This window comes from Benincasa hispida, chromosome 1, assembly GCF_027475165.1.
Source record: "Benincasa hispida cultivar pf3 chromosome 1, pf3_genome.v1.1, whole genome shotgun sequence".
Taxonomy (NCBI): Eukaryota; Viridiplantae; Streptophyta; class Magnoliopsida; order Cucurbitales; family Cucurbitaceae; genus Benincasa; species Benincasa hispida.
Window position 1 is genome coordinate 10,402,690 of NC_143478.1, and position 72,089 is coordinate 10,474,778.

The 72,089-nt window shown below is 35.9% G+C and overlaps 4 protein-coding genes and 1 pseudogene across 7 annotated transcripts; 2 read left to right on the plus strand and 3 right to left on the minus strand.

Annotated features, from left to right (window-relative positions):
• The first annotated feature begins 32,908 nt into the window (after window positions 1–32,908).
• Window positions 32,909–37,150, plus strand: LOC120082124 (putative serine/threonine-protein kinase WNK7). 2 transcript variants are annotated; one of them, XM_039037397.2, is made up of 7 exons: window positions 32,951–33,669; window positions 34,326–34,363; window positions 34,509–34,736; window positions 34,828–35,048; window positions 35,140–35,297; window positions 35,388–35,790; window positions 36,020–37,150. In XM_039037397.2, exons 1-7 carry the CDS (start codon window positions 33,616–33,618, stop codon window positions 36,904–36,906), a joined length of 1,989 nt encoding a protein of 662 aa, XP_038893325.2. In that variant the 5' UTR covers window positions 32,951–33,615; the 3' UTR covers window positions 36,907–37,150. The 2 variants fall into 2 exon arrangements, with proteins under 2 accessions (XP_038893403.1, XP_038893325.2); XM_039037475.2 differs by lacking the exon at window positions 34,326–34,363 and having other exon boundaries at window positions 32,909–33,669.
• On the plus strand, window positions 37,077–38,794 carry LOC150038226 (protein yippee-like At4g27745 pseudogene; annotated as a pseudogene). The gene is made up of 3 exons (XR_016528832.1): window positions 37,077–37,100; window positions 38,175–38,288; window positions 38,423–38,794. The product of XR_016528832.1 is annotated as a protein yippee-like At4g27745 pseudogene (transcript).
• Window positions 38,795–39,400: 606 nt separating this feature from the next.
• On the minus strand, window positions 39,401–42,809 carry RS31 (RNA-binding (RRM/RBD/RNP motifs) family protein). Of its 2 annotated transcripts, XM_090311876.1 has the most exons (7): window positions 42,670–42,762; window positions 42,238–42,363; window positions 40,726–41,244; window positions 40,489–40,601; window positions 40,129–40,358; window positions 39,738–40,019; window positions 39,401–39,635 (listed from the first exon to the last, which is right to left on the minus strand). In XM_090311876.1, exons 3-7 carry the CDS (start codon window positions 40,772–40,774, stop codon window positions 39,605–39,607), a joined length of 705 nt encoding a protein of 234 aa, XP_090168002.1. In that variant the 5' UTR covers window positions 40,775–41,244; window positions 42,238–42,363; window positions 42,670–42,762; the 3' UTR covers window positions 39,401–39,604. The 2 variants fall into 2 exon arrangements, with proteins under 2 accessions (XP_090168002.1, XP_038893478.1); XM_039037550.2 differs by lacking the exon at window positions 40,726–41,244 and having other exon boundaries at window positions 42,670–42,809.
• Window positions 42,810–43,643: 834 nt separating this feature from the next.
• LOC120067617 (ATP synthase delta chain, chloroplastic-like) lies at window positions 43,644–44,860 on the minus strand. Its single transcript, XM_039019176.2, has one exon. It carries the CDS (start codon window positions 44,498–44,500, stop codon window positions 43,826–43,828), a length of 675 nt encoding a protein of 224 aa, XP_038875104.1. The 5' UTR covers window positions 44,501–44,860; the 3' UTR covers window positions 43,644–43,825.
• Window positions 44,861–63,093: 18,233 nt separating this feature from the next.
• LOC120089871 (P-loop containing nucleoside triphosphate hydrolases superfamily protein) lies at window positions 63,094–68,223 on the minus strand. The gene has a single exon (XM_039047297.2). It carries the CDS (start codon window positions 64,823–64,825, stop codon window positions 63,380–63,382), a length of 1,446 nt encoding a protein of 481 aa, XP_038903225.1. The 5' UTR covers window positions 64,826–68,223; the 3' UTR covers window positions 63,094–63,379.
• Between the last annotated feature and the right edge of the window lie 3,866 nt (window positions 68,224–72,089).

Genomic DNA, 72,089 nt, shown 5'->3' on the forward strand with positions numbered 1-72,089 from the left:
CATTTGAAAAAAAAAAGTGAAGCGAGTTTTTGAGAATAATAACTCCACTATCAACGCAATGGGGAAACCCATGTTGATAAGAGTTAAGTTTTAAAAGGTACTTACCCATAGTTGGATGTCCGCATGACACACGTGGGGCAAGCCAAAACGAAGGTAAGTCTCCAGGATCAACGCATAAGCGCAACTCCTCTATCGGGCGCAAGCCAAATCAAGCAAGACAAGAGTTAAGTTGAATATGGAACACAACCGAAGTTGGATGCCCGCATGACACACGGGGGGGGGGGGGGGGGGGGGGGCGGGTAAGCCAAAACAAAGGGCGTAACCAGGTTCAACGCCGCATTCGAATAAGTCATTGCAAATTTTTTAGGTAATTTGGACGAGTGCATTCTCAAAAGCTAAACACAAAGTTGCGGTGAATGAAGAAAAAAATTTTGAGCAAAGGCTTGCTGGATATAAACTTAGAAAAGATCTTTTTGAAGAAGCATCTAAAGAGGAGGAGAACATTGCGGCAATGGTTAGAGGTATGAAGAAATTATATTATGAGAAGCTGGTCATCGCAAAGGAAAGCATGAAGGTGAGTTCAAATTTCTTGAGTATAACGCATTCTTGAGGACAAACATGATTTTAACTTTGGGGGTGTGATGACATGCAGAAATGCATGTCATCTTAGGCCTTTTACTTAGAATTATGAGGGCTGTTAAGCAGAATATGTGGAAATTGTGTTAGGAATTCATGAGAAATGATGAATCTCGGCTAACCCCTTATTATGTGTTATTATGCGCTCAATTGTCTATTTTTTAGCTAACGTAGGAAGTGGACGCAAACGCGGAAATTGGACTGCCGCATAGACCACCGCATGTGGAGAAACTCTCCATCGCAAAGGCGAATGCATTCGATCAACACATCGGTGTTGCGGTAATCAACCGCATGTGTCCATCGCATGGGAGTTGCGCTCAACAAGCGATTGCAGTCATCGTGTAGAAGTTGTGGTATTAAACGAATGAGGTCACTAGATGATTGCGGCTACACAATAACGCATGATAAAGGGAACAACGCAAGGTTGGGGGAATGAACGCATCAACGCATCTACCTTGGGAAAATCAAAAGATGATGTTGACATTTCACCTACATTACCGTTAGCAGTAGAGATTCAAAAAAGGACTAACGCGCCATGAATGTAGGAATCAAAGCGGTCCATTAATGCTGTCTGCGATCCAAGCTCTATATAAAGAAGCCGATGAGCAGAATTTCAAGTTATCCAAGGTTTTTGCCTGAGGTTTGCCTTGGGGCGGAGCCTAGTGATCCAGACAAATGCGTGAGAAGAAGCTTGAGAGTTCTTCACCTTCTTCATCCATTCTGAGTGACGACCGGAGCCTTTGATCGGAGCTAGATCTCGGTAAAGTCAGCTTCACTGCCCATCCATGGCACCATCGATAGCCTTGACGCACATCCGCTGGAAGCAAGTGTTGCTTCCAGCCGGTCATTTCATTTTCCCTTCTTTTCCTATATTGTATTGTATGACATTTTGTGATTAAGGAATTAATACATTATGTTTTCAATGCATTTCTATATTCCTTCGATTCCATCTCCATCTTCTATACTTAGTGAGATTGCTTGATTATCGCATACTTAATCATGTGGATTAAGGATATGAAGCATGTAGCAGACCACTGAGAGGTGTGCATTGTGCGAGTATGTGAGAAAACCTTACTTCCTTAGTGTAAAGTTGTGGCAATGTCTGTCTATATGCTAACGTATTACTTGTCTATGAGTAAATCAGCAACAACCAATTGTCCGAGAGGGTAGGTGGTTGGTCGCATTAAGCAATGTAAGTCATTATTCACTAGAGATAGAAACAATCTTATGTCAGCAAAGTTCATGCGGTTACCTTGTCCCATAAGCGCATCATTCATCATTTAGGCATACTTGAGATAGTAGTCTCGAACCCAAATCTAATACTCGAGAGAGCGGATTGGAACGCATAGGTAAGAATGGGGAACTTAGAGATAATCTCTGTTTGCTTTCACACAGCGTATGCACCCTACGGATAAAATATTGCATGCGTCCAAGAAGTAGGATATGGTGGCTGTATGCGGTCATCTCGACACTTATGCATACCCACCGCATCCGTCCTAGATTTATGCTTTAGTGTGTGTAGCATGATCGCATGGCTTGCTTTGACTAAGGTTGCCCTTGCGGTCACTCTTAAGGGTTGCAATGAAATCATCTCCACATTTTATCTATTTTCCCATTCATTAATTTCATGTCATGAGTTGTCGTGTTTCTACCTCTCACTCATATTCTTATTGCGTTGTCTGTTAGCTAGAAGTAGGAGTAGTATTAGCTTAGCAATCCTCCGATCCATTCTTTTATTCAACTGCCACATACACATTACCGCATTCGTATAGCTACAAGTCCCTGTGATCGACCTCGGATCACCCGAGAAACTTGCGTTCGCGTTATACTTGGCTTGAGCACAAGAAAACTTGTGACAGGACGCATGGTCATCGCACACATTTGTTAACGCATAGTTATTCCAACGCATGACCACGATGCATGATAAACAACACATACCTTAAGAGCATGCATCGAATATTGCGTCCAAGGGATTTTAGTTGTCTAGTATTTGACATCTAATTTCTCATCATCAACCACATGCATCCATCGCATAGGGGTTGCCATCGTCAAACGATTGCGGTCATCGTGTAGAGTTGCGGTAATCAAGCGAATGCGATCACTGCACGATTGTGGCTACACGATAACCATAATAGTGGGATGAACGCAAAGTTGGTGGAATGGAAGCATCAGCGCATATCTCGGGAAAACCAAAAGATGATGTTGACATTTCACCTACCACGCCGTTAGTAACCGAGATTCAGAAAAGGACTAACGCGCCGCGAATGTCAGAATCAGAGCAGGTTCATAAATGTTGTCAGCAATTAAGCTCTATAAATAGAAGTCTATGAGCAGAAGTTCAAATCATCCAGGGATTTACGCCTAAGGCTCGCCTTAGAGCAGATCCCTGCGATCTAGACTAATGCGTGAAAAGAAAGCTTGAGAGTTCTTCATCTCCTTCCTCCATTCCGACTGACGATCAGAGCCTTCACTGGAGTTAGATCTCGAGAGAGTCAGCTCCACCGCCCATCCATGGCACCATTGACAGCCTTGACATACATCTGTTGGAAGTAAGACATTGCTTCCAACTGGTCCTTTCATTTTCTCTTCTTTTCTTATATTGTATTGTATTACATTTTGGATTAAGAAATTAATACATTGTGTGTTCAATGCATTTCTCTTTTTCCTTCGCTTCCATCTCCATCTTTCTCTACTTAGCATCCTTAACTTTCATTGCATCACTTTGTGAGATTGTTAGAGTATCGCATACTTAGTCATGTGGATTAGAGATATGAAGCATGTAGCAAACCACCGGGAGGTGTGTGTTGCGTGAGTGTGTGAGAAAACCTTATTTGCTTAGTGTGAAGCTGTAGCAACGCCTGTCTATAGGCAGACGCAATGCTTGTCTATGAGTAAAGTCAGCAACAACTAACTACCCGGAAGGGTAAGTGGTTGGTCGCATTAAGCAATGTAAGCAAGTATTCACTAGAGATAGGAATAATCTTACGTCAGCTAAGTTTATGCAGTTACCTTTTCTTATGAGCGCATCATTCATCATTTGGACAGACTTGAGAGAGTAGTCTAAAACCCAAATCTAAGACTTTAGAGAGCGGATTGGAACGCATAAGCAAGAATAGGAACTTAGGAATAAGCTCCGTTTTCTATTACACAATGTACGCACCCTATGGAGAGGATATTGCATACGTCCAAGAAGTAGGATACGGTGGCGGTATGCGGTCATCTCGACCCTTTTGCATACACATCGCATACGTCTTAGAAATAGGCTCAAGTGTGTGTAGCATGATCGCATAGCTTGCGTTGTCTGAGGTTGTCCTTGCGGTCACTCTTAAGGGTTACGATGAAGACATCCTCACATTTTATCTATTTTCCATCCATTTACTTCACGTCAACAGTGGTCATGTCTCTACCTCTCATTCATACTTCTCATTGTGTTGTCTGTTAGTTAGGAGTAGGGGTAGTTGTAGCATAAAACCCCTCCATCATTCTTTTTTCAATCACCGCAAACACATTACCGTATACGTCTAGCTATAAGTCCCTGAATTCGACCTCGGATCATCCGAGAAACTTGCGTTCGCGTTATACTTGGTGTGAGCGTAAGAAAACTTGGGACAGGAATGCATGGTCACCACATACATTCGTTAACACATAGTTTCATTCCAATGCATGACCACCGATGCATGTGAATCAACGCATAACCTAAGACATGCATCGCATATTGCGTCCCACTAATTTTAGTCATCAAGTCATTAACGGCTAATTTTTCGTCACCGAGTTTTTGGCATCGTTGTCGGGGACTTGGCAGCTGATGGTTTGTTGAGTTTTGTGTCTCTGCAGGCAACCTTTTTATCTTGGGAGTATTGTAGTTTTTGCGACCAAGTTGCAATGTGCCGAAAGCCAGTATTGACCCTAAGATAGAAGGTACTCAGTCACATGAGCTGAAGGTCGTTCTACGTGCATGACGACCACATGCATCCAACAATTGCTGGAAGTTATAATGGTCAGGGCAAGTCTTTTGACCTCAGCAGTTGAGAGCAATCTTCTACATGGGAGACTCCTTGCGAGGACAACACTCCAATTTTTCCAGGGATGTCTTCTACTCTATCTTTACCTTGCTTTCTTAGTTTAGTTTATTTTTATTATTGTTATTTTAGATATGCAGTTGCTTCCTTGGTTGTGGTGCGTTTGCTCCTTGTAGGTGCGACAATAAGTCTCCTTGGTGCGCAGTTCAATGGAAGAATTCCCTCCATCCTTCAATGCATGGCTTCGATCGCATGAATTCCAAAGCATGATCGCATGTGTTATTCCGCCTAAGGTCCTTTCTTGTTACCCTTTATGCATTATCCTTTTGAAATTCTCTTTGTCTGGTTGCGGTCCTTTGCGATGCATCTATGATGGTACATATAATTCACCGCATCCACTAACTAAGCATTGCAAGGCTCACCTTACTTTTATTAGCTTCTTCAAATTTTGAAATTCTTAAGTTTTATTTTGCATAAACCTTTGCTCAAACGTTTATTGTCGCATTCCTATTGAGTTTGCTTTTAGCTTTGCGGTGAGAACGCTGCCAACCTCTAAGTTTGGGGACGGCAGCGGTCTCAGAGAATTGCGTTCATTACATTACAATCATTTCTATTAAAAAAAAGAGAGAGAGAAGTATTTTGAGCTTAACAACTCCATGTCAATGCAATGGGGAAACCTATGTTGATAAGAGTTAGTTGTGAAAGGCACTTACTCGTAGTTGGATGTCCGCATGACATACGTGGGGGCAAGCCAAAACGAAATTAAGTCGCCAGAATCAACGCATAAGCGCAACTTCTCTGTCCGGCGCAAGCCAAATCAAGCAAGACAAGAGTTGAGTTGAATATGGAATGCAACCAAAGTTGGATGCCCACATGACACACGTGGGGGTAAGCCAAAACGAAGAGCATAACTAGGTTCAACGCTGCATTCGAATAAGTCATCTCAAATTTTTGAAGTGTTTTGAACGAACGCATTCTCAAAAGCTAAATGCAAAGTTACGGTGAATGAATAAATAGTTTTTGAGCAAAGGCTTGCCAGATCTAAACTTAGAAAAGATCTTTTTGAATAAGCAGCCAAAGTGGAGGAGAGCATTGCGGTGATGGTTTGAGGTATGAGTAAATTATATTCTGAGAGGTTGGTCATCGCAAAGGAAAGTCGGAAGGTGAGTTAGAATTTCTAGAGTATAATGCATGCTTGAGGACAAGCATGATTCAGAGTTTGAGGGTGTGATGACATGTAGAAATGCACATCATCTTAGGCCTTTTATTTAGAATTATGAGGGTTGTTAAGCAGAATATGCGGCAATTATGTTAGGAATTCATAAGAAAATGAGTTTGCGTCGTTCAGCATGAAAAATCTCGGCTAACCCACTATTATGCGTTATTATGCATTCAATTGTCTATTTTTAGCTAACGCAGGAAGTGGACGTAAACGCGGAAGCCAGGTTATCACATAGACGACCGCATGCAAAGAAACTCTCCATCGCAAAGCCGAACGCATACGATCAATGCATGGGTGTTGTGGTGATCGACTACATGTGTCCATCGCATAGGGGTTGATATCGTCAAGCGATTGCGGTCATCATGTAGAGTTGTGGTAATCAAGCGAATGCGGTCACTGCACGATTGCGGCTACATGATAACCATAATAGTGGGATGAACGCAATGTTGGTAGAATGGAAGCATCAACGCATATCTCGAGAAAACCAAAAGATGATGTTGTCATTTCACCTACCACGCCGTTAGCAGCAGAGATTCAGAAAAGAACTAACGTGTCGTGAATGTCAGAATCAGAACAAGTCCATAAATGATGTCGGCAATCAAGCTCTATAAATAGAAGTCGATGAGCAGAAGTTGAAATCATCCAGGGTTTTTCGCCTGAGGCTCGCTTTAGGGCGGATCCCTGCGATCCAGACTAACGCGTGAAAAGAAAGCTTGAAAGTTCTTCATCTCCTTCCTCCATTCTGAGTGACGACCGAAGCCTTCGCCGGAGTTAGATCTTGAGAGAGTCAACTCCATCGCCCATCCATGGCACCACCGGCAGCCTTGACACACATCCGCCGGAAGCAAGACATTGCTTCCAGCTGGTCCTTTCATTTTCTCTTCTTTTCTTATATTTTATTATATTACATTTTGGATTAAGAAATTAATACATTGTATGTTCAATGCATTTCTATGTTTCCTTGCTTCTATCTCCATCTTTCTCTGCTTAGCATCCTTAACTTTCATTGTATCACTTAGTGAGATTGCTAAAGTATCGCATACTTAGTCATGTGGATTAGAGATATGAAGCATGTAACAATCCATCGGGAGGTGTGCATTGCGTGAGTGTGTGAGAAAACCTTATTTTCTTAGTGTGAAGCTGTAGCAGCGCCTGTCTATAGGCAGACGTAACGCTTGTCTATGAGTAAAGTGATGCGTTATTTTATGAGGTGGAATTATGGATGAAATGCGGTGATTGAATTGCGTTGATCACTCAAGTTTTCTCAGTGGAATCCAAGTGTAAACCCCACTAAGTTTCCTGGTAAGTCCAGGATCGAAGAAACTTGGGAAAACAATATGCGGTGGTAATTTCTCAGAAGACTTTGCGGTAACCGGTAACTCAAATAGTTTTTTGGTTTTGTTATTTGCGGTAATGAAAAATAAACAAATATGGCGGAGCTTCGAAAAGAGTTGATAAAATGGAAGATGCGATGAGTATGCGGTGAACGGGTTGAGAAGGGTTTCGGCTAACACTTCCTAGGATGCATTTATGCTATGCGATCATGCAACATGCATACAATAGTAAACCACCTCTAGGTGCGAATGCTACGGCTTCAAAGGCTAGAACGCATGAGATACATGCGATAAGTCTATAGGACCTACACATAAGCCTCTACTTTTATTTATGCGATGAAAAAATGACACTCACACAAATAAGGCAACCACATAATATCATACCTATCTCTAGGATGCATGTGAGCAAGTTGGCAAACAGAGCTTATCTCTAAGTCCCTATCTCTTGTTTATGCAGCTCTAATCTTGCTCTCTCGAGTCTAGATTCTAACCTAGCTTTCTCAAGTCTTAGGTTCTTTCTTTAGACTCTCTCTCGAGTAGCTCTAAAGGGATGTTTGGCACAGCATAAAACAAAATAACTGCAAGCAATGAAAATCTTAGGTCGTGTTAGCTTAGTTCTTCTCAACCCATTCGACAAGTTTAGATACTCATGTGTGCTAAGAGAGTGAACAGATGTAGAATAAGATCTTCCATTGTATAAATATAAAGATGAAGTACAAAACAACAATACAAGAAGATAATAAAGAGCCTGGTAGCAATCTCTTGCTTTCCAGGCTTTTACACTGTCTTTTCTACTCGTGTTCAAAAGATAATCTCGCTCTCGCGAGGGTCGTCCCGCTCTCTGCTTCTACACCTCCGGGTTCTCTCTCGAGTTGCCCTGAGCGATCTTTCGGCATCTCGGCTCTTCTCTTGCTCCGCCTTAAAATAAAAGGAAAACTATGGACACGGACATGCTGAGCTAACTAAACCGAACCCGTCAACAGGTGAACCCTTTTTCTAAAGGATGCCTTCGGTATATATAGAGCCTCGAGGTGAAAGGCGGCTTCTCTCTTATGATTACACAGATGGGATGGCTTTAATTCTCTGACTGATGCATCGAATATTTGTCATCGAAAAGCTGAGTGTACTTGTTATCGTTAGTGGCTTGTCAACTTAATTCAGATTCGATCGTTATCAGCTTTCTGTCCCATCGTGATTAATTATGCCTTTCACCCAGATGCGCCCACCAAGTTGCACCGACTCTATGCGGTAATCCTTCTTGAGCAGATGTTTAAGAACACAAATCACCGGAAAACTGTGTGGTAATGTTGAACTTGACCATTGAATTCTTGAGATCGTGCTTTTCACCTTGCGTCAACGCATATTCTACATAAAACACAAAAGTTAACTATTTCTATATGATGAACGCAAGCGACCACCATGTTATAAACTTAATGCTTTTGGATGCAATCTAACATATTTTATCAACACAAGCCAACATTGTTTAAGAACTTAGCATTGTAATAACGTGCATTTCTGTCCGTTATCATAAAGTCAGCAACAACTAACTGCCCGGGAGGGTAAGTGGTTGGTTGTATTAAGCAATGTAAGCAAGTATTCACTAGAGACAGGAATAATCTTACGTCAGCCAAGTTTATGCGGTTACCTTATCTTATGAGCGCATCATTCATCATTTAGGCATACTTGAGAGAGTAGTCTAAAACCCAAATCTAAGACTCGGGAGAGCGAATTGGAACGCATAAGCAAGAATGAGGAACTTAAGAATAAGTTTCGTTTGTTATTACACAGTGTATGCACCCTACGGAGAGGATATTACATGCGTCCAAGAAGTAGGATACGACGGCGGTATGCGGTCATCTCGACCCTTTTGCATACATATCGCATACGTTCTAGAAATAGGCTCAAGTGTGTGTAGCATGATCACATAGCTTGCATTGGCTGAGGTTGCCCTTGCGGTCACTCTTAAGGGTTGTGATGAAGACATCCTCATATTTTATCTATTTTCCATCCATTTACTTCACGTCAACAGTTGTTGTATCTCTACCTCTCATTCATACTTCTCATTACGTTGTCTATTAGTTAGAAGTAGGAGTAGTTATAGCATAAAACCCCTCCATCATTCTTTTATTCAACCGTCGTAAACACATTATCGCATACGTCTAGCTACAAGTCCCTGAGTTCGACCTCGGATCATCCGAGAAACTTGCGTGAGCGTTAGAAAACTTATGACAGGAATTCATGGTCATCGCATACATTCGTTAACACATAGTTTCATTCCAACGCATGACCACTTACACATGAGAATCAACGCGTATCCTAAGACATGCATCGCATATTACGTCCCACTAATTTTAGTCATCAAGTCCTTGACGGCTAATTTTTCGTCACCAATGAATGAAAGATCATAAATGAATAACAATTGATGACAGAAAATAAGAACAAATGAAGACAGCGTGTCAATGTCTTGACACGGATCCCGATCGGAGTTGTTTGCTTGCTGGCGTGTGGGAGGAATGAGGTGGAAAACTTCCTTCTCAGGATAGTTCCCCAGGTAGAAAGACCCTTGCACAGAGCTTCTCTTCGGAATTGTGAATGAATTTCTGGCTCCTGAGACTTCCTTTCGGACTTGTCTCGTCTATCTCCCAGATTCTCTATGAATGTCTCTTTAGACCAACCTCCTTTCTTTGGTGTTGATGTAGCTATTTATATACAACACCTCCTTCGTCAGTGGTCCCGCTCTAAAAAGTTACTTTTTCTGTCGAGGCTTGGTGGAAACGTTCGCTCTGCTCCACATTCAATTTGTCAGATGTACAACAGAAAAGTTGTACAATTTCAGAAATCCCCGCAAATGCATCGCTCTCTTTATCTACGATCGATCGTCGCATGCGGTGCAAATGCGTTACTCTTTTTGTCCACGATCGGTCGTCGCATGCGGGAATGCGTTGCTCTTTTTGTCCACAATCGATCGTCCCATGCGGTGCGAATGCATTGCTCTTTTTGTCCTCGAGCGATCGTCGCATGCGGTGATGCCCGTTTCCTACAAAACAAAGACTTAAGCATCCCTTTTTGCCATCGCAATGGGGTTAGCGGGTGTGCTTCCGACATTTTACAACTTTTGCGTTTCTAAATCAATTTCTATATGTTTGATACAACTTTTTCCTTCTTTTTGCCGCATATTCTAAATAAGATGGTATAAATAACTTGTATTTCTAAAAGTTATCAATTCTCATCCCAGAGAATACAGAGGAAACCAATTGGTGGTGGCCATTTAGAGATCATTTTGTTCATGACCATTTTTGGAGAGGAAAAATGTGAAGAAAAGTTCTTCAAATGTAAGGGTGTCTTAATACCCTAATTCTATTATCTTTTTTTTTTTTTTAACATGCTGTAAAATTAAATTAATGCATAAGGATTTTGTTTTGTTCATTTCTATAAAATTATGAGTTCTGTAAAATTGGGATTTGGGTTCGATCCTCGGTTCCGCTCAAGAATCTTCACCGGTTCCTTCACATGCTTATTACCTTACAGTGTCACACAAGAGCATTGCACCAAGGTCGCGACGCTGCATGCATGCCTTGAAAGAGTGCCTATTGTCTTACAGTATTGCACAAAGGTCACAGAAGGGTTGCAATGTTGCTCTCCATGGAAATTTGGTAATTTTGCTCACTTTTTCCTAATTTATGCATCCAAACTCTAATTTTGCTCCTTTTTCTTCTAATTGATTTCTTTTCCTCCTGAGATAAATTCTCCTACAAAATAGGATAATTAAACATTAAATATCCATTTATAACCTAAATTCAACTAGGAATTATAGCTCTTTTTTTAGAGCTATCAAACACCCCCAACTTAATTTTTGCTCGCAAGTTAGAAAAAAATTCAAGCTCGCAAGTTAGAAAAAAATTCAAGCCATACATTCACTCTCCAAAAGCATGCTTGCTTAAATTGCTAACATTGTTACTCTAGTCTCAAAAGTCAAATAGATGAAATTTGCAATCAACAATGAAATTCAATTACAACCAACCAATGAAGCACATTTTTAAAATTGATTATAAATCTATTCATGCATGAGTGAGCCTAGAACCTTACTAGTTAAGCTTATACAACCAGGAAAGATTTTATAAGGTTCTCAATCCACTTTTCCCCTTCTCTGCCTCAATTATCAGATTCAAACATACCAACCTTGAAAAAAATATGGCAATACTTAGACAAGGGTGCTTAACTCACACATACAAAACATAGAAGTCATTTCTTTTAACTAGAGGGCTAGCTTTTACACTCAATCATCGGGAACCTATCCATTCTTTTCTCACAGGGCCCTAACTCGACACGACGGAGGTAGCTCCTCTTACCTCTATCCATGTGATAACTTGTAGAAATACAAGTTATTTGTACTGCCTTATCTAGATATTGCGGCTAAAAGAGGATAAATATGCGCCAATTGTATGAAAATTAGCTTAGAAATACAACAATTATGAATTATCGCAATTACACCCACTGACACCATTAAGAAGGAAGAAAATGAGAATTCTACTCTATTTTACAGGCAACCAAGTCATCGCTTGCGCTCAAGGCTTAAAGAGAACTGACCAACGCATCTCTGTCACATTATGCCCATCAATCAACATTGAAAAGACGATTAACGCAATGACGGCACAATGCGACAGTTGATCCCGAGCTGACTTTCAATCGCATGTAGTAATAAAAACAACACCGCATGCGGATACTCGATCGAAAGATGCAGCAGAGCAACGCAAAAGCGGAGGATTGTGACGCGTGTACAACTAACGGTTGTGCAGATTCAATGGTTTGATTTCATAATAGAAGGAATAATATCCCTCCATCTTCAGAATTTCCATAACAACAAGTGGGGACCACAAGGCCGGAGTCAAAGACCTTCACTTATAAATACCTCATCGAATTCACAGAAAAATATGTTACTTGATACAGGGCTAATTGTTGCTAAAGTGTAGAGAGAAAGGCTGAGCCGAGTGCTTAATTGAAGAAATCCAAGAAGAAGAAGAGACAAGGTCGAGAGGTGAATCTCAGGACAAGCATATCTTCTACTAAGGCAATAGAGCTCAATTTCTATCCTATATTTCTGCATCAATTGGTTGCTCCGAATGTTACACTTAGGCACATTACTTAACATCGCAATTTCTTCCTATCCTTGCTAATTCTTAACAAGCCCTACTTTATTCTTCTATATAACAAAATTCTGCTCAAAGATGCTTTTCTAGTTTTTCAAAATAGAATGTTTATCTCTTCTTGTCAAAACAACTTGATAAATCTAAATACAGTGAAAAAAACTTTTGCGTCATTTACTAGAGACAGTTGGCCATGGTTACACTCTTCGTTTTGGCTTGTCCCCATGGGTGTCATGCGAACATCTAACTTCGGTTGTGTGCCAATTTCAACTTTAACTCATGATATTCAGAGGAGTTGTCTCTTGCATTCTTTTATTATATAAATACATTTTTTTTCCTTTTATTTTCAACGATCTTGTAAACCCACCTTCGTTTTGGCTTGCTCCTACGGGTGTCATATGAACATCCAACTACGAGCAGGCTCCTTTCAAACCTAAACTCTTATCAGGTTGGGAATATTTTTAAAGGTTTCCCTTGCGCTGGCATTGGAGTTTTGCATAATTTTTTTTTTTTTTTTTTTTGCACACACTTCTAATGAAAAGAAGAAGAAGAAGAAGCAAGCTGGCAATTGCCTCATTTTTTTAATGCATTAAATAATTTTTTTAGCAATCTTTTTTTTTTTTTTTATCATCATCACACTATGCCCTTTTTTTATCCATTTTGTATAGTTTTTCTCTAAAACAAGTATGATTACTCTAAAGACTGAAGATGGGCCTTTCAAGGTGACAACAAAAATCTAAATCAGATAATACAATTCTACGTATGTAAGACCTAAGTTTGTAAGGACAATGACTTAAAGATGCATGAGAGATAAGAAATTTTTTTTAAAATGGGCTAAAAATCATGATCATGCTCTTGAAACATTATCTCATACAAATTTAATCACAAAGATAGTGTATCATAAACTATTCATCATAATAAACTAAGCAACAAAGCAAACAAACATTTTAAGCATACAAACATAGTCTGAGCACAACGCTCAATGACCCCAAGCTATCAAAAATATATCGAAGATATACCCCACCCCTAACTTAAATCAATATTGTCCCCAATGTAGCTCTAAACTAAGCTCTATGAAATAAAAAGTACAAGGGAAACGAATGTCTCCCCTAATAACGTTCTCGAACACGGGATGGTGGTAGGAGACTACGCTTCTTCACATGGTTATTTCTTTTAGGAGTAAGAAGAGGCACCTAACAAAGAAAAATAAAACTTAACTAAGAAAACAAAGAAAATAATATAAAGAAAAAGAAAAATTTTACGTCTGGCTCTCTCTAGAAAGGGAAAATTTAATTTTAGTTGCTCGACGTGACTCGTCCCCTATCAAGGTACGAAGAAATTCTTGTATTTCTCTGGTCCTTTCTGAAGGAACTCTTATCAAAGAGTACCTCTAAGTGAAAGCGAGATCGTTCCAAACTCATTGTGACAGAATTACTGCATCCACAATCTAACAGAATAGTTATGCAATATACAACAAATTACAGGCATGCTTTCGAACTTACACGACAAAGAGAATTAAATACGTACCAGTTGAAGAACCCTTCTTCGCCTCAAAACTCGTTCTTGCCAAGGACTGCTCCTCTCGCTCTCGCCGAGAATGTCCAAGCAATCGTCCACCAAACCATCTACCCACAAACGGACTCCTCACGCACACAGTAGCAGGGAAGATACCACCCTTTAGAACCCTCAGTATTCTCGGTGTAAAAATCCAGGAGGTGTGGGCTCTGTTGGATTTGGTAAAGGGAAGGAGGAAGAGAAGATTGTATACCACGACCAAGCAAGTGGAAGAATTTGAATATCTAGTGTATAGACCATGCTTGATCGTTTAGGTAGAGGTACACGATCGTTTAGTAAAAGGATCACGATCGTATAGACGATTGTTAGGCGCGCGATCGTTTAGGAAAAAGCTAGACAATCGTTTAGCAAATCTTATGCGATCGTTTAATAAACTACGCGTGGTATATGATCTTTAGAAACGTTGAGCTATCGTGTAGGCTCTCGATTTGCTATGAAATAGGCAGTATACACCACTCGTGAGCGAATGTCTAATCTCTTTACAAAATGAAAATAAATTTCATTTTATCATTCAGTTACAAAAACTGAATGCAACCTCCCACAATCATTCAGTTACGGAGACAAAACTAGGCAATTATCCCATAATTGCTAAAATTAAATAATAAATATAATCATATTATATTCATTAACCTATGGTTTAATATTACATCAAATGCAACATATGAACCATAGTCTTTTCTCCTCCACTAGATATAAATCATATTTTATATCAATTTCCTCCAACTACTGTATCTCATACATAATATGGATCATATCATATATAATTAATCAGTTCAATCATATCACATATAATCGAACTCCCTTTTGTCAATTTGAATACTTCAAACTAACCCAAACACTGATTTTCAACTTGAATCCATTGAGCTACCAAAAGGACCTTCTGGACCTATGGCTCGAAGCTCCAACGGTACGTGAATAGCCGACTAAACTCTTTAGCCACGAGATCCACCATCCATTAACTGCCAGACATTTCACTAAAGACCGACAGCTGCACTCTTCTCACCACAGATATATTTCTGTGTCCACCAGATATAACCAATCAACGGTACGATAACCCTTCACAGATGCTCGTAAGTACAGCTGGGCCAATTTACCATTTTGCCCCTGTAGTTACATCTAACTCCTTAAGTACCACTGATCCCTCTAATGAACAATACAACATAGTCCTACTATGTGTGGACACCTTTCGAGCCATGAGAAGGTGTGTGGCACCACATCGTTCAAGCCCCGAAATCAAACCTTAAAGGAGCAATCTATCTACTTACCCCTGCTTCGGGGAAGGAGTGAATTCCATCTTGTGTAGCTGAGTTCCCAGCTCCCAAATCAGACGAATTCCCAAAGTGGTAGGTTTGAGTCGGCGATCTAGCCACTCGCACCCATGCAAATCAAAGGACCGCTGATGACGGGAAAATTAGATGTCAATTACTCAACAACTAAAATTTCGTGGACGCAATATGCGATGCATGTTCTTAATGTATGTGTTGATTAGCATGCATCGTGGCCATACGTTGGAATGACTTTGCGTTAACAAATGTATGCGATGACCATGCGTTCTGTCACAAGTTTTCTTGCACTCACATCAAGTATAACGCGAATGCAAGTTTCTCGGGTGATTCGAGGTCGAACTCAAGTTGTAGCTGGATGAATGAGGTAATGTGCATGCGGCGGTTGAATAAAAGAATGATGGGGGGGTTTCTATGCTAGCACTACTCCTACTCCTAACTAACAGACAATGCAATGAGAATATGAATGAGAGGTAGAGATACGATAACTCTTGACATGAAACAAATGAATGGGAAAATGGATAAAATGTGGAGATGCCTTCATTGCAATATTTAAGAGTGACCGCAAGGGCAGCCTTAGTGAATGCAAGCTATGTGATCATGCTACACACACTTGAGCCTAACTCTAGGACGTATGCGATGTATATGTGAAAGTGCTGAAAAGCCTATGCAAGCCTAAAACCCTATAACCCGCTCACATGCTTTTTCCGCATGAACGTGATGGCCGCATATCACCACCATATCCTACTTCCTGGATGCATGCAATATCCTATTCGTAGGGTGCAAACGTTGTTTGATGGTAAACGAAGCTTATTCTTAAGTCTCCATTCTTGCTTATGCAAACCTAATCTAGCTCTTCCGAGCATCGATTCTAACCTAACTCTCTCGAGTCTTAGGTTCTTTCTTTAGACTCTCTCCCGAGTAGCTCTAAAGGTGCAATGGACGCATACATAAGATAAGGTAACCACATAAACTTGGCGAACATAAGATTATTCTTATCTCTAATGAATACTTGCTTACATTGCTTAATGTGACCAACCACTTACCCTCCCTACTCATTGACATGCGTGTTACAGCTTCACACTAAGCAAATAATGTTTTCTCACACACTCACGCAATACACACCTTCCAGTGGTTTGCTATATGCTTCATATCTCTAATCCACATGATTAAGTATGCGATACTCTAGCAATCTCACTAAGTGATGCAAAGAAGTTATGAATGCTAAGTAAAGAAAGATGGAGATGGAATTGAAGGAAACACAGAAATGCATTGAACACATCATGTATTAATTCCTTAATCACAAAATGTCATACAATACAATATAAGAAGAGAAGAGAAAATGAAATGACCGGCTGGAAGCAATGACTTGCTTCTAGCAGATGTGCGTCAAGGTTGCCGGTGGTGCCATGGGTGGGCGGTGGAGCTGACTCTCCCGAGATCTAGCTCCGATCGAAGGCTCCGGGCGTCACTCGGAATGGATGAGGGAAATGAAGAACTTTCAATATTTCTTCTCACACATTAGTCTGGATCGATGGGATAAACCTTGGATGAGTTAAAATTCTGCTTATTAGCTTCTTTATATAGAGCTTGGATCATCGATAGCATTAATGGATTGCTCTGATTCTGACATTCGCAGCGCGTTAGTACTTTCTGAATCTCTGCTGCTAACGGCGTGGTAGGTGAGATGTCAACATCATTTTTTTATTTTCTCAAGAGATGCGTTGATGCGTTCATTCCACCAATCTTGCATTGAACCCTCTATTATGCATTATCGTGTAGTCACAATCGTGTAGTGACCGCATTTGCTTGATACCGCAACTTCTACATTATGACCGCAATCGCTTGACGAGTGCAACTCCCATGCATTGGACGCATGTGGCTGATTACCGCAACACCCATGCGTTGATCGAATACGTTTGCCTTTGTGATAGAGAGCAAGTCCTTCAACAAGAGTTGTTGATAGAGCAGGTTCATCGATAAGAGTTGTTAATGAAACTAAGATTTCACATCCTTCTCAATCGCTTGACGAGTGCAACTCCCATGCATTGGACGCATGTGGCTGATTACCGCAACACCCATGCGTTGATCGAATACGTTTGCCTTTGTGATAGAGAGCAGGTCCTTCAACAAGAGTTGTTGATCGAGCAGGTTCATCGATAAGAGTTGTTAATGAAACTAAGATTTCACATCCTTCTTTGAGAATGCCTCGTTGTAGTGGGAGGGTTGTGCAACAGCCTGACCGGTACATGGGTTTAACTGAAACTCAAATCAGCATACAAAATAATGGTTTAGAGGATCCATTATCTTTCAACCAAGCAATGAATGATGTGAATAAAGACCAATGGATTAAAGCCATGGACCTTGAAATGGAATCTATGTATTTCAATTCTGTCTGGGATCTTGTAGATCAATCTGAAGAGGTAAACCCCATCGGTTGCAAATGGATCTACAAGAGAAAATGAGACCAAGCTGGTAAGGTACAGACCTAAATAGCTAGACTTATGGCAAAAGGGTTTACCCAAAGAGAGGGGGTAGATTTTGAAGAAACCTTCTCTCTAGTTGCCATGATAAATTCTATTAGAATACTCTTATCCATAGCCATATTTTATGATTATGAAATATGAAAAATGGATGTCAAGACAACTTTTCTGAATGGCTATCTTGAAGAGAGTATCTATATGTCTCAACCAGAAGGGTTTATACAGCAGGGTCAAGAGAAAAAGGTTTGTAAGCTTAATAGATCCATTTATGGATTAAAACAAGCTTCTAGATCCTAGAATACGAGATTTGACACTGCGATCAAATCTTATGGCTTTGAACAAAATGTTGACGAACCCTGTATATACAAGAAAATCGTCAACAAAACTATCGCTTTTTTGATGTTGTATGTTGATGATATTCTACTCATTGGAAATGAGGTAGAATATCTAGCAAACGTTAAGAGATGGCTAGCTTTGTCATTCCAAATGAAAGATTTGGGAGAAGCATAGTATGTTCTTGGAATCCAAATAGTTCGGAATCGCAAGAACAGAACATTAGCGTTATCTCAAGCATCTTATATAGACAAGATTTTGTCTAGGTATAAAATGCAAAATTTCAAGAAATGATTTTTACCTTTTAGGCATGGAATTCACTTGTCTAAGGAACAGAGTCCTAAGACACCTCAAGAGGTTGAGGAGATGAATCGACTTCCATATGCATCAGCAGTGGGGAGTTTAATGTATGCAATGTTGTGTACTCCTCCCGATATATGCTATGTCGTTGGAATTGTTAGCAGATTTCAGTCCAATTCTGGTCATGATCATTGGACTGCTGTTAAAAACATTCTCAAGTATCTTCTGAGAATGAGAGATTATATGCTCGTGTATGGTGCTAAGGATCTGATCTTTACTTGATACACTGATTCTGACTTTCAGACCGATATTGATTTGAGGAAATCAACTTCGGGGTTAGTATTCACTCTAAACGGAGGAGCAGTTGTGTGGAGAAGCATCAAGCAGAGTTTTATTACTAACTCCACAATGGAAGCTGAGTATGTAGCTGCAAGTGAAGTAGCAAAAGAAGCAGTATGGCTTAGAAAGTTCCTGACAGATCTGGATGTAGTTCCTAATATGCACCTACCTGTCACTCTCTATTGTGACAACAGTGGAACAGTTGCAAATTCAAAGGAACCACGAAGCCATAAAAAAGGGAAGCATATCGAATGGAAGTACCATCTCATCAGGGAGATTATACACAGAGGAGACGTAATCATCACCTAGATTGCTTCCCAAGAAAACTTAGCTGATTAATTTATGAAGGCCCTCTCGGCTAAAGTGTTCGAGGGTCACCTAGTAAGACTAGGTCTACGAGTTTTGTATCACTAGGGCAAGAGGAAGAATTTATGGGTATTGTAATGCCCTAGTTTATTGTATTTGTACATTTTATTCTCTCCATGTAAACTCAACATTGTATATATTTGTATATATTGATCCACTAGAGTTTTAGTCCAAGTGGAAGTATTGTTGGGTTTTATGTCCTAAAAACTCGCAGTTTGTAAAATGATAAGCATTTTCTATAATTAATATACTTATTATTGGATTCATAAATTGTATGAAAGTCTAAATCCAATAAACTAAGACCCATGACTGTTGCATGAGTACTTGAACTTTATGTGGAGACATAGAGTGGATCAGGTTCGAGTAAATAGTCAAAATGATCTATGGTACATGAATAAGGTTGGGTACCTTATTTTGGTAACACCATTGGTACGGCTGTAAAATGTTACATACGATGTGATCCTAATTCATACATGTTATGACATGAGGAGTAAGGGCGTCTTATTCAATGAGTTTGTATAAGATCGAACCAAGAAATAAACCACTCTTACTTTATAACGTTGTTTACTGTATAAGACTGACTATTTCACATAGATGACCTAGGTAACTTGATCTTAATCCTGAGCTAACTATGAACTCCAGTTTATTCAGGATTGCCCTTAGATTTGCATAGGTGAGGGTTGGCTCAACAGTGCCGGCTCAATAAGGCTCCTATTTCAGGGGCAAGATCTAATGATAACTTGTAAAAATTCAAGTTATTTATGCCACCTTATCTAGATATTGCGGCCAAAAATGAGTGATTATGCACCAATTGTATGAAAATTAACTTAGTTTGACAATAATTTCAAATATTTGCAATAAAGCCCACTAACGCCAAAAGATGGAGAATATGCCAAAATTTACTCTGTTTTGCAAGAAGACCCAAGTCACCACTTGCACCCGAGGCTCGTGAAAACTTCATCAATGCATCTCTATCATAATTACGCCCATCAAGCAATTTCGCATAAATAATTACTGAAGAAATGGCGCAATGCGATAGTCGATCCTGGTCTACACGTCAACCGCATGCGGTAATAAAAACAAACACCGCATGCGAATCGATGATCGAAGGATGCAAATGAGCAACGCAAGAGTGGGAAACTGAGACGCGTATACAATTAACGGTTATGCTGATTTGACGGTCTGATTTCGTAACAGAAGGAATAAAATCCCTCCATCTTCGGAATTTCCATAACAAAAAGTGGGGACCACTTGGCCGGAGTCAAAGGAATTTTTCCTATAAATACCCTAGAGGATTCAAAGAAAGATATGTTATTCGATACTGGGCGAAGTGCTACAAAACTTTAGAGAGAAAAAGGGCTAAACTGGGTGCTGAAAAGAAAGATTCGGGAAGAAGAAGAGATAAGGTTGAGAGGTGAATCTCCGATCCATCCTACCAAACACCTGAGCGAAGCCCTGTACAGAGGCACCTACTACTGGAAGAGCAAACCTGAGAGGGAAGCTCTCCCCTTCATCATTCCAACCAGATCCGGCAAGCAGTTTTCCATCGATCTGTGACCAAGACATTGGCACTCGATCGTATCTATTCTATCCTTTCTTTGTATTTCATGTCTTCTTCATCTATATTTTCATTCATCATGTATCAGACATTTAATAGAAATATTATTTATTTCGATTATTGTCATCTACCATATTCTGTCTTTCACCGTTCACCCATTATACGCTTTCTCCATAATGCTTTTTTATTCCTTCGATAAGTAATATAAATATCTAAGAACTTAATGTAAAATAAAGTTATGAAGTACGTTTAGCTAAGGCATGTTGGAAGGCATCTTCATCTGTGAGAGCAGAAGTGAAGATGTCATTCTGATATATCGAGAGAAGGTCAGGAGAGTGCGTTAACTAAAGCGAGTAGTACTTCTAGACATGGAAGCAACCTTGTGTTCATTACGTTAGTCTTTGTTCCACCGCAGACATGCGGGAGACGCGGTCGATCACCGAGAGGTGTACGTCAAGAGAAGAGCGGAACAGTATTTGTATATTTATTTTCTTTAAGAACTTGCGTTGTTTGTATACTTATCCTTCTTTTCTCATCTACTCATAAGACTTACTGTCGCAACCCATGCCTTGCACAACCTTCACAGCTCGCCCTGCTCCTATTATTTTGTACATAGAACCTATATCCCATACATCTAGCTTAGTTTTACTGTATTTTTATCGCATATTTACATTTCTTTTATTCTCTGTAATTACTTTCTGTACATTACTTTTACCCAAAATATTGTAAAAACCGGTCGCATAACACCATGAATATACCACGGTAACCGGTACCATTTTTCCCCGTGTTCGACCTCGAATCATACCAAGAAACTTGCAATGAAATTACACTTGGTTTCCTTGTAAGTAAACTTGTGACATCGTAGAGCATGCTACTTAATTATAACTAATATCGCATAATCAACAGTAGTATAGCATCTCATGAGCATCGAATTCTTATATGCATTAGCAATGCAACAAGTTTATGGCACCATTGCCGAGGAATAAATGGTCAACGATTTATTGTTTGAGTAGTTTTTGGTGTTTTGCAGGACAGATCTCATTGTACTGGTTGTTTAATGTGGAGAGCAGCCTAACGGTGTATGAGTTCTGGTGCTGAACCAAAATTTGTCGCGGACCCTGAGATCGAGTGAACCTTTCACACATGGATACGCCAAAACAGGAATAGGCGAAGAAGAGCGACGATGGAAAATAACAATGATGCGGTGCCTGAAGGTCAATGAGTGGTTCGACTGGCCCAGGATCCTGTATTCCTAGTGGCCGATCGTAACATCCCAATGAGGGACTATGCGGTGCCAAATCTATACGACTTTTCACTGGGAACTTCAAGGCCAACTATCGAGGAGAATGCCCAATTCGAGATTAAGCGGTCATGCTGCAAATGATCCAAAACGCAGGACAATTTGGGGGTTTTCAAGATGAATACCCGCATGCCCATCTGACCAGCTTTGTGGAAATGGCAACTTCTCACTCCCTGGCATCACTCTAGAAAACATCAAATTGTATTTGTTCCCTTACACCTTGAGGGACGAGGCAAAGAATGGGCCTATTCTCTGGAGCCCAACGAGATCACATCATGGGGACAGCTGATAGAGCAGTTTATGAAGAAGTTCTTCCTGCCAGCCATCAATGCAAGAAAACGGAAGAACGTGTTGAACTTTGAGCAAAAAGAAAATGAGACCCTGAGCACCGCCTGGGTGCGATTCCAAAGATTGGGGAAAAACTGCCCGCATATCGGGATCCCCGATGCGTTCTGATGGAAACTTTCTATAACGGCCTGAATAGAGCAACGCATGCTGTTGCTAATGCCTACGCTGCAGGAGGATTCATAGACAAAACCTACACCGAGGCCAAGGTTATCCTCAACCAAATCTCGCGGAACATGGATGATTGGATCGATGATGGGTATGAAGGACGAGGAAATGAGCGAAGGAAAAGTGACATAGCCATTGTCCTAGCTGAGATAGTGACTGCATTGGCCACTCAGATGGCCACAGTTACCTCCATCCTCCAATCAATGGCCATCAATCAAGGAGCCATTTCCCCACAATCAGCGCAACTTACTGCACCGACTCAAGTGGTCGTAATTGGTTGCATTAATTGCGGAGGGGCTCATCGGGCTGACAGTTATCCACTGAACCTGCAGCAGGTGTGTGCCATTCAGAATAATAATATCTTCAGCAACAACTACAATCCAGGGTGGAGGAGTCATCCTAACTTTGGCTGGGTTGCAATCCCAGCCAATGGGGGTCGATGAACCATCAGGGGAACAACAGGGGAAATCCTCCATTTCACCATCAGCAAGGGCAATCGAGACCGCAAAACAAGCAACCCTCATCATCATCAAATGCCTCAGGAGGATCGTTGGAGGCGCTACTGAAACAGTACATGGACAAGAACGATGCGGTGATGTAGGCCCAAGCATCCTCGATTCGGAATTTAAAGATCCAAGTGGACCAGCTGGCGTCAGAGCTTAGAAATCGCGCACCAGAAATGCTACCCAGCAACTCTGAAGCCCCAGGATCAACAGGAAAAGAGCAATGTTCGTGAAGACATTGGGCAGGTAAGCTTGACAGCCTGCGGAGATGTGGACTGCGATCATTCAAAGATAGTGCATAATTTTGGTCCATATCTCGTTATCATCCTTATTATGCTTAGCTAAAACTTTATGTTTTCTGAACCCTATATCTCTTTTTCTTCTGAGCATTTAATATGAACTTTGTCGTTTTGAATTTTATGCTCTATTATTCTAAGCATTTACTTCATTCTAGCATTTAACTTGTTTTGTCGTCAGTGTTGATCATTGATGTTTGAATGATTGAGTTTGAAGAAATTTATTAAAAAGAAGGAAAAGTGCAAATAGTAATAAATAGGGTAATAAATGTAAGAGCAAAAATGTTAATGGACGCATCCTAAACCAGTTAGGAACGTATTGCGATCACCTGATTCAACTATACTAAGTTAAGGGGTGTGTTGCGCTCGCAGATGACTTTTGCTCGTCCTCATTCGAATGCACTATGTCGAGGTATCCTCCAGAAATGCATCAATTAAGGGGTGTGTTGCGGGGACGTATGCGTTGTTGCCCGGCTTCAACAAAAATATAGTTGTGTTAGGGACGCGATGCGTTGTAATCAATTATGCATCCATTTGAATAAAATATTAAAGAAAATTGTTGATTGGTAAAGTGGAAGGAAGTCCAAATGATTCGTATCCCCGACCATTTAAGGCTTAGTAGATGAAAGGACATTCTTTTCTGTTAATTCCATAATTACGGGAGGTGGAACGACGCGCCTGGTGGACTGCCCAAGGTTAGGGGCCGCGCAAATCGCAGTGGGCCCTACCACGGCCCAACCTATAAATAGAACCATCCCCTTTGTTGGAATCTCTTTACCTGCAACTCAAAGAAAACCCTAAGGCTTTTGCTCTCTCAGTCTCTCGGTACTCAAAACCCTAAAAACCCATAACCCTTTTCTTCACAAAATCGCTTCAATGGCCGACCAAGCTTCAAACCAAGCTGCCTCATCTTCCATCCCTGATCAAGCAGCCATGCGAGAGGCAGCATTCTTAGCTGTCAGTCGCCAGCTTGCCGTCTAAACCCGCTCTGCCCCACAACTCACCGGATGGTTCCGAAGAATCCATTGGCTGTCAAACCTTCTGTTTTCCAGACAGAAGGAAGCACTGAGAGTTTTCCAACTTCATCCGTCTCAACTGAAAGCGAGCGAAAGAAACGAGACGATAAGGAAGTGTTTGGAAACATTTTAAGCACTTTGAAGCAAGGAGAAGGTCTACCAAGGCAGGCGTTGTAAACCAGCCACTGCCTACGGAGGAGGAGACGGTGGTTGTGATGGAAGAAACTTTGAAGGATGGAGTAGTGGTGGTGGAAGAAGTAGTGGAAGAAGTGGTGGAAGAAGTGATGGAGGCAGTGGAGTTTGTGATCATTGAAGCAGTAGAGGCTGAAATCGTAATGGAAGAAGTCAGAGAAGTGGAAGTTGCGGTAATAACTCCTGAAGTTACGATGGAGGAGGTTGCAAAGGAAGTATTTCTAGAAGAGGCCTAGACAGAGGAGTTGAAGGCAGTAGGGGCCGAAAGAGAGAAGTTGAAGGCTGCAGGTATGGAGAAGGCAGTTGAAGCCGAGAAGGAAGATAAGAAGAAGAAAAGGAGTAGGGAGCATAAGGAAGGAAAGGCAGAGTCTTCGCATCATCGCAAGTCGAAGAAGAACAAAGATAAAAGAGATGGTGATGAAGATGAGAAAGCCAAAAAGAAGAGAAGAGTAGAGAAGGAAGGGAAGAAATTGCGCCAAAGGGAGAGAAGGTGCCTTAGAGAAGAAGAAAGAGCGAAGAAGAGGGCAGCAAGCCCTGGGAAGGATAGAGAGTCAACCTCCGTGAGGGAGGATCAGGGGGAAGGGCACAACCAATGGAACCACAGCAACCTGAAGCAACGCAAATGCATGCAGCGGATGAGGGTGAAAGAACATATGGAACCCCCTCTGATGCGGCGTCGCAGGGAGAATGTGTCGCGAGGGTCTGATATCAACTCTTAGCAACTAATTTTGGCACTGGAAGAGGAAGAAAAAAAAAGAAAATAAGAACAAAGAAAAGAAAATATGGAGCGTGGCAAGCTCATCATCGCAGAAGGGAATAAGAGAAGAAGAATTGAATTTGAAGAGATGAAGATAAACAATGAGCTTGCCCATTTGGAGGTGATCCAGAAATGCGAAGAGGATCAGCGCCTATTGCTGGCCTTTGAGCAATTTGAAGAAGAATTTATGAGAGAAGAGAAGGAAGAAAAAGAAGAAGAAAGAAGGAAGAAGGAAGAGGAGGATAAGATATTGAAAGAAGAGAAGAGGAGGAAGCGCGAAGCAAATACCAGGCGCTTGTATAAAAGCAAAGGCAAGGAACTTGCTGAGCGCGAGGAGGAAGAACGATGCAAGGAGCGGGAAAAGAGGAAAAGACAAGCAGCCCGCCTTGTGCAAGTGCAAAGCCAAGTGCCAACGACAGTGAGCCCACATCGGCCAGGAAACGATCAGTCAAGAGAAAAGAGAATGACGATATGCTGATCGAAATGGGTTTCTACCCTATGCCGAACCTACTACCTGATCTCATTACAAGCGTGATTGTTGAGCATGGGTGGGACGCCTTCTGTCAGTGCCCATCCATTATTATACCTCAGGTAGTGCGGGAATTCTATCGAGGTCGTCTACATGGAGACAGAGATGCAGTGACCTTCAGGGGAACGACTGTGCTCTTCAGCGCGAGAGAAATTAATGAACTATTTCAGATGAGGGTAAATCCTGATGCACTAGGGAACACAATCAATGAGGACCCCTCAGAAGAAATGATGAAAGATGCACTGAGGGTGCTAGCACAACTGGGACGAGATGGACGATCTCCCCAAAAGGCATCCGCACGCTGGAATCAAAGTCATTGTTGCCGAAGGGAAGGCTTTGGGTATATTTGGCCAAGAAGCGGCTGATCCCATCAACGCATGACAGAACAGTGTCAAGGGATCGGGTGATGGCCACATATTGCATTGCGCGCGGCATCCCCATTGACGTGGGCCGATTGGTCGCAGGGAAGATCAGAGCTTTGGTAGGACACATAAGGGGGCAATATTTCTTCCCATGGATAGTCTCGAGTTTATGCCTAAGCATGGGTGTAGGCATTGAAGACGAATCATGCCTGAAGTTCATGGCCTCATCAATACTAAGATTCTGAGGATGCTCCTCAAAGACTCCTCACACTGCCCGGAGTTTTCCAGCGAAAAGACCTACGATCGACCTGAATGCGCCGCAAGAGCCAAGACCCAAAAGGAGACGAGGAGAAGATAAAGGCAAAGAAAAGGTTCTTGACTCATCAGTGCAGGAACCTTCATTCGCAAGACCTCGTCCCTTGGTTATAAGATCACCAAGCCCTCCAAGCCCACCAGCGCAACCTCCCTCCCCTCTTCACGAGACTCTTAATCCTCTTCCCCTTATCCTCGACTCTCCCACTCAACCAGCAGCCCCAACTTCACCAATAACTCCCCTTCCACTTTCCATACATCCACCGCCGTAAGTTGATGACCCACACGATTTGGGCGAGGGCACATCTGCCCAACCTTAAAGCGGTGCTAGCGAGACTTTACAGGCACAACTAGCCCCCACCTCCTTAGCTGCTGAGTTAGCTAAGATGAGAAGCCTCTTTACCCAACAGCAAGACCTTGTCATTCAGCAGCATATCTTCTTCACTAACCGTTTTGAGGTCACAATGGAGTGCATCAATGAGATTCAGTGCAGTGTTGCAACTTCAAGAAAAGCACTCATCAATATTCAGCGCAACATGCACCGGATTTTTCAACACCAGCGCCAGATAGCGAAGCGTAATCAAGAGTACTTCAACTTCTTTATCGCTTGTTTGCATGGTCCGATGGTGCCTCCCCATTTAAGGCAGCACTTATTATTTGACAATGGCTCCACTGCAATGCCTCAGCATCCTCCACAAGATCCTCCGGCTCCACAGCCTTAGATTCTTTTTCTTTCCTCAATTATTTTGAATTTATTTGTTGCGATCATTCTTTCATTGTATTTTATTCTTTTAAAATTTTGTAACTTAACCAATTCTTTGACTCATGTACAGGAACTAAGTAACTTAGTTTGCGATCATTTTTATTTATTCGCAACCTTTGTTAATATTCAATACATTCAAAGTACATACTTCTCTCAACTTTTTGCCTTTTCCTCTCTCTTTATCTTCCTTTATTAATCTGTGCTTTATTTTACTCTTGTATTTTTACGATCTTCGTTGCGTTGCTATGAGGTCTTATATGTGAAACTTGGAAATATTTCTCATACTTAGTAGATTCTGATTAACACTTAGTTAACTCTTAGTTTAGCAGTACTTTACCTTTTACCTTTCAAAGTCCTGCTCAAACCTTCTTTTTGAAATTTTCTTCTAAGTGTTTGTCTAGTCTATCCAAACAACGCAATGAGAACCTTGCTCATCTTTAAATTTGGGGGTGGGGAAGGTCTGAGTAGATGAACGCAAAAATATGCAGTATTAAAAGAAAATGCGTCCTTTGTTTAGCATTTCATCTAAAAAAAAATTAAAAAAGAAGGCAAAACTCCAATGTCAATGCAAAGGAATTTCAAAATAATGTTCCCAACTTGATAAGAGTTTAGTTGTGAACGGAATCTGCTCATAGTTGGATGTTCGTATGATACCCGTAGGAGAAAGCCAAAACGTAGGTGAGTTACCAGGAACAACGCAGCATAGAAATAAAAAGAGAAAAAGAAAGTAAGGGACAACTCCTCTGAATCACATGAGTTAAGTTGAAACTAGCACACCACCATAGTTGGATGTTCACATGAAACCCATGGAGACAAGCCAAAACGAAGAGTGTAACCATGACCAACTGTCCCTAAATGAATAAATGACGCAAAAATTTTGCTCACAGCATATGGATATATCAAGTTGTTTTGACAAAGAAGAGATGAACATTCTACCTTGAGAACTAGAAAAGTATCTTTGAGCAGGATTTTGTTATGTAAAAGAATAAAGTAGAGCTTACTAAGAATTAGCAAGGATGGAAGGAAAATGCGATGTTCGGAAATGCGACTGAGGGTAACATTCGGAGCAACCAATATTTTCACAAAAATATAGGATAAGATTGGAGCATGATTTCTTTAGTAAAATATATGCTTGAGGACAAGTATAGATCTAAATTTGGGGGTGTGATAACTTGTAAAAATACAAGTTATTTATGCCACCTTATCAGATATTGCGGCCAAAAATGAATGATTATGCGCCAATTGTATGAAAATTAACTTAGTTTGACAATAATTTCAAATGTTTGCAATAAAGCCCACTAATGTCAAAAGATGGAGAATATGCCAAAATTTACTCTGTTTTGCAGGAAGACCCAAGTCACCACTTGCGCCCAAGGCTCGTGAAAACTTCATCAACGCATCTCTATCATAATTGTGCCCATCAAGCAATTTTGCATAAACAATTACTAAAGAAACGGCACAATGCGATAGTCGATCCCGGTCTACACGTCAACCGCGTGCGGTAATAAAAACAAACACTGCATGCGAATCGATGATCGAAGGATGCAAATGAGCAACACAAGAGTGGGAAATTGAGACGCGTGTACAACTAACGATTGTGCAGATTTGACAGTCTGATTTTGTAACAGAAGGAATAAAATCCCTCCAAATAACCTGCGAATGGTCGATTTGTTGATTATGGTTAAATCATGTGGACATAATATATCTACAGTGGGGAGATTGCAACTATGGGCTTTAGTGGAGTGACCCATTAGTTAACGAATGGGGATTAATCTAGTCTAATGAGTTTAGCCAATTAATCTCCGATCGTTGGAGCCCATGATCTGTAGGTCCGTGAGGTCCCCCTACTAGCTTGTAACGGACTAGCTCTAGAATAGCGTGATAAGTTAATTTGAAATCTTCAAAATAGAATTAAGGGAATTAGTAATTATATGAGATATAATTACGTATTTAGAGAATTAAACGGAATAGGAGAATTTATATTTAAATATGATTTAAATATATAAATATGGATGTGTTTAAAAATTAATTTAATATTTGATATTAAATTAATTAAGTTTTATTTAAAATTAATTTTATTGTTTAGTTTTAAAAAAATCAAAATAGATTTTAAAAATCAACTTTTGATTTTGAGATAAAATTGGAAATTAGAAAATCAAAACACAAAATGGAAAAGCTTGTTTTTCCATTATCCATATTTTTATTTGTTCACTCAAAAGCCATCTTCTTTGCCTTGCCTTACTCCAAGCATGAGCTACAACTCATGCAACTCTCCCCTTTGCATATTGATCTGCAATATATTGAAGAGTTTAGAGTGAAATTCGGGCATGCAATCAAGAGAGAATTTTAGAGAAAATTCGGGTTAAAGAAAGGGTTCTTCAACAAGATTGTTTCTGTGAGCTATTCTCCTTCATCCCTCGATTCAAACTTGTTTTGAGTCCCATTATTAAATCTAGAGCTCCAAGAGAGTAGTGAGGAAGATTTTGAGGTGGTCTGCAACAAGATTTGAAGAAGATTGCAACTGGAGAACAAGTTTTGAAGAAGTTCTACAAAAGGTATGTCTTGAAACTCACTTATTTTCTGCAAGAGCATGCTTTATATTTTGCCAAAATTAGTGAATTAGAGTGTTTAGATAATCCTTGTGCTTTCGCTGTTGCTGATACAATCCTACACACAATACTGAAAGTTTTTCCTAATGGCAAAGACAGACGGTTTCTTAGCCAAATTCTTTTTACTTAAAAACATATTACCAAGCTAGACATCTTCTATAGTAGACTCGAATGAGACGATTATGGTGTTTGCCATTAATTTTTTTATACGCTTCCTCTTGATACGGCTGACACAATGTTCACCACTTCTTGTACAATGCCCATCGTCAGTCGTCGGGTTACTATCAATAAAAAGGTTCTTTATCAACCCTTGATTCTACATTCATCATTGACTTTACCATATAATTAGCATTAACAACTGCCTCGAACATATCTATTTCTGCCACATTAACGTCGACATCATAATCCACAGACATGTCCACTTCAAACACAGAGTCACTGTTAACAGCATCCTCAGATAGGTCCACATATTCCATATTCAACAACCCATCCATATCATCTCCTAAATCTAACGGACATACATTATTGTTCAATAGACTTAATGATCGCACCTCATTGGAACCCATATTGTATTCAAAAATAAAAAGTTTGGATGCGAATGTTGGAACATTTTGAACTGTATATGACGGTACCGTACTCCTAGGTTTATGGACTACTACTGGTATCTTCGATACTAAAAGGGCCGCTTGAGACACATCGTCACCAGTTAAGAAAAAATGGAGATCTTCTTGATTATTGATCACAAAGGATATATTTGGCCTAACATTGTACAAACACCTTATAACCAATTCAAATTCAACAGAATTTATCCCACTAATTCTATATATTTTCCATAAAAACTCCTCATGCTTTATTCCGATGTCGACAATCAACCCTTTCAACTGACCCCCTTTGTATTTTTTCTCAACCTCCTTCCATTCACTCCAAAAAAAATAAATTTACGAGGCATCCTTGAAAAAATCATATACATATTCAAACAAACTTAATAAATTCAGTCAAAATCTTGGGGTATTGCATAATCTCGGTGCAACTATATAAATATTTCATTGGGATTTCAAACCCTACGCTAAATCTTGGGGGAATTATACTCCATCGTAGCCAAGATTATTGAATTTCCACTGAAAAAGCATAAAAAGCTACGAAAACATAGATTATTAGCGTCAACAGCATGTAAAAAACAACTACAACAAATTTACAAAAGATATTATCGCTACATTTACCTTCTTTTTCTTGAACATATGCAAAAAGATGAAACCTTAAGGTTTTGAGGACCGTCAAACATTACTAGGGGAAAATTTTGAACAACGTTGATAAGCAAGTCAACCATCTATTTCCTAAAAAAATGGATTATTATAATAATAATTTTATTTTTATATTACTAAGAACATATTCGTAAAATTATTTCCCGATCAATTAAATTTGATATTCAAAAGTTAAAACAATTAACACAATCTCGAACCTTAGAGAAGGTATGAGAAAAATCAATTCAACGAGATTTCAGGAAGCGTGCTATTTTTTAAATGAAGGGATTATTTTGGACAATTTCCCTTGTTTCTCCTATAATTTCATAGTGCAAATGTAATATACCATTTCTAAACCTTTGGACATCTTCTGGGCTCCTTCTTTTCATCTCCTTCTTCTTCTTCTTACAGGAGTATTCTGATTGGGATTGAAAACACCCATCTCGAATTCTCAATGACCTCGACGGCTGTTTACAGAATCGGGTTTCCAACCAAGTTCACAACGCCTGCAATTGGACTCAAAAAAATTTCGATTGTTTTCATCGATCTAAGTGATTCCGGTGTTGCGGGCGGATTTCCCTTTGATTTTTTGCCAGATTCCAACTCTGAAAACCGTTTCTCTCCAACACCAACATTGATGGAAGTTTACCGTCCCCTTCCTCTGTTCTACCTTGCAAGTGATCAATCTTCCCATTAATTTACTCGTCAGGAACTTGCCAGAGTTTTTCTCCATCTCTTCATCAACAATTTCATCGGTGAAATTCCTCAAATCGCTGAGAGGGGGACAGCATCCACCCGCAATGGACAAAAGATTTTGACAAAGGGCAACAAGTTGAACTTTTGGAACCTAAACGTCAGAAAAACGGTCATTTTTTAACCTTTATTTTAATATTTTAACATTTTTTAACTTTTTTAAATTAATTTGTGATTCATTTTCCAACCAATCAAAAGAGAATTAATATGTCATCAATACAATTAGCTTCTACGTCAACACTTCATAATCTAATAAGCATTTCGTTAACTTAAACTTAAGTCAGGGACCATTTAGGAATCGCAAATCTCACGGACCAAAAGTACATTTTGCCCTAAAATAATTATTACTTCAGCCTTTAGTTAATAATTAACTGAAAATCGTTCAAAGATACTACCCAATACAAATCTTAAGGGTAAACTTTTTTGTTTGAAAATTCAATGACCTAAATGCAACTAAACTTAAATTTTAAGAACCAAAATGTAATTTCCTAAAATTTAAAATGTTGAAAATTTAAATTGAATCCAATAAAAATAAAAATATTTAATAGACACAAATGTTCAAAAGAAAAAAAAATACAAAACAAAACATCCCCATTCTCTTCATCCAAATAGCTTCATAAGGCATTTTCTCCTTTATTTAAAATCCAAGATTTAAATTTTCACTCTTTGTATAGAAAAAAAATCATATATGATAGATTACAATCAAAAAGTAGTAACAATTAAGACCAATTAAAAGTGTATTTGGATTACATTTTGAAGTGTTTAATTTTAAAAAAAATCATTTTAAAAGAAATTAGAGTGTTCGACAATCACTCAAAATAGATTTTTCAAGTATCAAAAGTGTAAATAAAAATAAGTTTCTTGAAAAACATTTTTCTCGTGAGTCAATTCAAACGGATCTTAAAGTAATTTTGTTAAGTTATACAAAAATGTGTCCTATATTTCAATCATACTCTTTTGTTAAAGTTATACAAAAACATTTTTCTCATTACTAATGCTCTAAAAAAACCCTCAACATTTAAAATGGTTAGAAATATACTCTTTTGTTAAATTTTTATTAAAAGAGCAAAAATGTGACGTGACAATGAATGGTAAAAACATAAGTAATTTCAATTAATTCTCTAAACTTTGGAAAATATACAAATTAGTAATGAATTGAAGTTATTTTCCAAAAATGGTCATATTCAATTCATATTCAACAATATTCATATTGGGTTTCCTTCCAATTCCAACCAAACAAGTGTTGGTTCTTGCCTTCAATTTCGCTAAGTTTTACTCTAGAAACCAGAATCGTGATCAATCTTCGTTTCTTCTTCATTCTTCATCCCTCTTTCATTCATAATTCAGATTCGATTTTCATTTCCATTTTCTTCTTTTTCCCCTTTCAAATCGCAAGCAATTTCTCCAGTTTTCTGCCTGCATTTTGTGTTTTTAGTGTTTTTTTTTTTTTTTTTTTTTTTTGTAGGAGGGGATTTGTATTCATCTGATTCAAAATGGTGTTCGAGAATTGTGTGGTGCTTTAGGATTCAGGGGAATTTTTGTATGGTATGGAAACAGGACCTGCCAGTTCTAACGATTTATCGCCATTGCCCTTTGTTATGGAATGCCGATTTCGCTTGCAATCGGCATTCGATTCTTTTTGCATTGCCTCTGAAGCCTTTTCCGAGCATCGTCGTTTTCGAATTCCGATCTGGGTTCACCGACGACGATTGCTCTAATTTCTTAGACTAACCCGATTTGACTACTGCAAATTTTGTCCTTTTTTTTCCTTCTCGTCTTTTTTGTTTTTCTTTCAATCCTTCTCTTCCTGGTAGCGACATGCTTTTTCTATCGAAAATGAGTGCGTAGCTGATCCAATTAGTGCGTTATTTGGAAGTATGGAGTTTCCTTATACTGCTGCCGAGAAAGATCCTACTGGTCGCTACGTTCGGGTATAATACTGAATGCTGGGATTTATTTTAATTGCTTTTTATATTTGATTCATTCTATATTAGAATTTTACATCAGCTGAGTTTTTTGACTAATGGGTTACAAGTATTCTCCCTGCATTTTTCAATTTTCAACTTTGATGCACATGGCTATGTTCTTGGGATATTCTATTATTGAGTTATCTTAACATTAATTTGTCTCGAGATCGTCCCTGTTAGAATATTTTCCTCCCCAATTAAAATAAAAACAATACAATATATGCCTTGGAATGCAAGTTTTCACTTTAGGACAAAAGAAATGTATTTGTATTTTCTTTTGAATGGTTAAGTTTGTGCATTAAATCTTTTACTTCCATGGACAATGAGAACAAATCGTGTGGTTACTGGTTTGTCTTTTCTGGAAAGTTTTTCGAAGCGCATCCTGATAACCACTGGGTTGGATGTAGATTCAAAAATCTACTTGCTCTTAATAACCACTAGATACAAGTTCGAAGTACTTTTAATTATTTTTTCTCATACCTCCAACGGTGCAAAATTGTCAGCAACGTTGTGGCAAACTCTTCAAATAGTTTCTCCTGCTTCTGGTTTGCACCTTTGTTTCCTTCAGTTATTTATTTGAATTTATGTATTCATTTTTTTACCTCGTCTGTGAACAACAGTACGATGAAATCCTGGGAAGGGGCACTTTCAAGACAGTGTATGGTTCTAAGACTTGATAACTCTCTTCTCTTACTGTTTTTTGAACGTCTTATGAAATGTATTTGCTTTAGTAGAGAAGAGTGTATGCAGGATTCTTTTGCTGGTTTCTAAGAATTTCTATTTTCTTTTCCCCCTCTATTTAGTTACAAGGCATTCGACGAAGTGGATGGGATTGAAGTTGCCTGGAACCAAGTTAAGATTGATGGTTTCTTGCAGTCACCTGAGGATTTAGAAAAGCTGTACTCCGAAGTACATCTACTTAAATCATTAAAACATGAGAATATTATCAAGTTCTACAATTCTTGGGTGGATGATAAGAAGAAAACAGTCAACATGATCACTGAGCTCTTCACATCTGGGAGTTTGAGGCAGTATGTTTTCAGTTTGAGGGTTATGAATTTAGTCTTTTTATGGTTCAGACACATTTTCTGTTTAGTTAATTGCTTGCCTTTTGGCTATCAGATACCGTAAAAAGCATAAACATGTTGATATGAAGGCCATAAAGAATTGGGCGCGACAGGTTCTCCGAGGGTTGGTCTATCTTCACAGTCATGATCCTCCCATTATTCATAGAGATTTGAAAGGTGATAACATTTTTATTAATGGAAATCATGGAGAAGTTAAAATTGGAGATCTTGGATTAGCAATCGTTATGCAGCAGCCTACCGCTCGAAGTGTAATTGGTATAGTAACAAATTAATGTATCACTTGTCTTAATTTAAATAAAAGACAAAATGGGAAATAAGTATTGAAATTCTTTTTTCTTTGTTCAAGGAACTCCTGAGTTCATGGCTCCTGAACTTTATGAAGAGGAGTACAATGAGCTTGTTGATGTCTATTCTTTTGGGATGTGCATGCTGGAGATGGTCACCTTTGAGTATCCATATTGTGAATGTAAAAATCCAGCTCAGATCTTTAGGAAAGTTACATCTGTAAGCGAAACAATCATCACTTCATTGTCATGCCAAACATTAACTGTCTTTTCTGACCATAATGTTAATACTGCTTTTGTCATAAATCAGGGTATTAAACCTGCTTCCCTTGCTAAGGTCAGTGATCCACAGACCATGGAGTTCATCAATAAATGTTTGGTTCCAGCGCATGAGAGGCTGTCTGCAAAAGAGCTTCTTAAAGATTCATTTCTTCAAGTTGAGAACCCAAAGGAATCGACGCGCAATCCCTTACAGCTACCTAACCAGGTTCTTAGATCATTAAATTTGCCAAAGAGTGGACCTATTTCCATGGACATTGACATTGACCATAAACAACATTCTTTAAGCACTCATGCTGAAAGTAATAATGGGAGTCCACGCTGTCCAGTCGTGGAATTCCAGACAATGAATAAGAACAACGAGTTCAGGTTACGTGGAAATAAGAATGACGACAACTCTGTGGCATTAACCATGCGTATTGCAGACTCGAATGGTAAGTTTTTTTAAACTCACCTTTTTCCCGTTTTCTATGTGACTGGTTTTTGTTCCTTTCTCATTATCAACATGAAATACATTTTGTAGTCTTGTAGTTAGTTGTTCTTGTAGTTTGTTGAGAACTCTTTCTGTGGGCTTGTTTTTCATATGCCCTTGTACAATCTTTTATTTTTTTTCAGTGAAAGATGGTTTTTTACCACCTAAAAAAACTACGGTTTAACTTGCAGGTCGAGTGAGGAATATACATTTTACATTTTATCTCGATTCTGATACTGCACTATCAGTGGCAGCTGAAATGGCTGAACAATTGGAGTTGATAAATCATGATGTGGATTTCATAGCTGAATTTATTGATTTTTTGATAACAAAGCTTATACCTGGTTGGAAGCCCTTGTCTGTTTATTCCTCAAATGTAGAATCGAATCTTTGCGACGGCCCTCCCATCCTTAAAAGTGACAAATCATCTATCGGATCTCCATGGGGTTCTATGTTTACTGGGATTCATGATGGGTTGGTCGAACAAGACATTTCCTCTGGGTTAGTGTGTAGTACTCAAAAGGATTGTCTGCAATCTGAGCGAGATGACTGGGCTGATGATGTTCCCGGTAGTAACATTTTTGATACTTGCCCATCTTCTCCCAGTTTGGCTAATCTTGAGGACTTGAATTCACATGCTTCATTTGCGTCGGAGTTACTGGTTGAAGATTGCTCTACCAAAAGTGCTAAGGTGTATGATTGTTCCAATATTGATGGAAGTTCAAAAGGCTCGAACTGGTCGATTGCGGAACTAGAGCCCCACGGTTCATCATATGTTGAAGACAAATTGCAAATAAATGTTAGTGACGTTGGAATGTTCACTCCCATGGATTACTTTCTGAAGAACTCGGTCGTGTCATTGCCTGCTCCAAGTGAAGCATCTCATGTGATAAGCTTGACGAGCAGTTGTTCTTCGTTATCCTTAGCGGACAAGGATCTCAATGCTGAACTCAAGATGGAAATCAATGCTATCGAGACACATTATCGGCAATTGTTTGACGAGCTATCTCGAATGAGAGAGGAGGCATTAGAGGCCACCAGAAAGAGATGGATTGCAAAGAAGAAACTGATTCATTGAGTGCACATATAACATTACCTCCATTTTTTTTCTGATTTTGTGTTGGTTTTCTCTTTTCGTTTTGTGACTCCTCTCTTGATGAAACATCAGAGAGGGATATCATGATACTGTAAAAGTTCGAATCTCTTTGCTGGGCACGTCTCGTTTTCTTAGAAGTCGCTGTCCCAAAAATGGGTTCTTTTTGTACTTCTGGAGTTGAACTCTGTGCAACACATTCTATAAAAAATGAACTGATTTTCACTCATTTCCTTTTTCCCAACTTCTAACCCTTCATTCAATGCATAACAGAAGAATTTTGATTCCAGAACAGCCTTTCACTGAAGAGTTAGGATTATTATTACAATTTATAATGATGGCCAGTAAGTTCTAAAACTTTAAAAATGTCTATTTGAGTTGTCCGGTTCTATTTTTCTGTCTGTTAAAGTCTCTAGACTTTAGAAGTATCAAAATTTCTTAAACTTTTGCCTGTGTTACTAAAGGGTTCCAACAATTCGTCATTTTTTAATCTTAGCAAATTCATTATCGTATGTTCAATTGTTTCGCAATTTCTAAAAAAGAAACTTTTAAAGTTAATGAATATAAAACTTATTTTCAAAAGTTGGAACAAATATCATTTGGGATTCCGAAAATAAATCTATACTAGAATCCCCTTGTTGAAACATAATTTTGGAAGCTTTGGGAGACTTAAGTTGGGGAGTAATCTGTAACTTAACCTAATATATACTAATATCTTTAGCAGAAAATCAAGTTTTAATTGATATGAAACCCATTAGGAACTTCCAATTATTCCAATTTTATCGCACGACCCATAATTTGATAGATAAGTTTAGTAGGGCAAATAACAGGGCTCATAGTCATTTATGCACTCGTATAAATTAGATGATTAGCTTAATCAGAAAATGTACCTTGCATATTCAAAACTAGATGAGCATTTTGGAAATAAAATAAATCAAAATAAAGGGACTACTTGTGAACCTTTTATCCACACATATCTAGCGGAAGTTGAAATGTCCCTTTCAAGAAGTTTAGTTTGGATTTAGAAGTAAGCAGAAAAGATATTATAAATACATATATAAATAAAAAGTTTAAACCTGTTTGATTTGATTTTAACAATATTTAAAAGCAACAAGTTCTAATTGAAAATCATATTTAAGAAGAGAACCCCTTTTCTTATTTTAGTGAAAATAATATAGTTAAGAAAATCCCTGAATGATCGGCACAATTGGCAAAAGTTGATGCTTTAAAAGGAAGGAACTAACTTTACATAGCTTTCTGAGTGTTGGTTTTGCTTTTGGGATTTGATATGGGAACGGCTTTACAGTTGCCACAATTGCAGAAATCAAATCTCAAGACATGATGATATTATTTCAAAAGGGTTTCAGGTGAGTGAGTGCCCCCATTGAAATTGAGTTTATTATTATTATTATTTGCTTAACAATCTGAGTGTAGTGGCGTTGTATAATGGAAAGAATGAATTAAGATGATGGTGGGTTTTGTTTGTTTGTTTGTTGTGTAGTCAGTGAGAGGAAGAGCGTTCTTTTTCTACGAAGCAAGGAATGTAAGAGAGGGAATTCAACAAGAGAAGATGTTATTAAGTGGAACATATATAGTTTGTGATTTGTTTTGTAGTGAGTGTGGACAAATCTTGGGTTGGAAATACATTAAGGCTTATAATGATTCACACAATTACAAACAAGGCAAAGTGGTTTTGGAGAAGTTCAAGATCACCAATGCTTCTTCCTAATTGCTTTCTTGTTTCATTCCTGATTTACTTTCTTCATTACTCCTCCCTTTTCCTCTTCTTCTATCACTTGCTTATATTGGTTTTTACAAGTCCTTCCAAACATTTTTCTCATCTGCTTGATTGTTGCATTCAGTTTACTTCCAAACTACATGAAGGCACATCGAGGGAATTCAACATGCAATACCCTCTTTGCGAACTATCCAATAACTTTATGAGTTTTAAAATTTTCTATTCTCGTCCCTATATAGCAGAAAAGCCAACTTTCAAGCAAGTTGAAACAACGATGAGAATATCAGAAGCTTATTTGCAATGGACACACCAACTTATAGGACCCATGAACAATTAAAGCTTCTAAATCATCATAACTTAAGTTATGATACGATGGTGAATCTTGGCCATTCATAAGCCTAAAACAAGGTAGGTAGGTGTCCATTCAATTCAATGCATATTAAGTAGGCAGGCCAGACTTGTCTGAGCACTGCTGCTGGAGGGCCATAAAAGTAGAGTCAGGGCCAAAAATCGCTTCGGAGGACATTTTTAAATGCTAATGTAAAAAACACTTGCGCTTGATGATCATTTGCAAAATGATGTGTACGAAAATGGAGTTTAAAAAGTATAAAGTCAAACATAAATGATTGAGTGAAGTATTTAGTAACAATTTATAAATATTTCAAAATCACTTGTAACATTAACATTAAGTCCAACCTGTTCTGACGTTGTAATTAAACAGGAATTAACATTTCAAACGCATAGAAGAAGCTGGATAGCCTTGAAAATTGTTGGATCAAAACCACTAAGTTCAAAACAGATAAACCGTGTTCTTTTAATCATCCCAAATCTACCAACAAATAGTCAATACGAGGGTTGTACAAGAACTTGTCACTATCTCTTAACACACTCCACAGACCTAAACCTAAGAATGTAACTACTGAAAATTCAACAATAGATTTCCCTTCAGGTTCTTGACCTCCGAATGGGTGAACGACTGTCAACAAAGGCATGAGGAAAACCCCGGTTAGCTTGAACTACAAGCTATGGTAACTCAAAATACAGGCTGTGCCGCCAACTATCAAAGAACAAAAATTACCTGCGAAATCTACCACCACCATATTCAGGGCTTCGGTTCCTACCATAATCAGGACTCCTGCGTCGTTCATAAGGCCCATTATACCTATCATAGGCAGGGCTACGAGCTCGTCCATAATCAGGACTTGGTCGACGGCGAAACACGGGACTAGGTGACCTCCGGTAGGGACTATCCCCTGGCCGCCCATAACCTGCTCTTCGAGGGCTTTCATCAAAAGGATCACCCCTCTCACCGTCATCCCTCAAAGCATATTCAACTGACACAACCCTGTCTAAAATTTTGCTGCAAAATTCCACAAGGCACAATACAATATTTCACGTCAATAAGAGAGACGAAAATAAACACACCAAATGAAGACCAAAGCACACAAGAGAATCAAAACTCAGCTTACCTCATGTGGGTACACTCAAGAGCTTTAGTTGCATCCTCCTGCGTTTCAAATTGTACAAATGCAAAGTTCCTTCTAATGCGAACGTTGAGCACCTTCCCGTAAGGTTCAAAGTGTCTTTCAATATCACGAACTCTAGTGCGAATTGGGTCAAAATTGATCACAAACAGGGTTTTTGTTGGCCTCTGATTTGCCATTGACTTGGACCCATCACGATGACGACCTCGTTCACCCTAACCCAACCAAACCAAAATTTAGAATAAAATGGCCTAACTTCAGAACATGAAATAAACCAGCTTCTATAATGTATAAACCCAAAAGGAAGGCAAGGAGGGACAGAAGAATGTAGTGAGAGAGGTCTACCCTAGCCCATTCCACAGACAATCTGCGTCTATCATAACCAAATGGCAAGTTATCAAGTCCCCTAATGGCATCTTCAGCATCCCTCTCATCTTCAAAGTAAACAAAGGCAAAACCTGCCAAATAATAACAATTAGATATACAAAACTGGTAAGCTGTTGAAGCATCATCCATTTAGCAGGTATTGTCACTCAGCCTTGTGATTTCTTTCCCTGGGATAAACTATAAAAAATACAACACCTGCAAATATGGGAGGACTGATGCACATATAGCGGTAGAGACGTTGCATGATGGACTAAGATGGTTGTCTACTAAAGGTTTTAATCCAAAATTTCAACTATCCTTCGCCTTTCACACAGCACGAGTTCAGAAATGGAAGGCATGGCATGACAGATTTCATTCAGCCACTATTATCATATGGAAGGCATGATCAGATTTCAGTGATGTCCTATGATCAGTGGTGATAGCTAGGCAAGGCATGAGATAAAGATCAATCCATTAACACGATTCTGATGAATTGCAACTTAATTGATGAGGCATGAGATAAAGATCAATCCATATTCTGGTGTATTGCAACTTAAGTGATGGTAGATGAATGACGAATGATTGATTGAAGAAAAATCAGGATGATGCTATCTGTAGGTGAAGAAGCTAAGCAGGCAAGCAGGAAGTTTCCTTCCAAATTAATTTTTATGCACAGATGGTGCCATGGTGGTGAGCCCAGATAGGAGCTTGGCTCATTTTCCTTAGAAGAAATTCCTGCGTCAAAAGAAACATCTTATATGGAGATTTTCCCCATAAAAATAGCAATTGTGCCTGCCATTAAGTTTTCATCAGAAAATGGACAATTGGATTTTATTCATAGCATAATAGCTATGCATCCATGTCACTGAACTGGATTTTATTATTTCTTTTTAAAAAATCAATTTTAAAAAACGAGATATTATCACTTCCACACTAAGTGTTAGTATCAGTGGAGCCAGCCTCTCACTAAAATACCATAATTTAGAAAACCCCTATACATGCCCAAAATCATTAATTGAAATATAATTTTGTAGGACTAAGGATGTAAGGCAAGGTGGGTGAGGGCCAAGGAAATTTTCCAGAAAACAAACAAAATTAAAAACTCATACCCAGAGTAAACAAGGTCAGTTAACAAGGAAAATGTAAGATGATCCGAATGATGAATCGAAATACAAAAAGTAGACATGTAACAAAAAAAATAATCCAAGCAAGGAAGCTTAAAAGTAGGAATTCTGCTAGCCAATACTAAGTAAAACCAACACCAAAATGCCATCCATCAATGCATACATAGACACTTGTGAGCCTACAAACTCAACACACTGTAAGAGGAGTGAGATTCTTTACGAACATCGAAGAATTCAAATTAAAACCTCCACCAATAATCCAAATGCACCATCCAATGCATATGAAGTCCAAAATGAACATGATCCTTTTTTATACATTTATTATCTTAGATGTCAAAAGTAGGTAACAAAATATACAGTTTCACATTGAACAAAAAGGAAATTAAGTAAGCATTGCAACCCACACTCTTTCCACCATTGACAATACAAAAAAAAAATAAAAAAAATAAAAAAATTAGAGCAATATTCAACATAATCAATTCGTTCGAAGCTGACCACAAAAAGGGATCCTTCGTACAATATAATCTGCCCAAGTTATGACCAATTTTATAACATGATCGTTAAAAACGGCATTGCTTACTATAACAAAGAACTTTCAATATACCAGATTTCATGTCGATCCGCTCAACTCTCCCATATTTGGCGAATAAGCGCTCCAGTTCAGATTGCCGGGTGTCATACCCAAAGTTCCCAACAAATATCGGCCTCATCGTTGCTACTAATAATCGCACTGCAGAGAATATTCAACCAAAACAAAGCGAAGCCAATGAGTTCGAAAATAAATCAAATGACAAGTGAAAAAAGATAATAGCTTCCTCCAAAAAAAATGATAAACAACTTCATCAACATGATTCAAGCTATTTTCGTTCCAATCAAACCATAAGCGAAACATGAGATTAGAGTGAGGAAAGCAAAAGGCGCAAACGGAACTAAGTTTCGGGGTTTGAGCAGAAACCAAAAATAAAACGACCAAGTAGCATATGAAAGAAACATAGAACAACATGGATCAATGATCAAAGGATTAAAGAGAACAAACCTCGCAGATTCTCGGATTCAAACAGAACAGAGAAACCCTAGGAGAGAGGAAGAGAAAGCCCTCACTTTTTACGAAGCCCTAGATAATAATGATGCAATTCGACTCTTTTTAAACAGCAAAAGAAGAGCGCTACTGTGGATGCTGTTCTTTTCAGACCGTCCGATTATCTGACTTTTCTATGGAAGACTTCCCCCAACCGAGATTTCACCGTTAGACTGCCAAAAGGGTCTTTTGGAGATTTAAATTCTTTAGAAGGATGAGATAGATTGGGCCTCAAGTGGAAGAAGGCCCAATTCTGAGTTCATTCAGTTGTTGATCCGTTATTTATCTCTCTTTTTTTTCTAGATAAAATATTGTTTATTTCTTTTTATCTCTAAATTGAAAATAAATCTTAAATGTTATTTACAAGGATGCTTTCAAATTTCTAATTTTCAGTCCTCGATTTTCGTTAACGTATTCCATATGAAAATTGAAAATTTGGGAGTAACTAAGATTGAAATAGTAATTTAACCTATATACCATTATAAAAAGTTTAGTAGAAAAATCAAGGTTAAATTATTGATATAAACGTTCAAAATATGTTGAATATAAATTATTATTAACTAAACTATGAACATATAATGTGTTAAATATTTTGTATAATTATTATTTTACAATATTACATGATTTATAATATATTAACTGTACATAATTTGATTGAGTTAAAATAATGAAATACTATATATATTAAAAATAAATAAATACAAATCTACTTTCAAAAAAACTTTGTTCTAAAATAAGAGATTTTCAACAATATTTCCATAAAAACAATGTCTTTTGGTGAGACCTCAATCTCTACCAAAGAAACCTCTTTTTTTGTTTAAAAGATTTGTCTGACTTGATAACTTTCAGAGCATTAGATTTCATCTCCATTTGCAGAATTTACATTTTAAAATTACACGTTTGCTATTTGATAAAATGAAAAGCTTAAAATGTTGGTGTGAGAATTTGCACTATTTGATTGAGTTCATCAAAATTACACGTTAGAATTATGTGAGGTTATGAACTATGAATGTACCTAATAACTTTAATCGAACAATTTTGTTTCAACAACAGAGTTCTGAGATCTTTGCAATGGTTCATATGAATTACAAACTTCATAGCCAACAAATTGTATTTACGCCATTAATCCGCCATGAACGAAGCTTCTGACCTTCACTTTCACAGCCCCACTCAGCCTCTGCACATTCTTCGCAATCCCAAACAACTCCTCTTCTTCCATCTTCTTGCTCGAAGAAACCATCACCACTTCCGTTCCGCAAAGCCCGTCATAAATCCTCTCGAATTCGCTCAACACCTCTGTCAAAATCCCCAATTTCTTCTTCTCAATCAGCATCTTCGTCAACTTCAACACCTGCCTCTCAAACCCTCCCTTCACTGCAATTTCCCTCACCAATCGCCCTTTCTCCTCCTCCCCAACCAACGGATCGTTCAAAATCCCTCCGATTCGCTTTCCCCTCAGCAGCTTCGAGAATCTCCCAACGTCCTTCGCCACCGAGTGAATCGCCCCGGTGGTCTGGGACGCGTCGACGAGTGCGGCGGCGTATCCTGCAGCGGGGCGGCGGTGGAGGAGGGGAGAAGAGGGGCGGCGGGGGGAGGAAAAGGGGAGGGAATTTAGGGTTTTGGGAGTGGAGACAAAAATTGGGGGTTTTGAGATTGAGTTGGATGTACGAGAAGGGGAGCGATGAGGGAGATGAGCGGTGGGATTCTTGAGGTGAAGAAGGTCGCGCGATGAAGTTAGAGTTGATGGAACTCTGAGAGTTGAAACAGAGGTTGTTGTTAAAGTATCCATGGAAGATGAACAGAGAGAGGATTGGAAAGGGAAGTGTTTAGGGATTGGATTTATGTGGAACTAAATTGCCATTGAAGATAAGGAGAAATTCTTAGCCACTCATTTTGGGAATGGAATTTCGGAAAGACCCATTGATTCTATTTCTTCTTCTTCTTCTTCTTCTTCTTCTTCTTCTGGTAGCCATTGTTGTCAATGGCGTTCTTGTTAAACTCTGTTCCTTCCTTGCTTCAGATGAAGATCCATTTTTGTGGGGAAGGAAAGAGGAAGAAATGGGGATTCGCGAATCAATGATATTGGAAGCGTTACAATAACTTTTTAGTCATGATTTTGAGTTTCATGTTTTTCTAATTGTAGAATTTTTTGTTTGAAAAAAAATATATCAGAAATGATTAATTTTAATATTTATTAAAAATATAGAGGGTAAAATTTGACTTTTATTAAAATGGAACAAAACTCGAAATATATTAATTAAAATGATGTTATGACATATTAGAAACGAAACAAAAACCACCTTAATGGTGGGAGAATTAAACATGTGATCCCGAAATCAATAAGAATTATATACATGTTACCAATTTTAGCAAAATTAAACTAAGTAGGACATTATATCTTCGACTAAATAAAAATAATAAAAAATTAATTTTTTAATATTACTTTGTATAATTTCTTTATTTTATTATTATCGTTTTTTTTTATGAAATATACAATTTCTTTCATGGACATATTCTATAGTACAAAAAGAAAAATCGAAAAAGTAACATCAACATATAAAATCACTCAAGGGGTGTTTGTTCCACCAACATAAGTTGAGTTGTCATTGTTTGGTCGAGCAACTTTAAATGTTGGTAGAGTCGAGTTGGTATATTTTACCAATTCATCCTAACTCTCATTTCTTCTAATGTTTTTAATGGCCCACCCATCAATCACTGTCACGCTTTAGGAACTAACTTCGAGCTCCGATAACCACCTCTAATAAAAACTCCGGCGACCAACTCCGTGAAAGAGTTAAATAACATGCAGCAGAAGTATCAAGGATCCATAAGCATTCAAACTCATTAATTTTGGCAGAAACTCAGGCATGTTTTTCTAAAAATAGGGTTTTAATATCATACCTTTGAAGAACTCTCCAAGAATCTAAATGTACAGCAGCAGTCTTCACCAGAGATCACCGTGAACCACCTCAAAGTCTTCTCTACTATCCTCTTAGAGCTTTAGACAGAGTTGTGGGACTCAAGAATAACTTGAAATGGTGAAAAACAGTGAAGAACACACAGCAGCCGAATGGAAGAACACTTTTCTTAATGCATGCCTGCAGCTCATGCTTGGAGAATTAATGAAGAGAAGTTGATGGCTTTTGTGTGAGCATAAAGATAAAGATAATGAAAAAAAAAATCATTCTCCATTCTGTGCAACATGCAAAATCCGATTTTCACTTTTCTTTTAAAAACACAAAATGATTTCAAAACCATTTTGATTAATAAAACTGAAAAATGGTTTTTCTAAAATTAATTTTTGCACAATAATCATCTTCATATATTTAAATCATATTTAAATATATATTCTCTTGTTCCGTTTAATTTGAACATTTCAAATTAATTTCTCAAGCAACTCTAAAGCTGATCCATTTACGAGCTAGTAGAGGGACCTTGCGGACCTACAGATCATGGGTTCCAACGATTCGAGATTAATCAGCTAAACTCATTAGTTCGATCTAACCCTCATTCGTTAACTAATGGGACACTCTACTATAGCCCATAGTTGAACTCCCCTCATTGTAGATATATTATATCCACTTAATAATCATAAATAGTAAGTCGATCCTTCATAGTTTGTTCATAATCACAGCTATGTCAGAAATACCGTTTTACCCTTGTGAATACATCTTGTTCCTTAAGTTCTTAGTGATCCTCTAATGAACAATTATGATTCATAATCACTATGAATCAAATCATTTCTTTATCATGAGAAGGCGGGGCCACGATTGTTCAAGACATGACATCAGTACTTAAGAGAACAACCTTTCTCTTAACCCTAAATAGGGTAGGAGTGAATTTCATCTTGCAAGGCTATGTCCCAGCTATTCATCCAGTCTTATCCCTAAAATGGTAAGCTTATTAAGCAGTGTTGTTGGACTACTCTCACCGTTTGTAGATCAAAAGATAATCTCGAACAAACAAAAAATTGTAGCTAGCTCAGGATTAAGACTGAGTTAACATAGGTTATATAATAAATGAAATAGGCAGTTTTAACAGTAAGCGGTCGTTATAAAGAAAAGTTACTATTTTCGTGGTCCAGTCTATACGCAAACTCATTGCATGGGATGCCTCCACTCTCCTGTCTCAACATGAACGATTTGTGGATCACATCATTAGTAGCACTTTACAACTACTTGTAACAACTACAGAGTGGGTCGCATCAAACGATGTTACTAGGATGAGATACTCAATCTCATCTATATACTTATTAGACCATTTAGGCTATATAATGTCAACTTGATCCTATTTATGTCATTACATAAAGTTACAGCATTCAAACTATAGCCAATGATGCGTTTATTAGATTTCCATAATAAGATGCAAAATCAACAATTCATTATTATTGATAAATAGAACGTTTAACACGAAATGCGAGTTCTAGGACATTCCCAACACTCCAGGCTCTGGCAACCACCTCCAATGACAACTTCGGCGACAAAATTTGGCTTTGACAACCACCTTCAATGATAGCTCCAATGACCAACTCCGAGCTCCGACAACCATCGAGTCCAACTCTAACAACCAATTTCAGTCTCTAGCAACCACCTTCGATGACCCAACTCTAACGACCAATTTCAAGCTTCGACAAACAAACTCCAATAACCAACTCTGACAACCATCTTCATAGGCTTTAACAACCACCTCCAACTACAAACTATGACGAAAATCACATTCGATGACCACCTTTGTGCAGGCAACTTGAACAACCAACTCGAGTTTTCGACAACCACATCCGACGAAAAACTTTAGCAACCAACTTCATGTGACTAACTTCGGGCTCTGACAACCACCTCTGACTACAAATTCCGACAAAAATCATCTTTGATGAACAATTTCGACGACCACTTTCGCCTGATCAACTTCCAGCTCCGAAAACCACCTCCGATGACAAACTTCAACGAAATTCATTTTCAATAATCAACTTCGAAAACCACTTCTCATAAGACCGATGACTATCAAAGTATATTGTAGAATTGTTGATTATATAAATAATAGTATTTTGTCTACATTAACTATAATATTTATACTTAAAAGTTTGTAAATATATATATATTTAATTGAATTCAAATATCAAATGAGCGTTAAGAATATTAAGATGAAAAGTATGTATGTAGTTGAAAAGTATGTAACATATAACAAAAAATCATTAAAAAAAATCCTAGAACATTTTCTAGCAATAATTAGTGAACTTGGAGAGTTGTTATGTGACGATCTCCAAATTTAGAGGAACTGAAAGTGAAATTGTTGAAGAAATGTGGTAACATTTAATTGGTTGCTAAGATGATGAGGTAGATTTAGTTAAAAAAAATGTGATGGAATAAAAATAGAAAGCAGTAACAGTAAGAAGAAAAAAAATAAGATGATGATAACGAAATTCATGGAGAAAAATTAGAAATCAAAAGTTTTGATTTTTCATTTTATTTAACCATATTTCTGCGAAATGTAATGAGTTAACTGTTGTTCATTGCCCAAAAAAGAAAGAAAGAAAGAAAGAAAGAAAAACTTTAAAAAAATAAAAGGAAAAAAATGTAACTCATATTTTATTCAAACAAAGATAGGTAGAATTATTGAATAAAAAAGTTTCAAAACAAAAATAGTAATCATAAATGCAGATTATTTGGAATTCAAAAAACTGTATTAGAATTCAAAAAATTTTGCAGGGGCGGTCTTTGTGGGCTTTCGGAGTGAGATTGGGAGGTATTGATGCTTGAGGGCTATCTTGCGAAATAGAAATAGATTCAAGCATTTGGTTCGTTTGATGGTTGGCGATGGTCGGTCTTGTTTTGTTTGGTGGGATCCTTGGCTGTCAGGGGATGCGATTTTGGATTCATATAGGTCTACGGTGGTTTATGATGCATGGAGTAGTTTGGAGGCGTGGTTGTCGGAATTCATGGATGGAGAGGAATGTTGGAATTGGCCTACAGTGTCTTATAAGCTTTTTGAGATCTGGGGTCTTATTCAGGCAGTGGGGCCTAGGGTGAAGGGGGAAGATTATTGGGTGTGGGTGTCGGATCCGAGTGGTTGATTTTCTATAGCTAGTGCGTTGAAGAGTTTACATCTTCGTCGTCCTAGGGTGTCTTGGGCTGGTATTTTGTGGGCGGGGGTGGTATTCCACGTCACTCCTTCTGTGCGTGATTAGTTGTGAGGGACAGGTTGGGTACGCGAGATTGGTTAAGGAGTTGGGGTGTGTTGTCAGATGAGGGTGTCTTCTGTGTAGGGGAGGTGTGGAGTCGCGAGATCATTTATTTTTTGAGTGTGGGTTTGGGAGAGAAGTGTGGTCTAGTGTGTTGCGTCAGTTGCGCTCGTCACATCGGGTGGCGGGTTGGGATGTGGAGTTGAGTTGGTTGTGTCGAATGGGGTCGGGTAAGGGGTGCATAGTAAGTTATTCCGTGTATTCTGGTGTGCTTCCATGTACTACATCTGGCAAGAACATAATCAGCGACTGCATGGAAGTAAACCGAGATCGGTGTCAGCTCTGGTTCACCTTATGGTCTCTACGGTTCGTGCTCATGCTTCTTCCTGGTGAGTTGATCTTCTTGGTCCTATATAATGTGTTTACGGATGTTTTCTTGTTGTACTTTCCATTGTTCTTTGTTTTGCTGTTGTCCCTTGTTTGTGGGATTTTGGTTTCTTTTCTCTAGCTTTCTCTCTAGTGGACTACGAGTTTGTTTTTTGTGTTGGTGTTCTTCTGATCTTATTTTGTAGGCTTTGTTTTTTATTTTGTTACCCTGTCCCTGCTTGTGCTTTGATGCCTTGATCTCGGGCTGTGGGATCCCCTTGTTGTTGTATAATAATATCACTTATTCTATAAAAAAAAAAACTGTATTAGATATCTCAAACATATGAACTCAACTTTGTACCCCAAACATAGACATATAAATCCAGACCAAATAACTTTGCACCACAAATACAAACACATGAACTCCACAGACATATAAACTCCAGACATCTTATCTCAACTTAGTGCCTCAAACAGCCCCTCAGGACAAGGTGTAGTACAAATGGAAGACTCCTGCTCTTCTAAAGCCTTAGTCACAAAAGAGTGTGTTAGAACATTTTGAGATTGACGAATATGAAGAAGAGATAGTCTCGAGCCTTGGCCTTCTCGACGATGAATGAGACCTCAAAGATATCAACCACTGTATTGTTCAGCAAGTTGATCACCTCAACAAGGGGAAAACAAAAAGATTCAATCAAGAGATTCAAATCAAGGATCTTGGAAATGCTCTCCATCCCAAAAAAATTTGTCATGCTTCAAAAATCTACTTCCCAATATCCATAAATGAAGTTTGATCTTGCCAGACAAATACAATCCAAATGATCTCGAAGTACCCAACCAAGGTCTCCCATCTTAAAGACGAGATCCAAACAACATCAATGTTCAACGTAAAAAAATACACGACAGATAGATGTCACTCAATCAAATAAGTGAAAAGGTGTGATCTGCCCACCACATTATTTATACATGGACCTTTTATATTATTATGGTTATTTTCAAAACTTAATAGGGAAATAAAGTTGTTTCGAAACTTATTAGAGAAATATTGTTGTTTTGGGAGATTGAGGCTAGAAGTCGAGGGTTGAGGATTCAAGTAATATAGAGGTCGAACGTTAAGAACTCGACAAACAATGAAAGACCTGGAAAAAATATCTACATTGAGGGTTGTTGAAGGTTGAAGACATAAGTCGAAACTTCAACCCTCGACAAGGAAGATAAGTCGAAGGTTGAAGTTTCGACTTATGTATGTCGAAACTTTAACCTTCGACATGTAGTGTGAAGTCCTATCACCATGCTGCCCCTGCTCCGATTCCCCTGCGCGATTCCCTGCATGCATTGATCGACTGCATGCATGCTCCCTCTGCTCGCCACTGCTCTGATTCCCTGCATGCATTGACGCATGCATGTTGTCCTCTGCCATAGCCTTAATGCCATTTCAACCACCCAATGTAATATTTCAACCCGTGGGTCGAGTGTTGAACACTCGACCTACATCCTTTTAAACCCCACTCCTCTTCATTTTTGCTCACTCTCTCCCTCGATAATTTTTGCAGCCTCATTTCCTCTCCCCTTTCTTTTGCTCACTACCCCCTGCCTTCAAAATCATCTTCATCTCCTCCCATTTCCATTTCCATTTCTCTTCTTGTATTTTGTTTAATACAAATTATTCTCACACAACTATACTGGTTCGTTACTCTACTAAATTTTTATTTTTTAAGAATAATTATACATTTTATTTTTGTTCTTATATTATTATTTTTTTATATATTCTGTTTTTTTTTAAAAAAAAATTTGTAGTTGTTGTCAGATAACAAATAACAGGAAAAAAGGGTGAACGTTGTCACTTTGAAGGAAAAAAGAGAACTACCGTCGAATATATGAGTTGAACTTATAATATTTGAAAAGTTTAGTTTATTCTTATGATATTTGATTTATTTAGTATTAACTTTGATGTTTATAGTGTTAAAATGTTTAGTTTATTGTTATGTTTAAGAAGTTGATATTTATAGTTTAATACAAAATTATTGTGATAGTTAACAAGTTTAATATAGTTTCAAAAGTTTAATATAGTTTGAAAAGTTTAGTTTTATTCATACGATATTTGATTTCTTTAGTATTAACTTTGATGCTTATAGTGTTAAAATTTTTAGTTTATTGTTATGTTCAAAAAGTTGATATTTATAGTTTAATACAAAATTATTGTGATAGTTATTGTGATTTAACTTTGTTGTTAGTTTATTGTGATAAGTTGATATTTTTTTAGTATTAACTTTGAAAATATAGTTTAAAATAGTTTGAAAAAGTTTAGTTTAATTTTATTTTTTAATTTGTATTAAATTTGAAAAAGTAGTTTTAAAAAGTTTAATTTATCTAGATATTTTTAATTTAATACAAAATTATTGTGATAGTTATTGTGTATTAACTTTGTTGTTATGTTTATTGTGATAAGTTGATATTTTTTAATATTAACTTTGAAAATACAGTTTAAAATAGTTTGAAAAAGTTTAATTTAATTTAATTTTTTTATTTTGTATTAAATTTGAAAAAAATAGTTTAAATAAGTTTACCTCATTTTAATTTGAAAAGTTTAATTTGTTGTTATTTTTAAAAATAGTTATAAAAGGTTTAATTTATTGTTATGTTTAAAAATAGTTATAAAAAGTTTAATTTATTGTTATGTTTAAAAAGTTGATGTTCATAAAACTTAAAAAGTTTATGTTTATAAACTTAAAAATTTAATTTTTTTAATATACTTCTTTCTTATAAAAAGTATAATACAGAAAATTGATGTTTGTCTTTTTTTTTTTTTTTTTAAGAAAATGGCAGGCAAATGCTTGGGACTTTTGTTGTTTACAAATGGTAATATGATTGATGATATTGATGGAGTTGACTATGACCAACCACCAAGTGGGAGTTTCACCATAAATGTGAACAGTGGAATTGTATTTGAACAATTCATTGAAATGGTTGAGATGTTACTTAGTGTAGATATGGGAGCAAATTAGATAGAAATAATATATAGACATCCTAATCTAGAACTATCAGAATCAATAAGGTTTATGTCATTCCTTATTTCGAATGCACAAGCTATGAACTTGATGTTCTCAATGGCAATGCCACTGCTAAATCTAGTGCATTTGTATGTAAATGTAAATAGGATAGGGGTGGATCTTGATACATCATTTAACCAGTTTGAAGATCCAACTCAATGTATTGATCCTGATCCGGAGTCAGTTGCATCGCCATGTGATAATGAAGATATGGCGGTTAACAACCGTACAGAGATTTCAGAACAGAAAGGGATGACGAATTTGAAGAGTTGAATTTCGATGGTCGTGAACATGAGATGCTTTCAGATACATTCAAATGATTTGGATATGAATGTACTGGATAGCATTCGGGAACATGACTCGATTGTAGTCCCTGTGGACGTTGACATACTCAATTGTATAAAAGGATGATTTGTCAAGACAAGGAAATGCTACAACACGTGGTCAAATGTTTGCAATAAAATGTCACACACCATATGAGGTTGTTGAATCTACACCGACAATTTGGACAATTCGATATAAGAAGTGGGAGGAAGGTTACAAGTGGATACTTCGTGCAATAAGAAAAAATTGCATGGCTTGTTCGAGATCACTAAGTATGATGAGCAGCATACATGTTTTTATTCAAAACTAAGTCAAAGTCACGTGCAATTGGATTCATCAATGATTGCACTGGAGTTCTGTGACGCCGTAAGAGAAAAACCATCTATCAGTGTAGCACAATTGCAATCCGACATCAAATCAAAGTTTGGATATCATGTGCCTTACCATAGGGTATGAGAGGGGAGAAGAAAAACGTTGGCTAAAGTGTTCGGTGATTGGGATGAGTCTTACAAATTGTTGCCTAGGTGGTTATATATAGTTAAACAGACCAATCCTGGAACACGTATAAAGTGGAAAGTTAAAGAAATGCTTACTGAAGGCCATGTTATCCTAACTTCAGTATTTTGAATATTTGGTCCTTGTATAAAAGCTTTTAATAAATGTCGGCTGATAATTCAGATAGATGGTACACACTTGTACGGCAAATATAGAGGAAAACTGTTGATTGCTACATCAGTTGACTCGAACAGCCATATTCTTCCACTTGCGCTTACCGTTGCTGATGAAGAGTCCACAGACTCATGGGGATGGTTCCTGAAACACCTGAGAGAAATTGTAACACATGAAGAGGTGTGTTTAATTTCAGATGGAGTCCTCAAAGGAGTTCGAATATTGCCTACAAATGCTCTTGCTCAGATAACATTTTTCAAATGCGTGAACTATTTCGAGAAAAGAAAAGAAGAAATAAAGGATGTATTAGAGCGTCAAAATAAATAAACCCGATAATATATATATATATATATATTATTAATAATTTATTTCAAACATATTTTATAATACTAAGTGGAGTAAAAATCCAGGTACACATACGAGAAAATAAATAAATGGGTTGCACGATCTAGTAAACATGAAGTACAGTCATACGATCGGTATGAAGGTGTGTTTCATGTGAATACCGGACGTCATAATCTCAATGTCAAATGAGGTAACGTTCAAATATTGAGGCTAAACAGGTCCGAGCGGTACTGTTCATGTAACAAGTGGCAAGCATTTGACATTCCATGCTCGCATTTTATGGCCGTTTGCTCACATTTTAACATAACTACGAAGATTTTTTTGAGGACTACTACAAATCGCAACGTATGCTGAATGTTACTCTCCTCAATTTCAACCTGTACCGCATGAAAATTATTGGATCACGCACCCTAATATGCCCGTCTTACATTCTGATCCATTGTTGTTGAGAAAAACCTGGTAGACTGAAAAGTTCATGTTATCACAACGAGATGGATTGGACAGAACCAACCACTTGACAACGATGTGGATTTTGTAATCAATTAGAACATAATCGAAGGAAGTGTCCTTCGTTACTAAGACGGGTTCCAGATAGTTCGGGATTGAAAAATAAATAATTTTTTTTATTATATATTCATTTTATTGTATATTCAATTTTTTTATTATAAAGTTGTACATTATTCTTTTAATTAAGTTGTACATTATTCTTCTAATTGAGAAACAAATATTTTTTTTAATTGAGAAATAAATATTTTTTTTTTGTTCTTTCAAATCATGGCTTTAAACTGAGGACCTGTTGATCCTGATGTTTTATACGACTAGTCCATTCATCGATTATCTGTTGTATGGCGAGATCGTACTATTGAAGAAATATCTTGCAGGCATCGAGAGGCAGTTCTCCAACGCACTATCCCGCTCTACACTCGAATACTACCGTTACTATGCACATCTGGATTCTATCGGTGTAACGACCCGAGTTCATGAGGGGTACATGAATGAACCGATATCACATCTGAACAGGAGGGATCCTGAGGACATGAAAGTATGGCTAAGAAAGGCTTAAAAGAATTGAAAGTTACTGTCTATACCAACAAGGTGCACCTTCCTTTTCGGTGGCTCAATCATAAGAACTTCAAAGTTACTTCTAAAAAGCATTCAAGGCAATGGAGGAAGGGAGGAAAAAGGGAGGATGACATAGCCAAGTCGCAGGGGACGTAGGGGAATGTCAGGTCCATTAGGGGGCCGAATCCGAATTCCGAATCTTGGGCTTGGGGCGTTACAATGGGGTTGCGAGATTAGAATTTATTCAGTTGGACTCAGCCTTGGTCGAGAGATGGAGGCCTGAGACGCATACATTTTATCATATGTTTGTTGGAGAGTGCACTATCACTCTACAAGACATATAAGTGTTGTTGGGGTTACCTGTTGACGGTGAGCCCGTCACTGGAGTGATGTATGATGACTGGTCACAAGTTTGTCAACTGTACCTCGGTGCGACCCCACCTGCCAACAAGATTAAAGGATCGAGGTTGAGTTTAATATGGTTAGGAACACAATTTCGTGATCTCAGAGATGATGCAGACGAAGAAATTGTCATAAGATATGTGTGAGCATATATACTACAAATGATGGGTGGAAGTCTGTTTTCAGATAAATCGAGTCATCTTGTTCACTTGATGTTCCTACCACTGTTAGCTAACCTCCATGATGCGGGGCGGTATTCATGGGGTGGAGCTTGCTTGGCATGGTTGTATAGACAATTATGCAAAGTAAGAAGACTTGAGATTCGAGAGATAGTTAGGTCTCTCATACTTTTGCAACTATGGGCTTGGGAGCGATTTCCAATAATGGCTCCACAGCTACAACATGTTAATGACGCTCAATTAGTTGGACGAGCCTACGGTTCTCGTATGTTGTTTTAATTCAATTTAATTTTTATATCACTGATCTAGTTAATTTAAATTCTAAATTATCAATTTAAAAATTTAGGTGGATAGACAAATTTTGTGTGACTAGGACAGCGACACATGTAGTCAGCCAGTATAGATACATGTTTGATCTGCTTTAACCTGATCAGGTACATTACACTAAACCTAATTGATTATTTTATACACATTTTTATTGTATTTGTCTTTAATATTATCTAATATAATATTTCGTGTTTCAGGTTATCTGGGAGCCGTACAAAATTATTATGCATACTTTGCCTAATTTTGTACGAATGATCAAAACATATGGCGGACGATGAGTCCTCTCATATGTTTTCACATTGGTAAGTGGCATCTTCCTGACAGGGTGATAAGACAATTTGGTTTTCAGCAGGATGTCCCATCGCCTTATAATACTGAGCCCGTACTGCATGATATTGACCTAAGGACTAGAGATTGGTCTGAAAAAGTTGCACATTTGGTAGTGTGATGGCACTATCATGCAAGGTTTATTGAAGTGGGGGTTTCTCTTTAACAGTTTGACACAGATGTCACTCCATAATATATTCATTGGTATGATAATATCACAAGGCGCTACGTCACTCGTCCGGGAGCAACTGTGGATCATCTGGTAAATGAATGAATATTATCTAATTATTTTTAATTTAAATTTATTTTAAATATTATCTAATTGTTTTATAATTCACAGAGATTGAACAACAGTAGACTCCGTGAGGTTGCGAATGATCCGAACCAGGTTCTTGCTATATGTAGTGACAACCAAAGCTATATGGATGAAATTCATTATATGTACGATATACCTATTGTTCCTCTACCAGCTCCTAGACGTAGAGGACCTGTTCGGGAAGAGGATGAGTTTGATGAGGTTGCACATAATGTGGAAGAGTTGCCCCCTGTGATGCAGATGCAGAGTCAAACTGATTATGTTAGTCCGATGATGATGATGCCAGCATTTGGTTCAGGACATTATGACTCAGAGGCTGGTCCTTCGTCTTCATACGTGCATTGACATGGAAGCGCCTGCAGAGGTACCAGAGCAACATCAAGAAGAACCCAAGCAACCTTAAGTTCGAAGTCGACGACGACAACAAGCTCGAAATCGACGACATCCATCTTGTGGGACACATTGATTTTTGTAATTATTTTTATATAAATGAGATATTTAATTTACATTTTCTTTATTTTTATGAGATATTATTATTTTTTAAATTTATTCTTTTTAGATTTTAAATAAAATAATAAATTATTTTTATAAAATGGAAAATTAAAAAAAAAAAGGGCAAGGTCGAGGGTTCAAAATTCGACCTACCTTGGTCGAATTTTGAACCCTCGAGTTATTAAAAAAAAAAATTAACAACAATATTTTTACAAATAATTTGAAAACAACCTTATTTTCCTAAATAGTTTCTAAAATGACAATATTCTTTTAATTTTCCCATTTATACATCAACCTCATTATTGATTTGTACATTGGAAAATTATTAATCAAGCAATATTTAGATTATTAGGTGGAGAAAGCTCATTTAAAATTTAAATATGGTGGGAAATATGGAGGAAATTTGTTAGGTCACGCATGTGCACCTATTCCTCTTCTATTATGAATGCCTTTCACGTGCGTCGTCTTATCATTATGAATCACCTTCATTAATGACGATTACATCATACCTAAGTATTTTTACAATTACTTTCTTAGTTTAATTTATAAACATAAACAATTAAACAAAATCATTACAGTTATAAATTTATTTAAAAGCATGCTTTCATAAAATTTGACACTACAATATGGAAGCTTGAAAACTAGTTTTAACTAGTAATTTTAACCGTTAGTTTATTTAAGACGACGATTAACAAATAAAATATTAATTAAGATCGTGGGAATATTTAAGCTTTATGTCTATTTAATTTCTAAAATTTTAAATAATTATTTCAAATTTTTGAGGGTCAAAAGTATATTTTGCTCTAAAATATTTTCGGATGAATTTAACCTTAGCCAAATAGTTAGAGACATCAATGATATTCTTTGAGTTGAAGGACTAAAAAATGTCCGTTTTTGTGAAAAATATCCTTGAAGGTAAAAATTAGAGAAATTTCTATATAAAAGACCTAAAGAATAGACATATATTATGTTGATGTCTTTAACATTTCATATTTTACAAAAAAATACTTATTGGTCTCCCTATTTTCACTAATATTAGTGACTATTTACAATTTAGCCCTTATATACATATATATATATATATATATATATATTTCTCTCTCCACAATAATATATTTAATATATTATCTCCCCATAATTCTCACCTATGAAGCACAGATATGTGAGGCAAAGATTCCGTATCAGACACATATTGAATACCGATACTTCTAGATACTTCCCAGTATCTGACACGCGATTTGACGTATCTATTTCTACGTGTACTTTTTTATAAAGAAAAAAGACAAGCAACTCATCTAATATTTTCCCAATCTAAAACTAGACAACCTATTTAAAAAGCTCACGAGTCCAAAACTAGAAGGAAAAAATAAATAAAAGACCAAACCTAAGAATCATTTAATATTCATTTCACATTTGAGTCCCCATAAAGCTCACCAAAATATAAACCATTTGGATATCTTCAACAATTCAACGAATAAGTTATTTGTTTATCTTCATACTTCACCCTTTAATCTTCTTCTTTTTTGTAATATTAGTCAGTTAGGTAAAATTAATACTAAAAATATTTTTTAAAAAAATTCAAATTTAAAGACATTTTTGAAATATAGGATCTACAAAAGGTTTTTTAAGATAAAAATCCCAAAATTAAAAGCTGTAGGGACAAGTTTAACTAATAATTACTAAATTTTGGAATGGGCTTTGTAAACCCATCTTCTTAAGCCCATTTCTTCAGGCCCAACAACTACCGAGTAGCGAGTGTAAGCAATTTGTCTACATTTGAATAATAGTCAATCATTGTAATTATAAATTATTAATATTTTTTAATTTAATTAAAAAAAAATTTAACTCGGCTTCCTAATTTTCACAATTAGAAATATAACCTTTTTTTTACAACATCGGGAATCGAACTCCCCACCTTGCAATTCATTGTAAGTTTTTATCGTAGTTGAATTACGATGAATAATTTTAATAACTTATAAGAAGTTTTATTTTTTTTAATTACAAAAACTATTCATGTTAGATTTGATCAAATAAACAAAATAGTGCTTCTCCAAAAGAAAAACTACAAATACATAGTGTAATGAATTTAATTTATGAAATTCAATGATTAGAATTAACTTCTAATAAAGTAACAATTTACAATGAATTTCGGAAAACAATTCATTGAAATATTTAAACTTGAAAATCGATACTCTTCAAATTATATTTATCCTTTTGATCCATAAATTTAGTTTCTATCTGATTTTTAAATTTTAAAATATTACAATTTTACTCATTTTTTTTTCTATCCGATCTATGTATTATAAAACGTTACATTCTTTTACAATTGAATATTGAGCTTAGTTTTTATTTAGTCTTCATGTTTTAGAATTTTACACATTAAACCACAAGTTTTCACTAATACTTGCTTTTAGTGTTAATGTTAATTTGTAATTAATAAATATAAAATAGGTACGATGTAAGCCGTTGTTAATTTTAATAGTGATAGAAAATTCATAAAAACTAATTTAATTATTTTAAATTCATTAACCAACACTAACACCTACAATAATAATAATAAAAAAAAACATAGTAAAAAATCAATATTAAAATTATAACTTTAAATTTCTAAACCAAATAGAAAACACAACTTTAAATTCAAATTAAATTTCTAATATTTTGAAATGCATGGACTACATAAAAACTTTTTTAAAAAAAAACGAGTTCGAGTATCAAATTGAAACTATATTCCAAAAATTTAAAATATTGGAGACAAAATTGAAGGAATATATATATATATATATATATATATGAAAAGTTGAATGAGCTAAAAATATTTTATAATGGTATGGTAGAGAGATGGGTCAGAAATTAGGGTTTTGGAAGATTGGATGTGAGCTACTCATAATTGACCATGGAAACTGGGAAAGCAACAGCTGGTGATGGCTGATGACATAATTGCACCCACTATTCTTCCATTTAATTTCCCTTTTATTTATTATTATTATTCAATTCTAATTCCAAATCAAAACAACCCACACCCATGTGTAAAATACCAATCTTTATTATTTTTCAGGAAAAAAAAAACCATATAAATGAGTTTTATAGCACTTAACTTTTTACATATTTTAAATTTTGGTTGAATTATCTGTACAAAGAAAAAACATACATAAATTGATTGAAAAAGTATTTTTTTTCCCCGAAAAATGAAATCATTTTTCGATATTAATTGTGTATTATGTGGTTAAAATGACGATTTTGAATAGTATACTGTATTTATATATATAAGTAATTGGGAATAGGTGTTTTATAATGGTTTAAAATGAAAGTTAATTATAATTAAGAAGCGGAAAGTTGGGTTGGAGGTTGATTAAGCCCACGGTTTCTCTTGATTGATTTATTTGTTTATTTATTTATTTTGGATAGATGGACTTTATAAAATATCAGTTGTTGGTGATTCCATGTGTTTGACTGAATAAGTTATTTGGTAAGGTATAGAATAAAATGCCTTCATACTTTTTTTTTTCCCCTCTTGGGCAACGGAAATAAAAAGTTTAAATCATGTCTAATTCAACTATAATTGATACATTTTTCTTCCATAAAATTTGGAGGTTTGATCCTCTATCTCTATAGTCGTTATGCCGAAAAAAAAAGTTCAAATTACATCTAAGAAAATAGATGGTTTAATGTCGGGAGACTATTGTTTAACTTATGATTGGAGGAACTTTTTTAATAACGTGACTTCTAAATAGTCAAAACTCTTAAACTCAACTAAAATGTAGTAGAAAAGAAAGCAAGTATATGAAAAATAAAAAAGACTCTCCAAGGTTTTGTACGCTTACACCATTGTTGTAACGCCCTAGGTCCAGGATTCGGAATCCGGATTTGACCTCTGATGGCCTCGAAAATGAAGGTGCATCTTTTTGGTATAGGTAGTAACTTTTAATTCTTTTAAGTTTTTTTTGTACTCAGGATCTCTCTCATTCAGATGTGATATCGGTTCATTCATGTATCCCTCTTGAACTCGGTTTGTTACAATTGTCTTGCTTTTGAATTCAAATGAAATAATATAAAATGAGAAAAGTTGGCTAAAAGTTAGTACATTAAAGATGAATTTGAAGTGTGTCTTAGTAGGAGTAAAAGACAAAGTCATTGGATTGTTCTTATACCACTTGAAGCAAATCACTTCATTTCAGGATGTAAGATTTTTGCTTTTGTAATATTTTGTCTAAAATCATACTATATATATATATATTTAAAAAAGTGAGTGAAAAAAATAATAAAAAAAAGAAAAGAAAAGAAGCAAAGTCCTTCCCCCTTCCCAGAGAGTGGGTAATAAGAACCACAAACAGAAAGAGCAAAGACTGACAAAATAATAATAAGAATTAATAATATTATTATTAATGTAGAAAAATCAGAAATATTGGAAATAGAAAGAAACAAAAGCAGGCAAGGTGTTTGATTAAAAAAAAAAAAAAAAAAAAAAAAAAAAAAAAAAAAAAAGGAGTGGTGTGGAATGAGAGAGAAATAAAAATGAAACCCAGAGGACAGGATCCCTAGAAACAGCACACCCAGACACCAACCCTTAATCTTAGAGATAACATTTTTATGGCCATTATTAATTATTCTTCATTCAACCAATCATACCCTCACCCCTCTCAATAATAATCTTCTAATCACTTTCATTCACATCAACATTTTTTAAAAAAAAACTATTTACCGGAAGTTAAATATTCAAATTCTCACAACTTCTTTACTGCACTGTATTTCCTATTTTAAGAATTAATTTTAAGTTTTTGGATCAATTAACTAACAAATTCAAACACGAGAACTAAATATATACATTTTTCCCTTTACAATGCGTAATATCACGAGATAAATGTGTTTGGTTTTGAAAATTTAAAGATGAATTAGAAACTAACCTCAATTGACATAGACCATAAAGGATATTTTAAGTTTCGTTTGATAATAATAATCGTACTTCATATGTTTGAATTCATTGTGAATTGTTATATATATATATATATATATTAATTTCAAAACTTTGTTCGAGTTTTGACAATGTTACTTCAAGGTAGACAATAAAATAAACAAACTCAAACATCAATTCCCAATAACCAAATGAATATTAAAAAACAAAAAATAACTCAATTGATAACCGTATATAATGAGAACCAAAAGAAAATCTATAAAAATATCTGTGTAGTTATGTATTAAAAAATTTGTGTGTTTTATATAAAGATTGTGCCGATAATACGTCAAATACCAAAATTAGCGCTCCTTAAAAATAGAAACACCTAAATAGATGTTTTGACTTTAAAAAGTTATTTGACTAGAATAGACTTAAAAAATAAGAAAAATTATTTACCCAAAATAGTAAAATTTTAATTTGGATAGAAACTAATACTTGACGGATGTCTATCAATTATACAAGTCGATAGAAGTCTATGCTATTTCTATGAATTAAATAGGAATTAAAATTTTTATTTTAACCATATCTATAATTTACAGCCATATATAGAGTTTTATTATTATTATTTTTTCTTGTAGAGAATATATAGAGATGTTATTTATCATGGATTGTGGAAATCCGATTTAATGTTGATGGATCACAGAAATTGCATAGTATAATAACATTTCTCATAAGTGAATTGGAAGTTGAGGTATGTAATTACCCTATTGGATTTCATGTTTTGTAATTATATGAAGCCTATTTGTCTTTTCTGGGAAATTTACGCATTTAGTTTACTTTTGTAATAGTATATAATATTAAAAGAAAAGGGAAAAAAAAAACTTAATTTAAATATCATATTGTATTTTTTTTTTTCAATTTTTTAAAAAGAAAATTTGTCAGTTGGCTTTTTATTTGAGAACTTAAAAATTAAAATAAATATAATAATAAAAATCAAGCTACAAGGAAATAGTGGCTTTCTTATTGATGACCTCTTGAAGTTGGAGTTAGTTTTTGAACTTTTAACTTAATCAATGAATCCTCTAAAGTTATGAAAGTATTGCAATCTTTTATTTTCTTAAATCAAATGATAATCATGTCAAAGGAAAAATTAGTTAATATTACAAATTAGAAGTTTCAAGAAATAATTGCAAACAAATTCATGAGTTCAAAGTTAAGTTTTTTTTGTTTTTTAAAATATTTAATGGCTATCAAATATTCTATTTTTTTAAATAAAAAAATATCGCTGAGGAGATAACATATTTAGAGATCTCTAGGAAAGAAAATGAGTGAGATTAAAGGAAAAATATATCCAAAATATGATCAATAAGAACAAAAAAAAGAATAAAAAAAATCATTAATATAGTAAAAATTAGAGAAAACAGATAGGCCCAGGGGAGGACAAAAAATTGAAATAGATTGAAAATATTTCCTACTGTTGTTTGTATTAATGAGGAAAATAGTAAACCATTTACAATTTCCACAAAGATCTGTGACCAAAATAAAACCTTTTTTTTTTCCATACAAATTTGTTACCCAAAAAAGGGTAGAAAAGAAATATAACAAAAATAAATTTGACAGAATAATAATAAATCTCCCTATCTACAGACCTAAGAATCAAGCCCCCAACAGATATAGTGCATGCGACCCCATGGAAGAAAGTTACCTCGTCCATTGAGATTCAGCCACGTGTGTAAAAAATCAACTCTCCTTGTGCAGAGGAGACGAATCGAACGATTGAGATATTTTGTTACTTTTCATCCTTAGGAATCCGTACAATTTTTTGAACTCTTTTCCGGTCTGAGTGTTTTCGTTGCAAAATACGCCGCCCGATTCGACGGATTCGGCGACGGACTTCCTCGACCCGCAGTCACTCAGCCGCCGTCCGATGTTGGCGACTCTCCGCCGGTCGCCGTCGGTCTGCAACGCCGAGATGACCGATTTAATCGCTCGACTAGGCGAGTTTCGGTTCGCGATCATCAGTTCGCCGATCTCGGCCGGGCTCAAACTGGCGCCGTTTTGGAATATTTCTTCAACCTGAGGGAACAATTTGTGATCCTTGACGCCTAGATAGTTGATTGCGAGATTCTTGAAAGCGGAGAAATCACAGAGTGGAAAATGGATGTGAACGTCGATACGGCCCGGTCGGAGAATCGCCGGTTCGACCTGTTCTTTGCAATTGACGGTGAAAACCATTACTCTCTCTTCCGCACAGCACGATGTTAATATTCCGTCCATGAAGTTAAGTAGCGCCGATAGACTCAACGCCGACGATTTCTCGATGAGAAACCGGTCGAGATCCTCGACGACGATTATTGACTTGCTTGTGGTCTGTAGAAGAAGAGACTTGAGATCAGAGTCATCGGAGACTTTGAAGAGGTCGATATCGTATACATCATAAGAGAGAAAATTCGCCATGGCCGCAACGAAGCTGGATTTTCCAGTTCCGGAAGGGCCGTATAGAAGGTAACTCCGTTTCCAAACTCTGCCTAATCTGTGATAATATTGTTTAGATTTGAGAAACGATTCGAGATCGGATTTGACCCTTTCTTTGAGATCTGTTTCCATAGCAATCGAATCGAAAGTGGACGGATGTTTGAATTGAATCGATTTCCATCTTGTATCTGACTGATTATTAGGTTTTGAATTCATAAAAAGCTTCAAATCCCCTTTCCTCTGCTCAATCTCATCAGCGGTTAGGGTATGAATGTGCTGAAGATAAGGGCGGAGGATTCGGCGCTTATCAGCCTTTCTAATCTTCAACACAAAATTTCTGGAACCGTTTTGTTCATTCGTCCAAAACACTTTCGCCCCCAGAAAATTGTCCTGAACCGTCTGATTGGAGTCTAGCCGGAGAATGATGTCATTAGGCTTGTTTCCGGTGATGAGATTGGTGAAATCGGAATCCTCGAGAGAGGATAAAGAAGTAAGATAAGCAGAGACTTTCCGGTAAAGGTGATTCTGTTGGGAGGTTTCATTGAATTCCGGGATTCTGAAAGATTGGTAAACATGGAAACAATCTTCTAGATTTCCCCACCATTTTTTGACAAGGAAAATCAATCCCGTCCTGAACAAAAGGTTCCGCAACAACCAACAGAAACAAATTCCGATGAAGATTACAGAAAACAACCTGAAAAACAACTCCATAGAGAGCAAAAACAAGAAGACAAAATCCCAAACCCTACAAGATTAAAGACAGAGGAGAAGAAATAACTTAATGGGTTCTCCTCTTTCCCTATAAACAAACAACATATTTAGAACAAAACCCAACAAAGGGTTGAAGGGCCAGGTTTAATGGAGGCCAAAACCCATATTTGAGAGAGACACAGAGAAAGGGTCAAGTAGGAGGAGATATATACATACATACATATATATATATAGATTTGAAAAGAATTGGAGAAAGAAAAAGGCATGAAGAAGAAGAAATTTGTGGGTTTTTGTGTAGTGTAGTTTATGTCGTTTAATTTGGTTTGGCAGATACTTTCCAGCCAAGTTTGATTCACCAGAACGACCTTTTTTGCTGCTTTGCTTTGGGTATTTCGCCTCTCAATTTCTCAATTCCGACTTTTCCATTCTCTTGTTTATATGCTTCTATTTTATGACATCCCCCAAATCAGTTCCTAATTCCTCTATTAATTTTATTTTAGGAATATGATTCCCTAGTTTTCCTTTTTACAATTTTATTTATCCCTCAACTTTTAAATCTTTCTAACTTTGTACTACTACTTAAATATTTATTTTTTTATTTTTAATTTTCTTTGGATGGATTGTATCTCGTTTGAGTTACAAATTTGGTTTATGAACTTATACATTTAGTTAAAAAAAAAAAAAGAGCCTCCTCTGATTGAGGTTTTGGTGGAGGACACTTGACATTACGTCTAATTTTTCGTCCGAGATGATTTCTAATTGTACTTTGTATATGCTAGGTGGTCCAATTTGTTGTTTCTCTTATTCATTAATGAAGAGGTTTTGATTAGCTTTAAAAAAAATTTTAAAAAAAATGTATAGCATCTTAAATTCTAGACCATACTAAATAGATTCTTGAACTTTTACTTCTATGTCTAGTTTTAACTTTGAGATTTAAAAGTGTCTTATAAAATATTTTCAAACAATCATTTTTTTGGTTAATAGGTCTCTTTCATATTCAATATTTAAAATGAAAATTACCGAACCTATCAAAATTGACTTTTGTGTTGATAGACTTGTACATTTTAAAAGATATTAAATGTGACATGAAATTATAAGACACACAATTGAGCATTTAGTGACTTAATTGACACTATCAAGCTTATCTTACTAGACGCAAAATTGAAAGTTTAAAAACTTAATAAACAACCTTTAAAAGTCAAAAGAAAATTTGTAATTTAACCTTTCTTTGCTACGTTAAATATCTAGGCTGGTTTTATTGTGGGGAAAGTAATAGTAGATGTAGAATTAATATTTTTATGCAAAATTTCGGGGACTATAACATTTTTTTTGAAAATTTAGATCTAAAATAAGAATAAAATAGCCTACTAAAATAAGATTTGAATTTTAAAGTAATTTTATTATTTCCCAAGTTGGTGGTGGAGATGCAACTCACAAACTTTCAAACTGATATTTTTAGTGGCTTTATATATATTTTTTGTTCCTTTTAATATTTATTATGGATGGTTTCAACTCTTTTTATTTTATTTTATTTTTTTTTTTTTTTGTGCTATATGTCAATTGTATGTGTTCAAGTTGAAATAGATAGGTTCATATGATATTGATGTTTCTGAGTTTAAATTTCAATAAATTCCTTTGTACACGAATCTTTATTTTTAAGTTCAAGAAATTAAAGGATGGTGTTTTGGTGTGCAATTAAAGATAAAAAGTAATTATTATTGTTCACTGAAAATTATATTGTAAATGTAATGAATAATTTGCTGACATCCTTAAATAAAAAATTTTAAAAACTTTTTTAAGTATTATTTTAAAATGTTAATTGCCAATTTAGTCCCTAGTTTTAAATTTTGTTCACCATGATGGAGACTTGCTCCAATTCAACTTCAAGAGTTTTTTGTTTTTTTTTTTTTTTAAATGGTTATTATTGTTTAATTAAAGGTCACAAATCATTTCTAAAATACAAATTATTAGCCCAAAAACTCATATTTTTGAGACTCAACTCAAAACTTTGGTAAAGTCAACTAACATTTTTAATTGAATTAAAGATGTAACTCGTTGCCATATCAAAGAAAAGGTTATTATTGAATACGCTAATCGTTTGTAATAAAAAAACGATTTATAACACTTGACTAGGTATATCAACTTACAACTTTTTAAGTCGTAGGGCCAAATTGTAATTAAGTCCACACATAGAACCAAAATGGTATATTAAAAAATAAAATAAAAATAAAAAAGGAAGAAGAAGAAGAATAAGAAGAAGTTTAATTAGATGGTTGTTGTTTAGGAGCATGGCTTAATGATGAGTCTCTTTATTTGGTATAAGCAAAATTTGGCTATGACATGGTATGATTACTAGGGACCATAACGAAAACTCTATAAACAAATGGATTGGAAGCAACTTTTTATTAATATTCAATTATGGTGGGTAACAAATCACTCATTCTAAAATTAGAATAATTTTTTTAAAAAAAATTAATTGGAACTAATTGTTTTTTACTTTTATAAGTTTTTTTTTTTAAAAAAAAATTAGACAATAATTTTTATTTTGTAGAATGGTCTATATGGTTAATGAAAGTAAATAAATATGAAAAGATATGTATATATATGCATGATACTACTCAATACCGAGAGCACGTCATAGTGGTTAGGGGTTATTTACCTAGATATTCATACTAATATACCATAGCTTCAACAACATTGAAATAGTTTAGTGGTTGAATGATCTCTATTCATTCTTTTGAGATGTCAGCGGTCTAAATTTTCATCTCTTGTTTATTGTAAAGAAAAAAGAGAGGAAAAAAAAATATCTAGTGCAAACAATGAGAAAATATTTGTTGAGATTATAGAATAACTCGTTGGATTCTTTGATGAAATTCAATCTCTTTAATTTGTCAGTTGTGGTGCATGAAAAATTTAGAATAATGTTTATCTTTATCAATGATTATGATTGATGTGAATAAACTTTATATCTTAAAGACTTGAGAAAATCTCAATTTAACAACACAAAATTGCCATGTATTATGTCATGTGGTGTTTCTTATTTGGACTTAAGGCTTCAAAATCCACCAAATATTTCTTTTTCCCTCGAAGAATTTCAATATATATATATATATATATAGGTGTTTCTTTATCTTGAACTAGAATTTCAATATAATCACAATTCCAACAATTGAGATAAAAAGTTATATATGGTAAAGAAAAATCTTTATTTTTAAACGAGTATAATTACCTCTCATATATTTAAAAAAGTTACCTGACACTAAAATATTATAGACTCACTAAAATGACTCGAGATTTTTTTTTCTAAAAAAAAACAAAAAAAAAAAAGAAAAGAAAAATTGCCCATTGTTTTGGTATAGAAAATGTCCTAATCGAATAAGGATTTTTCAACAAAAAAAAAAAAATGAATTTGATTAACACAACAATAAAAAAGATAATTTATCATCAACTCAAACACAACTTAATTTGTTATAAGAAATTCTGGACCAATCACAAGCTGTCACATCATTTACTAAATTAAATGATGAAATTCTAAATCAATAAATTTGAACCAATAAGGAGCTAACACGTGTCTCGAATTGAAGTTGAAGACAAATTTCAATAACGTCACGTGATGTCATCATGATCGTTGAATCAAGATTGATTTAGTCCAATCTGATATAATTGTTTGGGTAAAAGTACCGTTGAACCCAAAATCCCAAAATCGAGCTTAATGAGGCCTAAATACCAAACTAGACCCAGATTCAAATAACTAGGTCTAAGGGTTAGGTCCAAATCCCTGGGCCCACCAAATCCACGGGGCAACTAAACCCATAGGTTAGCCAGCCCAAGCCCATGAAGCCCATCAAAGAGTATATAAATAGAGGAACTCCTCTCATTTCAAAAAGGCAACAATTCCATCTTCAAAGAATTCAGAGAGAATTCATCAACAAGAACACTATTCAAGACTTCGAGAACGTTCGGTTCCTTTCTTCTTAACAGACACATTTTGTAACTATTTGATTTTTTGTTTTTATTTTTAAAAATTAAATCTATCTCGTCCACATTTTTTTTACAATAATTTGCATATTTATTAAATACAATGGTTGAATTCTTAGCCAAATTTAAAAAATAAAATAATTTTTTGAAAGCTACTTCTTTTAGTTGTCAAAATTTAACTCGTTTTTTTAAACCATTGGTAAAAAAATAGATAATAAATAAAGAAATTTGAAGATAAAAATAATATATATAGATTTAATTATTAAAAAAAAAAAAAAAAGAATGATTATGAAACGAGACTCTAAAATATTAATTACCTTCTAATATTGTCGAAACTTCCAAACCTTGTCGGTTTGTATTGAGGAGATTTAAGTAAAAAATAAAATTAAAAATTCGAGAAAAACAATTACAAATTTTGGAGAGGGACAAATGTGCAATATCCGAATATCCCAAGTTTGTGTTTTCTTGTTTGAATGTCCAACGTTTGTGAATCTCAAAAAATAAAAATAAAAAAGTTTCTTGTTCTACCGTTCTACTTTATCTTTTGCACGTGTCTACATTTTTAGATTTGGGAACAAATGTCCACTTTTTTTCAATTTTATTTTTCAGTAATATTCAACTTCAAATTTATTTGTCAAAGCATTTTTCAATCTCCACCAAAAAAAAAAAAAAAAAAAAAAATGAAATCACTCAACTACTTCCAACTTGTTCAAAATCCCATTTTCCAACTTATTTAGAATTTGTTTGGATTGACTTCTTTCAACACAAACTCATTTTTCTTTAAATAGTTTTGATAAAATTAAGGTTAAATTATAAAAAGCTCATAAACTTTACACTTTGTATAAAAAATATCTTTGAAGTTTAAAAAATTTTAAACACACCCTTAAACCTTCCAAAGGAAATCAAAAGATACATTTGTCTTGGTTTTAATGGAAACCGTTACAATTTTGTTTAAAAAATACACCTGAACTTTCAAAATATTTCAAAAATACCTTTTAACTTAATAACAATTTAAAAATACTTCTACAATTAGTATTTGAACAAAAACCATTAATTTCTCGTGACAAAAATGACTTTAAAAACTTTTTTTAAAAAAAAAAAATTTTAAAATGCTCATACTGATTAATTTGTTTGAAGTTTTCTTAAGTTCGAAGAGAACCAAATTTAAAATAAATTATATAGATATTCTCATTTTTTTTCATATAGTATTCTCATATTTCTCTTAATTTTTCTATTATTAGTTTACACCAATTTTCTCAATAACAAAAATAAAAACTAAAATTTTAAGTTAAAACATAAAATACCAAAAAATTTCACAAAATTTCAAAATCAAAATCTTCTCTTGAAACATACAAAAACGATAAACAATCAAATAAAAAAAGTATTTGATTATTAACACACACTCAACTACTAAATTATAATATTATCAAAATATTTAAGTCTTAAAATCATTTGGTGCTTTATTTATTATCTTTCTTCTTACTATAGTTCATATACTTTAATTAAAGTGTGCATTTTTATTTATTTAACCCACTAATCCCCTTTTTGTTAACTATCTGACGTCCCTTTTTGTTAATTATTTGATAATTGTTTATCTAAAATAAATAAATAAATAAAATTGCACACTTTAGTTAAACTATGTGAACAATAATGAGAAGAAATATAATAAATAAAGCACTAAATAATTTGAAGACTTGAATATTTTAACAAAATTGTGCGTTAGTAGTTGAGTGTGTATTAATAGCTAAATACTTTTTTTATTTGACTATTTATCATTTTAGTATGTTTCAATAGGAGATTTTTATTTTGAAATTTTGTGATTTTTTATGATATTTTATGTTTTAACTTAAAATTTTGGTTTTTATTTTGGTTGTTGAAAAAATTGGTGTAAGTTAATAATTGGAAAATTAAGATAAATATAAGAGTACCTATATAAAAATAATGAGGATGCCTATATAATTTATTTTAAAATTGGTTCTTTTCGAACTTAAAAACGTTCAAATAAATTGATCAATAAGAGTATTTATTATTTTTTATTTTTAAAGTCATTTTTGTCATGAGGAATTAACGATTTTTGTTCAAATACTTACGGTTGAGGTCTTTTTGAACATTTATTATATTAAGGGTATTTTTGAAACGTTTTAAAAGTTCATGAGTATTTTTTAAACAAAACTTTAGTTTCAATCCAAAACTAATGACAAATATATTTTTTGAACTATTTTTGAAAATTTAAGGATATTTTTGAATTTTTTGAAACATCAAGGGCATTTTTTATAATTTAACCTGAAATTAAAATGCAATCGAAAAATTATTTTTGAGTGATTATCAAATATTTCAATTTCTTCCAAAGTGACTTATTGTTCTAATGAAATCCTTGAAAATATATTCCAAACACACATTTAATTATCATGTGGTAAAGATTATTGAATGAAGTATTGTAATGTTTTCAAATAACAGTTGAATGTGGATAAAATTATCTGCTTCTCCTTAAAATAACAATAGATGTAAGGTTAAATTGTAATTTTGGTCCTATTATAAAGAAAGTTATAATTTAATCCCTATGGTTTGATAAAAATATCTTAAGTAGTTCCTATAATGGAGACTATATATGGGGATTTTAGAAAATCATGGATACTATTTGTGAGGTTTTATCGAACTCGAAGGATTAAATTCTAACTTTTATTAATACAATGACTAAATTTTAGCTTATTTCAAATCATACAGACCAAATGTGTGATTAAATCTATATGTAATTTAAAAATATTTATTTGGTTTTCTATCTCCTACATTTTAACAGTGCAAAATTATTTTTTTTTTGTTATTGTTGTTTTTTTAAAAAATAATGGTGCAAAATTGTTACCTAAACGATGTCAGACTCTCTGAATAATTTATAAACGTATCGACAAACATCTTATAGTATTTCTAGCATCCCATTTTTGAGTTGTTATATTTATACCATTATGTCATTTTGACCATATTAGTAGGATTATTGTTTGATTTTAAAGAGACTTATTTATGAAGCAACATTGTAAAAATATGATCATGGTCACACACACACACGTATAATTAGAGAACATATAAAATAACGTAATGTTATATATTAAAATACTTATCAAGTTTCCATTTATTTATTGATTTTTTCTTAATTATATAATTTAAAGACCCACTTTTCTCCATTAAACTCAAACAAAGTGAAAATATTCAAAGAAGAGTCAATAATCTAGTTTGGATTAAATCAATAAATTTAATTATGCTCATTTTCTAATCTAATTGGAATATGGAATCT

Excerpts from the sequence above, each read along its gene's own strand:
- RS31 (XM_039037550.2), bottom strand. The coding sequence starts at position 42,343 with ATGAGGCCGATATTTGTTGGGAACTTTGGGTATGACACCCGGCAATCT. Across the intron at positions 40,359-40,488 it reads TGTCTGTGGAATGGGCTAGG|GGTGAACGAGGTCGTCATCG; the intron begins GTAGACCTCTCT and ends TGGTTGGGTTAG. Across the intron at positions 40,020-40,128 it reads CTTGAGTGTACCCACATGAG|CAAAATTTTAGACAGGGTTG; the intron begins GTAAGCTGAGTT and ends GGAATTTTGCAG.
- LOC120082124 (XM_039037397.2), top strand. The coding sequence starts at position 33,616 with ATGGAGTTTCCTTATACTGCTGCCGAGAAAGATCCTACTGGTCGCTAC. Across the intron at positions 34,364-34,508 it reads AGGGGCACTTTCAAGACAGT|TTACAAGGCATTCGACGAAG; the intron begins GTATGGTTCTAA and ends CCCTCTATTTAG. Across the intron at positions 35,298-35,387 it reads TCTTTAGGAAAGTTACATCT|GGTATTAAACCTGCTTCCCT; the intron begins GTAAGCGAAACA and ends GTCATAAATCAG.
- LOC120089871 (XM_039047297.2), bottom strand. The coding sequence starts at position 64,825 with ATGGAGTTGTTTTTCAGGTTGTTTTCTGTAATCTTCATCGGAATTTGT.
- LOC120067617 (XM_039019176.2), bottom strand. The coding sequence starts at position 44,500 with ATGGATACTTTAACAACAACCTCTGTTTCAACTCTCAGAGTTCCATCA.